This window comes from Plectropomus leopardus, chromosome 17, assembly GCF_008729295.1.
Source record: "Plectropomus leopardus isolate mb chromosome 17, YSFRI_Pleo_2.0, whole genome shotgun sequence".
NCBI lineage: Eukaryota > Metazoa > Chordata > Actinopteri > Perciformes > Serranidae > Plectropomus > Plectropomus leopardus.
Window position 1 is genome coordinate 14,295,468 of NC_056479.1, and position 72,089 is coordinate 14,367,556.

At 41.4% G+C, this 72,089-nt stretch overlaps 2 protein-coding genes across 4 annotated transcripts in view; both read left to right on the forward strand.

Moving 5' to 3' along the window:
• Positions 1-4,046: 4,046 nt before the first annotated feature.
• Positions 4,047-53,891, forward strand: sdk2a (sidekick cell adhesion molecule 2a). Its single transcript, XM_042505662.1, has 44 exons — positions 4,047-4,201; positions 6,783-6,889; positions 7,155-7,302; positions 10,475-10,608; positions 15,184-15,295; positions 15,709-15,899; positions 16,167-16,250; positions 16,385-16,579; positions 17,037-17,153; positions 17,451-17,618; positions 19,161-19,263; positions 20,408-20,584; positions 20,903-21,039; positions 22,566-22,713; positions 23,893-24,033; positions 24,396-24,577; positions 30,310-30,425; positions 30,665-30,860; positions 30,960-31,058; positions 31,163-31,354; positions 31,517-31,638; positions 31,787-31,896; positions 33,440-33,590; positions 35,009-35,246; positions 35,333-35,448; positions 35,649-35,838; positions 36,443-36,541; positions 36,708-36,902; positions 36,988-37,189; positions 37,325-37,428; positions 37,725-37,795; positions 37,874-38,009; positions 39,187-39,243; positions 39,687-39,788; positions 39,894-40,009; positions 40,127-40,313; positions 43,275-43,412; positions 44,075-44,236; positions 44,345-44,470; positions 44,937-45,101; positions 45,199-45,339; positions 46,700-46,868; positions 50,975-51,104; positions 53,285-53,891. Exons 1-44 carry the CDS (start codon positions 4,065-4,067, stop codon positions 53,693-53,695), a joined length of 6,522 nt encoding a protein of 2,173 aa, XP_042361596.1. The 5' UTR covers positions 4,047-4,064; the 3' UTR covers positions 53,696-53,891.
• Positions 53,892-62,878: 8,987 nt separating this feature from the next.
• Positions 62,879-72,089, forward strand: part of cdc42ep4a (CDC42 effector protein (Rho GTPase binding) 4a) — a 17,620-nt gene continuing 8,409 nt past the window's right edge. For all 3 annotated transcript variants that reach the window (XR_006106726.1, XR_006106727.1, XM_042505396.1), the window contains exon 1: positions 62,879-63,114. The gene's annotated coding sequence lies outside the window, so the exon portion shown is untranslated. The remainder of the gene's footprint in view (positions 63,115-72,089) is intronic.

The window sequence follows — 72,089 nt, forward strand, 5'->3', positions numbered from 1 at the left end:
GATTGTATGCCAGCATGGCGCAACGGGGAGCACAATGGGCCTTGGTTTATAAAGCTGCCCTGGTGCCTGTGGTCTTTGTCTCACAGCCATTAAAATTCTGTGGATGTAGCAGGGGACCCGGCTGGAGCCATGCCACCATTCAACCTCGGCTGTCAGGTTAGAATAAGGTGTTTTCATATCTTTGGTGAATGGGCTGTGGTGGTGCAGCTTGACTGTTGGGGGGCAGCTGCTCAGCACAGCAGCCACATTAAAGCCCCCCTGTTCCTCCCATGCCAGTTTTTGGTCTTCCCTAGATCTGCCACCCCGTTTCGGATGGCTTTTATCTGCCCTCATAGTGCTGCAGGAATTCATGGTCCAGAAGGACTGCCCTCTAGCTTTCCATCTGGAAATCGAAGCCTGCAGCAGGCACTGCCATGCACCTGCCAAAGCCGCCACTGTCCCTCCGTTCATCACTGGAATGGAGGAGGCGACAGTTTTTCACGGCCAATGCGCTTCCTTTTCTTCCTCCCTGTCTCTTCCAGGAAAGATGTCAGCTTTACCTTGACACAGTGCAGCCAGTCAGCCGCAGTCAGATGGACTCATGTCCCTCAGTCTTTAACGTGTCTCTCCAGACACATTTGAAAGTAAATATTTGGTTTAACATTGTTTTAACATAAAAGTTCAAGAAAAAAGAAAAAACTCAGAAAAAGAGCATCAGGCAGAGCTACTGTTTTTCCCTCATTGAGACATTTTCTTGTGGTTAGTTTTGCTTTGGTTTTCTGCTCTCTCCCAGTTGCTCACATTAGGTTTACCCGTAGACTGTATATTAAAATAGACAACATGTCTCTTATTACTCCCACTCTAAAAAAAAATGAAGCTAAAATATCCCGGATACTGCTGTTTTGCACTGGTGACGTCATTTCGAACCAGAGTCTGCACAGTAGCAAACACCACAGTATGAAGTTCCCATCCATACACCCGCCCGATTATATTCGAGCACACTCGATCACATTCACAGGGATTGGCACACACAGCTGAAAACGAAACATTTGTTTAGTGACGGATCTAATCTATTTTTCCTAGCCTTCTTCTGAATCCTATATTTTAAGGAAGTGACAGTACCCCCCCTCTACTTTATAGAAGAATAATGTAGAGGTGTGAAAACACCTCTTCAGTGACAAACTTTGCACAGATACAAGTCACTGTAGGCAAGGGCATTTTAGTTGACATAAAGAGAATAAAAACACAGTTTTGAGTGGAGATGGATTTTAAATACCTCTTGTCTATATGTCATGTACGTATGTGTCTGTAAACATGTACTATATGTCTGCTGTACATATAGTCTGTCGCTTCGGTTCCATGAAGTCACAATGCTCTAAAACAAGACGACACCTGAGACAAATTCTGGATGAGCTCAGCGATGATACCACCAGACAAACACATCCACCTGGCACATTAGTGACAGCAGCATCAAAAGTGAGCTGTCTCTACTGTACATAGTGTTTTATCAGAGCTTTGTACTACTGTATGTGCATACATGTGGAGGTTCACATCTGCATGAGCAAAAATAGACAGATGTTCCCGCATGTGCAAACAGACACATTGCATCTATTTGTAGTATTTGTGTTGCTGACAATCACACAAAGAAAATAGGTGAAACAGAAAAACTACACTTCAGACTCATGCAGTGTGCACTACAGGCTCAAACGTGTATCAGCGGTGTTTGACCTCAGTGGGCCACTGCGAAGATCAAAAGCACAGTGATGAAGACGAAGAAGAGAATGAGGGTCAGACAAGAGGTTCTCTGCTGGAAACTCATTAGATCCCAGAGCTCAGTGTGCAGAGGAATTGGTCCTATCTTCCTTCAGCAGTGCGAACTGTTAGCGGTCAGCGGTCATTTAAGTTCTCACAGAGTCTGGAAGAGAAGATCACTTCAGTTTTGTAGCGAGCAATCTTTCCTTGGATGTCGATTTTGCACTTTATGTGATCTTAAACAATGGCTTTTTCCTCTCCCCAGCTGGCTTTGTACCTAAAAATACACACTTTGCTCTGAATGGGAAATTGGTCACAAGTGCCAGTGTTCAGGGATTCATAATCCACTCAATGGGCCATTTTAGGCAGAAAGTAATGTGACCACATGAATGGCGCTAAAACAGGTAGCCACAGTGGTGATTACTGTGCACTCAATTTCGCCGTTCAACAATTTCACATCACTAACTTGGTATTCCGCATATTCCTTGCCTCAGACGATCAATGTGCGAGTCTGGGTTTGGCATGTGCAGGTCTCTAATGGTGGCTTGTTGATGGAGCTGCATTGCTAAGTGGATGCAGCCACCAATCCCCTAAACCAGCTGGAAGCTGTTGGGTGTTGCCTGTGTGAGTTTGTTCAGGCATAATTATAAATGTTTGGGGATTGTGTGTGTGCACGTATGTGTGTGTGTGTGTCAAGTACGACTGCATTTACTAGTGGATGGATCTACAGCAAAGCCACCACTCCAGCGGCAACTGCCTGGGAAAAATAGGGATGGCTCCTCTTTTTGGGTGCAGACAGGGATCAGTTTCAAGGGGCTGTTTGGTTTGATAGTGTTTGTTTTGGAGAAGTTCATGCAAGGGTGGTAGAAAGAACAGATTAGCCAGGTAGTGGGGTATTGTTGTAACCAAACAGGCAAAACGTAGAGACTGGTTTTGGAAATAGAAAGCGTCAAGGTGGCTGTTGTTTGTTTGCCTCCTTTTATGAGTGGTGTCTTTGAGGGTAATAGAAAGGGGAGTAAGCTGCAGCTTTCACAGGGATATTGCGTTTGCTGGTGTGTGCGTGTGTGTCCCGTTATCTGTGTTTGCGTGTACAGTGCGCACATGGCCGCCTGTGTGAAACACGGAGGTGCACAGTCATTCTTTTATTTACAGTTTCAATCACGCTCAATTTTCTGTATCCCCTTCCCTGCTCGCTGAGGCTGCCCTCACATTCACCCAGTATTGCCGCACCATCCTCCGCTTTTACCGCCATTAATCTTGGGCGTGAACCTGTGTGTGGATCTGGAGAGAGGGAGAAGAGGCTCCAGCGATCTGCCATGCGAGTGAGTCAGCGAGTGTGGTAGACCTAGAAACAGGCGCGCTCGAGGCCTTGGCGGCTTACTGCAACTATTAATACAGACTTTAATTAGCCCGCCACAAACACTGGCACAATCGGCTCAGTGTCGCCCGTGGCTGGCGAGGCAGACAGATCAATAGGTCTGATCATGCCTTTTTCATCAGCTCAAATGAAAGCACTTTGTCTCCAAGCTCAGCCCTGGACCTTGCGTATCACCTTAAAGGCTTTCTGTGGCTTCACTGGCTGTGTGCAGTGTTGCGGATGGGGCTTGTATAATCTGGCTGCATTAGGGAACTATAAAGATAAATGAAGGGAGGCACAGAGCATAACTCATCCTGTCAGAGAAGGGGTTTTAAGGCTGGGAAACTTTGTGTTTTCTAAAGCAGCTCCTACCACCCCCACCCCCCATGGCTTCCTAGTTTTGCACTCTCTCTTCCTCCTACTTGTATTCTATGTGTGCGCGCGTGTGTGTGTGTGTGTGTGTGTGTGTGTGTGTGTGTACAATCTCTGCTGTATTTTTCTCCATCTGCTTTCTGTCTATTCCCCCATCCCTCCTCTCTCCATCTCCCTCCCCGTCTCTCCCCATCCTCTTTTTACTGATCTAGAGGTATGGAAGAGTTCATTTACACTTCCTCTGCTGCACAAATTGCTCCTCTACCTCGTTGCCAGCGCATTTCAGTTTGAAATAAAAGAGTAAGCTGCTTTTGCAGTAACAACTTATTTCATGTGCTTTTTGGCAGGCTTTCCCGTTGACCTTCAAGTTCCCAATCAGTGCAGAAGAAAAATGGAAATAGCTTGTTCTGAGCCCTCATTTCCTGTGAATTGCTGAAATTGTGTTGTGTGTCTGCTTGCAGGGGTTACTGAATCACCAAATCACTGGCTTTTTTTTTTTTGCCAACTCTCTGACTCTTATCTGTCTTTTCCTATATGTCTTTATATATCACTCACTTTTCTTTTCTTTTTCCTGCCAGTAGATGATGTCCCACCTTATTTCAAGATGGAGCCTCCTCAGACCCAGGTGCACCTGGAGGGGAACCGCCTGGTTCTAACCTGCATGGCAGAGGGCAGCTGGCCCCTGGAGTTCAAATGGATCTATAACGGCACCGAGCTCACACGTTTCTCCTTGGAATACAGGTGAGAGATGCACCCTTGCCTGAGCTCACTCAATTATCATTTTCTTATTCATTCACTATAATTAGCTTACTACACGAGGACATTTTAGCGGCATTTAATTGTAACTAATAGCTCAATTGCTCATTTTTATTCATATTCCAGACTCATTTCTATGGATTTATTCAGGCCTGATTTGGCTACATGTCTCCCCTGAGACATAGCATCTTGTGTTCAGGGGATTGTCAGATTTATCCCGATTTGTATCTCACACTGTATTCAACATGCAGAGATGGTTTGAGCAGATAACTCTTCTTTTCTCCCTCTTGCTGTTTGTTCAAACTATCATCGCTGCAACAGAATCTAACAATGCATATTCCTTATCAGATTGTGCAGTGTGGGTGGGCTACTTTGCTCTGTCAGCAGTAAGATGCTGTTTCACTGACCGTGGAGTTCTTCTGGGCATTTTCTTTTTTTTTTATAACACTTATACTTCAGCCTCTAAACACAATACTGAAGAATTCTACTAACAGCACAGAGTGTGGCCAGAGAAAGCTCCAGCCTGTGCTAACAAGACCTCTGCATGTGTGTGTGTGTGCGCGTCAGTGTGCCCATTTGTCCATGTACTGTATTGCTTGCATGCCCGCGTGTCTGTCCACGAGTCACTGTTGCAGTCCACAGTTAGAGTCAGTTTCTATCTAATTCTAGCCTTGTTTTCTTCACTCTCTACTCCCAGTCTGTCTAGTCCCCGAGACATGGACAGACTCTCTCAGGTGGCATTTACTGATTGCTATCACTGGCTACACCCCCTCCTCCACACACACACACACACACACACACACACACACACACACACACTTTCCCTTCGCTTTCTCACTCCCTCTCTCACATCCTCTCTCCGCTCATCTTCTTTTTCTTCCCCTGTCTTTCCTCAGTATTTGGCTGTGCTCTCACGTGGCTTAGTCTCTGGGTCTGCTTTGCAGGCCAGCCCTCTGCTTGTTATTCTTCACCAGCCCTGATCAAAGGAGAACTGGAATCCATTTAATCAGACCCCCCCCCCCCTCCTCACCAACCCTACCCTGAATTGCAGTGCAGGGGGAAACATGGCAGGGGCGGACTCCACACTCCTAAGTGGCTGTAGCAAACCAATTAAAGGGGCCTCAGCTCTGGGGTTATCTACCTAGCATTTCGCACACATCATTTAACATGAATGCACATCACAGGAGAGACAGAGTTATGGCTGCCCAGGACGAACAGGTGAGAGGTGCACGTATGATTTGATTTAACTGACTGAAGCAACAGGATAACAGCAGGTTTTGTGAGTCATGCCAGTCAGAAACTCTCTTTGCTGTTCGCTCCCTAATGGCCTTAAAGAAGTAGTTCACTGCTGAAAAGATGGTCTTTTTGTAAAACTTGGGCTGTCTATGCAGGAGGAGGCTTTTGCTTTCGCTTAAGATGTAGAAATCATGCAACTACCAGAATGCACTGCACAGCACCTGACCAACTGCTACCGCTGGTGGGACATATAATGCCAAGCCCTTGGGAAGTGCACCAGACATTGAAGCCAGTTTTTGTAGTGGCCAAACTTAACAGACTTGTTGACTTTCATGTCAAAAGAGACATTTTTTTGAGTGTTAAAACCTCTTCAAAATAACTGGTTCCACTATTAGAATCTGATCTACTTGTTTGGATAACATTTGGAAAGTCTAGAAGAGCCACCAGTTGAATCATTTTATTCCCATTCAAGTTTATGTTTGTCCTCCAACCAAGCTCCCAGCAACAGTGCCAGGCTTTGAAAACTGTTTTTCATGGTGGTCAAAAGTGGAATTACAACTTTGGAGTCTTTGATGCAATGCCATGGGGCCCAAAAAGACTTCTCTCCATGAACTTACATTGTGAAAGAGTCATCTGTCTATAAGAGCTGCACAATTGTATCATTTTACTCACATTCATGTTAGCAATGCACTAAGCCAGAAGTGAGCCACTCAGCAGGTAGAGCTGTGCCGTTTTTCGAATATCAGCCCCAGAACTAGTGTCATCTGTAGGCATCGGCCTGGGAGATCAGGTCGCTGGTATTTAATCAGATTGTTTGACAGAAAGAGACGCGTGCTCTTTCTCTATATGCTTTTGTACTCTTTGTGTCAATGTTGGCCATCCGATGAACATGTGAAAGTAGAATCTGTTGTCAACAGTCCAAGAGCCAGCAAGAAAGACAAGCAGGGAGATCTGGGTGCTGGTAAAATGGAGGAAAGTTTACCACAGTTTATCTATACATACCACCCACATAGTTATGACATAAAGCTGGTTGATCAACAAAGAAGCCTTTTAAGAGTATATTCTGCCTTCTTTAACTTACCATCTCCTGCCCATCTGAACATCAGCACTTAATCACACTTCTAAGCCGCTCTGTTATATCCCTGATTTACAACATCTGTGTCTCATGGTTAAGTGGAATGCCATTTAAGATGTGTTTCAGGTGCCCAATGAAACATCTCGATTAATTTAGCATCATGAGTGTGGGGGATAAAAGCGCCAAGATGACAAATGTCTCTGTCTGTCATCCTGATGATGACTAATGGCACTTTGCGTTGTGTGTGCCCATTAGGTACCTGATCCCCTCGCTGGACCGATCGCACGCTGGCCACTACCGCTGCATTGTAAGAAATCGAGTGGGTGCTATAATGCAGTGCAGCACTGAAGTGCAGGTCGCCTGTAAGTGCTTCTTTCCATACATCTGACAGAGTAAGGGAAGGACACAGTTTTTGTTCAAGGCTTGTCAGGCACAGTATGTGGATGAGTCACTCTGAGCAAAGGAGCTTAGCTTTTGAATAAGGTACATAATGTGGTAATAATGACAATTCTTCTTTTTCATCTTGCTGGCATATATTTCCAACATTTTCTCTTCTAGTATCAATTTTCCTCTTTTGCTCACTTTCTTTGTCTCCACTTCTCACACTTTTCTGGTTTTGCCCACCAGATATGGGCGGTTTTGTGGAAGGTGAAAGGTCTCAAACTGTATCGCAGGGTGACGGCGCTCTCATCCACGCACCGCGGATACACAGCTTCCCCAGGCCGCAGATCACCTGGTTCAGAGATGGGCGTAAGATTCCCTCCAGCAGCCGCATGTAAGCCCACCTTGGTTTATTTGGTTTGAGTAAGAGAGTGTGTGTGACTTGTGGGTTTCTTGCGTGTGTTGAGCACTCGTTTGCAAGTTGTTGGTGAAGCTGCTGAGGCAGAATAAGGCAGAATATCTTTCACTTTAGAGAACTCCACAAAGTTCAATACTGCACAGAGATTTTCTCCCACCCCCCCCCACACACACACACCATGAGCGAAGTTGAGCAGAGTAGTTGATGAAGGAATGTTGGCCCTGTGTTCATCATTGAATCACCTCTCAATGATAAAGCGGGTTATTATATTGCCCCTATTGACTTTGCAGGCGGAATGATTGAAGGGTAGAGATAGAGCAGGCAGCAGGGGAACCAATTAGACAAAATTGGACAAAAGGCCTCAATTGATGATATGTTTGACTGACAGCACTCACCCCTGGGTGGATTTGTGTGTGGGAGCATGTGTGTGTGTTTGCATTTGTGCCTGTGGTAAGAATCTGTGTGAGGCCGAGTGTGCACAGTGGGAGTTCTGTGGGTTACTGTATGTCTGTAAGGGCTATGCTTGGAGCGTGGCGGCTTTTTTTGTGCCTGCTCTGATATGCAATTTTCTTGAAGAGACACTGTGAAGATAATCACCTGAGATTAATTTTGCCATCTATACAAATTGAGGAAGGCAACTCCTCAGAAACCACCTCCTTTATGTATTATTCAGCAGCAAGTTCTACCATGTTGTAGCTGACATGAAGACTCTTACCTCGAGCTTGCTCTCGCTCGAAGGACGGATTGGTGCGTGTGCCTGCGGGGCTCCAAAAATCGCAGCACAAGCAAAGAGGGTAAACTGCAAGAAAAATCTCAACCCCTTCCATGAATGTTTCGACCTATTGCGGAGCCGGTTACTATGCGGCTGTCTCTTATCAGAACTGGAGCAGTGAAGCTTTTGCTCTGTGACAATGAGAGCCACTGACAGGACACTCCGCATTTACCGCTTGTTTGCTCGCTTTGTGTCAGGCCACATTGATATTCACAGGCGTGTGTGTATATATGTTTGTGTGTGTGTGCGAGTGTCTGTTGACTCGGTGAGAGCCACGGCTCCTAATTGTCCAGGAGTGTGTCTGTTTATCCTGCGCCGATCAGGCAGATGCTGGCAGATACGGAGAGCCTAATCTGGCCGCATGCTTAGCGTCAGCTCTCATTTAATGGGCTCCTCTCAAACGTTTGAGCCCATCAGCCTAAACAACATTCAGCCATTCTATGGGCACAAAAAAGATTTTAAAGAAATAGCTTGGTATTTTTCAGGCCGGTTGCTATTATGTATCCATTTTCTTGTATCCTGCAAAGCATACACTAATTACTATAAATGCAATTAATGTGGGACAAATCAAAAATCCATTCTAAGCCCAAAAGACACTCAGCAGATCAGCTGAGCAAACATGATGCTAAAACAACATATTATATTGAGTTTACAGCATTAAAAGAAAGAGATCAGTGTTTATTGCTAAATTAGGGACTTACTCTTTTAGTTTCTGTCTGTTGCAATTATCTCATCTGTATTCGCTGGGGCAGGTTGCACAAATATGGACTTCTTTGACTGTAGCTTACATCTTACAAATATACTTCAAATATGAAGACATCTAAGTAAATCAGTCGTTCAAAGCTGTTGTAGGGCCAATTAATTTGTCTGGGTATATTAAGTATATCATAAGACCAGCCTCAGTTATCTTAACCCTCTGGGTTCACACAGCGATTGAAACTACAGTTACTTTGTACTTTATACCCAACTACTGCAGAAACAGTGAGTATAAAAATAACGAGAGACATTCTGAACTTTTCTTTTAAGGCACTGTGGTACCTTGTAGATGGAAGTGCTCATAAAATTGTTTTTGTGTGCCTCTTTTCAGACATAATTTATGAGTTTGTGTGTGTGTGTGTGTGTGTGTGTGTGTGTGTGTGTGTGTGTGTCAGTTTACCCTCAGGATTTATTGACTCTGAGAAACAACTACTCACTTGTTTAATGATACGAGTGTGTCTGTGCGCTTGTTAATGTGTGTGTATGTGTTAGTGGTGTTTGGGGACAAATTTTGTAATGCACACTCGTCAACAGGGGATGTCGATTAATTGGGAGCCAAATCGGTGACCTCAATTTGATTTGACTACATTCAGTGCTGCCTGAAGCCATTTGTGTGTTTATTGGAGTAAGGTTGACGTTGTGTGAGTGTCATGAATGAGTGTTAGGCAATGCAATGTCCTCAAAGGAATACTTTACCTGCAAAGTGACCATATGTATTGTTAGTCATGCTGTGTTACCTTGAATTTGTGTAGAAATTTTGGTTTTTCCTGCATGCTTCAACAGAAAATGGCAAACACATTGATTCAGGGAAAAAAATCAGGCCTGACCCTACTTGAACCTGACCCACGGGGGCTGGTTTGGGCCCGGTCCCGATTAAAAACTAAAATAAATATGTTTTTTTTTTTTTTTTGAATATTAAAACATTGATTTCCAGCTAAGATGTTTGGTGTTTCCTAGCGCCACTTCTTCTTTTCTTAAATCAATAGTCTGTTGTCTAATGCACAACAGGTTCAGAAGTTCAGCTTACACCACTAGATGTGTTGAGTGTGCATGCCTGGTGATGTTGCATCCTGAGGATTACCGCCCTGCTACCCCGGAAATACTGCCAACCACGTCACCTTTCTCTCTCTCTTTCTCTTGTTTCCTGTCCCTCTTTCTCTCGTATGCACTCTCTCTCACCTGGTTCTCCTCTATATTGCTGCGTTGTTCCATCACTTTCCTGTCACTTTCACTCTTTCCCTCTTGAATCAGTCCACTAAAAAATAAAAGTAAATGGTGAATTGGCAAGAACCCAACCCAATTCAAGTCGAGGTGCAAGAATGAGAAATTAAAGCCTGGTCTGGCCCAAATGTGGTATTCCTGGTTGGGTCCAGTCAGACTCGGGCAGAGAATTTTAATTGGGGTATTGCAAGAGTTTGTAAATGGATGTTTTGATATGCATGGACTTAAGTCATTCAGTAAATCAATGTTTGCCATTTTCCGTGGAGTTTGTCTTCAGTTTTTTTCATGAATTAAAGGTAAAGTAGCATGACTAATTGATGTACAAATGGTATTTTTTTCAGGTGAAGTGTCCCTTTAAAACTATGCGTAACTAATGTGGGCATGAATGTTTACTGCTAGTGCCATCACCCTGGACAACACACTTGTCATCCTGTCCACTGTGGCCCCTGATGCGGGACGTTACTATGCCCAGGCGGTTAACGACAAGAATGGAGAGAACAAAACCAGTCAGCCCATCACGCTCACAGTGGAGAGTAAGTACACATGCAGCTGCACATGCATCCATTCAAGCAACAGGCTTCCTCGCCCACTCAGAGATACACACCTCACTCGCAGAGATGTGTCATCAGCAGATTGCCTTAACAGGTTGTTGCAGATAAAAAAAAAAAGTTTAAAAAAAATTTTCCTCTTATTATTTATCACCTACAACACAGCAGCTACACAACAGGTGGCTCAGCCCGAGACAATAGAAACAGAGATAGCGCCCTCTACTGGCGTGCCCTTTCATCATATCACACCTTTCTGCCATTTCTTCCTCTACTCTCTCTGACAGACATAATCATACCCATTATCCAGAATAGTTGTCCTCTTGTCCTGCAGTCCTCCTCTAACCTCTGGCTCAGGCAGTGAATTACGGTCATGAGTTGTGTGTTAAGGTGGAGCTCCAGCAGCAGCAGCAGCAGCACCTCGCTGACTAGCTGGATGTACAGGCCCCCGTAAAGCGGACCTTCAGTTTAATCGCTCCTCACAAAAAGCAGATTTATGAAAATGACACTGAGCGAACAGGGAATGATTAAACCTACACACACACACACACACACACACACACACACACACACACACACACATAAACACACACATCAGGTTAGAAGGATGGCCTCACTTATAAACACTCACAACTTCAAATAAAGTTCGGCATTGCTCATGCAGGCGTGCTACATGTCAAATCATTAGAGTGTAACTGAACCTCACGCTTCACTATTCTCCCACCTACTTTCACCTTCTTTCATCTGAACAAAGTCGCACAGATTCTCCCACATACTTTCATCTAGACAAAATCAGCCTTCCTCCACTCACTATGACCAACTTTAGGAGCCGCTAAATGTATTTTCTATCTGGCTCTGAAGATAATATTTATGCTGATCTTTTATTCCACCTGTAATACAACCTTTGATAAAAGATATCACAGAATCTGTCTTGAGTTGTATTATTTATCTAATGGAGGGGGTTCAACTGTCATGTGAGGATTTTGACCTGCTCACATGCGGAGCCGCACAATTTTTAATATCAGCTTCTTGCTCACTCCAGCATCTGCTCATCATATCGTTAATACAGTGTTTGTAATTCAGTGCTCAATACGCATGACACAGCAATCTGTGGGGACCAGATATCACGGAATATCACCGAATCTGACCTTGCGGATCACACAACCGTATTTTGCATCTGAAAGTCAATAAGGTTTTTTACAGCTGCATTTGTTCATTTTAGCAATCCTGTGGAGTAAAAGACGGAAAAATATGCAGCGAAGGGAGCGTGCTGTTCCAAAGGGAGCATACAAATGAGACAGAGCCGAGTGTTATAGTAAAAAAGCAAGCTGACATCCGCTAATACCCACAGTGGGCAGACATTTTGCGTTTCGTTTTCTTATTTAAATGCCAAATTCACTCCAGTTGACTTGGGTTAACAATTGTTTTTTGGACACAGACAGATGTAAACAATGTGGTGACATTATAGCAAGAATTTGCTATGCAGGTCACCGAGTTGTTTACTTTTCCCATTTAATTAGAAGATTACACACTTGAGGTATTCTCGACACTGAGAGTTTATGAACTGCAATACATTAATTATTCTCTGCCAAGGAACCAATCATGTCTTCTGGAAAATAAAATGAGTTATTTGACTAATCTAATGGATTCCCAGTTTTCATTGTGTCATTGGCAAACATGATGCAACGTTCTCAGCCAAATATTACGGGATTTAACTTAATTTAACAAACTTGTGTAGTGTGTGTAATTACACAAATCTGTTACACATTTGATAAACTTTAAATAGATATTAAAGTGTAATATTGGCACTCTATTTGAAGGGGACAATTTCACACAAGAGTAGCACCCATCACGTTTTTTTACAGCTTTAACACGACTGCATCAACATTTCACATCAATGAATCATGAATAGTTTATATTGTATATTATGCTCTGTTTATACCACTACTAATTCATGACCTTCCTAACCACTTTGCTTATTCCTCATCTCTTGCTTCTCTTGGTAGAAGTGCTGATACAATTCTTCCTCTTTCCTCCCTTCCATCAATCACTTCCTCTCCTCCTCCTCTCTCTCTGCTTCTTCTCCACTTCAAAACTCTATGTACCACAAGCTCAGAGACTATAAGACCCACACCAATCAAACTTTCTACATAATCTCACCTGTTAATTAAGAGGCAAAAATTACATCAGACAAATGACCGGAATCTTACATTTTAGCCAATAACTTCTGGCCATAGTGGTTTAGATTTCTCCTCATAAATCAGTTGGACTTTGGTGAATCTTTGCAGCCTGTTTAGTTTCTTTCTTTTTCAATTTTGTGACTTCTTCTATGACGTTACAACTAGCTGTTCTACGTAGATTGATCAGTCTTCACTGCGCTAATTCATAACAATGTTAACAATACCCTCAAGATTCTTGTACAACCATGATAAAACTCATTAAACAGGAGTTCTTGAAGAATTTGAAAACATTTCAGTAAGCTGCAAAATTGATCTATTTACCAACCAATCAATGTGTTAATCATCTGCCTTCAAATATTTTATTTTGAATTAAACACATCACATCTCACATTTCTTTGCCTCTCCCTCCCTGTCTAGACTTTTCACTTCCAAACCCAATTTGAGTTTTTTGTCTGACAAACATGCAATGCATTTAAAGGTCACGGTCCCCCACTTACCTGCTTTATACACTCTGTGCTATCGTAAGGAATTATCCTTACAATCTGTGCTCAGGTATGCTGTGAGGTTAATTCATGAGTCTTATTTTTGAAATGTTAAATGCATTCTTTGAATGTGCCAGCAAAATGTCAGCAGCAGCTACATCTAACTTTGTTCTTCTTTTCCTTCCCTGCTTCTTGAAGCTGTACAATTAGAGTTAATAGTATCTGAATCAGCTAAAAGCACTACTTTTAAGGGTCCGGTACATAGGGTTTAGGGGGATGTATTGACTGAAATGGAATATTATATAATAAGTATGTTTTGTTTAGTGTATAATCACCTGAAAATAAGAATTGTCCTGTTTTTGTTACCATAGAATGAGCCGTTTATATCTGCATAGGGAACGTCGGCCATCATAACCTCTGTGACTAATCGAACGGCATTGGAAAAACACAGATTTTTAACACTGAACTGTTTTGATCAGTGTTTTACCAGTTTAAATCATAAAGTTTATATAAAAGAGGAAGAGACCTCTGTGAACAATTCGGCTCCCATTAAAAACCTCCTGAACTTCTGGATCTTAAGTTATCAGAGAAGAAAGGAGCGCACATATTAGCAGTTGCTGGTCTACTGGCCTGCCTGTGACAAACCAAATTTTGTTGGAGAAACACTGGTTTGTAACTTAAAAATACTTTATTAAGTATTTTTAGTGGGTTTAATCACCCACTTCATTTGGTTCATTTGTATGGGCGAGGAGTAGATCTCTGGGGATAATTTGGCTCCCAGTAAAATATATAATGAAGTATGATATAATGAAGAGTGAAGGAATCCTAACCAGGAGTTCACGCTCTGCACATGGGACAAGTTTCAGCTGGTTGCAATTTCCAGTTGTCACCACTAGATGCCACTGAATCCTGCGTGCTGCTCCTTTATATGTCAGCTTTACAGTATGTAGCATTTTGCATATTAATGTGGGAGCCCAGCAAAAAACTAAATCTAATTTTGAAAAATGAATTGTATTTTCAAAACAACTTGCTCACTACACTGTATTAAATTGGTTTGTTTTTTTTAAAATATGATGCAACTGAAATCACAATTTCAAACTGCAGAGCTTAGGAGATGGAGACTTGAACGAAGCAATCAAACTGGGGAGCAGAGCCAAACAGTAATAACCCATCAGGAGGGCTGCGCCTACATTCAGGCAGTGTTTGTAGAGGAAGCTTTGTCATTACTCTGCTGAGGTCCCTCAGAAACAGGCCTTGAAAGGCTGTGATTTACAATGAGGTGGCGCAAAATAACAATAATGATAATAAAAACTTGATTAGAGGCCGCATTAACCTGGGGTAGCCCTGAAAAAAAAAAAAAAAAAAATTCACACGTAGACAAAACCACACGCACGCAGTACACACATCGTAAATACGCCGTAAACGCGCAATCACTCAAACACATACGAGTGCACAGGCCCATACCCGTACTCTGGGGAGGTAGGGGAAAATGAGATCAGATTCAGAGAGAGATCACTGATTGAGGGCAGTGAATCGATGGTTGGCTGGAGGCTCCGTGAAACCCGTGAGTGATGGTGCTGCATTTAATCGCCTTTTGTGTTTGTCTCAATTATGCTACATAATGGCTTCTAACACCTGGGCTAACACCGTGCTCAGGAAATGCTGTGTGCACTGGAAAAAGGATCTAAAGTAAAGACAGAGGTGTTAATAGTTGGCTGATAGCATGCTGGCTACCTGCTGGCGGCAGTGACAGACTGTGTGTCAGTCTTTGTGTAGGGATCTAGTCATGCTCAGTTGGCTACATCAGGCACATTCGCAGGCTTAATCTGAAGTCTGCATATAGTTTATAGATTTTTTCATTTTCTTCTATCTGCGTCTGTGTTTCTCTGTGTGTGTGATAGATGTGGGAGGACCTGCAGACCCCATCGCCCCCTCCATCATCATCCCCCCCAAGAACACCAGTGTAACCATGGGGAGAAACGAGGCTGTCATGGAGTGTGTCGCTAATGCCAGGTAAATTTTATCACACACGGAGGGACAGATAAATAAAAAGCACACGCCGACAGACACACACATTATCAAAACACATCCCCCTTCTCTCACCTCCACATCTGATATTTTGTGATTCAAATGAATCTTGAAACCTTTTGTTTGAACATGATAGAAAAGTGTTTTGTACGTCTCTTCTCCATTCTTCCCTTTGATTCAAGGCTTCACTGTGTTCTCCGTATCTTGCGCAATCTCAGTCCTCAATTCTGACTATTATCTCCAATTCAAAGACTTAATCAGAATGACAGATGTATCCCATTGCTCCCTCAATGCTCTGTAACCTTGAAACAGAATATAAATCTGTATTAAAAACCCAAACTACACTCCCTAGCTCATGCTCGCCTTTTTCGCCTTTTCATCTTTTTTTTCTCCCCCAGACCCCTCGTCAAAATGAGTATCACTTGGAGGAAAGACGGGGTAGTGGTCAATACAGGGATCCGAGATTTTGGCCGGCGGTTGGTCATCAGCTTGCCTGCGGTCAGTGACAGCGGCTACTACGAGTGTGAGGCGTCACTCCGCAGCAGCAGCGTCCCCTCAGTCACTGCCGGGGCCTTCCTGCATGTTCTAGGTAAATCACCCCCAGCTTTCATTTTAACATTTCATGAAGCAGACAGCGTCGAAATTATCCAAATATTGCATCAGCACGCTAACCCCCATGTTGAGAGAACATTTTTTCGCCATTTTATACTTCAGTAATTGAGTTGATGTTGTTAACGAAAGTGTTGCAAATGCTGGTTTACCAGAGAAGGGTCAAGATAAAAAGCACAGATGATTGCGAGTCATTCTTAAAGGCTTTAATGCCGCAATGTTTTATGCTTTTTCTTCTTTGAAACAGAATATCCTCTGTTTGTAAAAGAGCCGCCGACTCACATCAGTGCAGAGATGGAGAAGGTGGTGGATATCCCCTGTCAGGCACGAGGTCAGTGGTGTTTGTTTTTCTGTGTGTTGTTGCATGTGTGAAAGAGCAAGAAAGTATAAGAAAAAAAACAGAATAAAAGAACAAAAGGGTCACAGTGACAAGGAAAAAAAGTTAATCCTCTCCTTCCTCTGCAGGAACGCCGCAGCCAGACATAGTGTGGTATAAAGATGCAGTGCCCATCAGCCCGGTAAAGATCCCCAGGTACAGGGTGTTGGTGGGAGGCAGCCTGCAGATCAACGGTCTCCTGCCAGATGACACAGGAATGTTTCAGTGCTTTGCCCGCAATCTCGCAGGAGAAATCCAGACAAACACCTACCTAGCTGTTACTAGTATGTCCCTTGAAAATATTTCAAAGCTGTCTGCTTAATTCTGCTCATCTTCCCCTTTCTGTTCCCTCCCTTTTTTTATTCTTAAATCCGCTCCTCTGTTCTCCTCTCTAATCCTCTTTTCTCCCTCTCTCTGTCTTGCCTCCTACACCCCATCTATCTATATATCTCTTCACATTGACAGATTTGTCACCTTGGATGCTTGGGCAATTATTGGCTATTTTTGAATCAGAGAACGTGCAGGAGAAGCAGTGAGATGGCGGCGCCTTGTCAGATTCTCAGAGCTGTCCCTCAGAATGAGACCTGACAGCCGCCCTTTTTGTCAAGTCTATTAAGCTTGCTGCTGCCGTCTGCTTTATTAGGGAGAAAGCTGTTTATGTCTCTCATTATCACCTCTGTCTCACCTGATTTTTGTTTTTGCGCGTGTCTCTGTGTGTGTGGCCGACCCCTCCCCTCGCAGGTATCGCTCCCAACATCACCGCTGGCCCCGCTGACAGCGCCGTGATTGACAGCATGTCAGTCATTCTGCATTGTGAGACCTCAGGAGCCCCACGGCCAGCCATCACCTGGCAGAAAGGTGCGTGGGCTAACAGCATGTGGCTCCGAGGTGGGGGTGGGGGTGGTGAGGGAGAGGGGGGGGGTTCATTATGGCACATTTGGACTTGACAGAGTAGACGACAACTGTGGAGAGAATTCAAAATATGCATTTTCTCTGAACAAGCTCCACTTCTTTACTTTTGCTGCACTGCTTTCCCTCTTGTTTGTTTTCTCTGACATTTCTCCAATACCCTAATCTCTGTTTCTCCCCGTTCCCCCCCTGTTCTTCCCATGTCCTCCATCCCATATCATCAATCACTTCCACCCTTCCCTGCAGGTGAACGTGTCTTGGCCAGTGGCTCGGTCCAGCTGCCCAGGTTCACTCTGCTGGAGTCGGGCAGCCTGCTAATCAGTCCCTCTCACCTTTCTGACGCTGGTACCTACACCTGCATGGCCAGCAACTCCAGGGGAATTGATGAAGCTTCAGCTGATCTAGTGGTCTGGGGTAAGCATATCTGAAACTGGACTCTCTGGCAAGGCAAGGCAGCTTTAATTGTGTCGCAAATTTCAGAGAACAGGGCAATTCACAGTGCTTTAAGGAGCAAAAAAATATAAAACATAATGATGGATACAGATTTACAACAAACGAGTAAAGAGAAAATATATAAAACGTAAAGTTTAGCCCTTTGAAACCTATGCAAATTGTCTTGATTTCTTTCAAAACATGGGAAGAGGACAATCAGCAGCTTCACAAGAAATGGCCCAAAAATGAGCAGGAAATTTGTGGAAAAAAATATTAAAAAAAACAAAAGAAATTTGTAAAAACTTACAAGAAACCTACCTGAAAACAAGTGCATAAAAGCTTAAAAAAAGAAACCAAAAAAATGGCTAAAAAATATGTTTTTTTCTGTAAAATAAATTTGAATAAATAATTAAGAGAATTATAAATATAGTTATATTTTTATTTATATTTTTCTTTTTTTAATCATATTTAATAATCCCATCCAGCTCATTTTCCGATCATTCCATTTTCATCCTTTACTTTTTTTTGTCCTTTTGCAGTGTGCAGGACATATCTTGCCAAGGTGCTTAATATGTTTTTGTCTATGTTTTTGAAAGAAATCAAACCAATTTTCTTAGGTTTCGGGGATTTAAATGCTCATTAAAAGCATCTAAATGCAGCAAAGAAAAACTGATGTCGATCCAGGTGTTAAGGTGTTTGCAGTCATTACAGGATAGAGTAGGAAGTGTAAGAAAAAGAACAATTTTAGCTTTCACTTAAAAGTGGCTACAGTCTGGGCTTGTCTTGCATCATCTGGGAGGTTATTCTAGGTTTGTGCTGCTTGATAACAAAATGCTGGTTTACCATGTTTTGTTCTAACTGGTCAACCCCAGATGTCCTTAGGGTCCTAGAAGGTTCATACGTTACAAGCATGTCAGAGATAAATTTGGGCTGTGAGCCACACAGTGATTTGTAGATAAGCAGCAAGATTTTCAAACCAATTCTCTGAGTGACAGATAGCCAGTGTAAAGATTTTAGAACTGGAGTCATGTAGTCATATTTCCATGTTTTTGCCAGGAATCTAGCAGCGGCATTCTGAATAAGTTGCCTAACAGCTTGTTTTGAAAGGCCTATGAACAAAACAGTATTTCCTGCATTGTCTGCAGACCCCTGTATCCTCATTTTGTCCAATGCATGTGGAAAACAAACTCAGAGCCCTAGCTGGAAAATTTAATGATATATTTTATTTTTATACCACAGATTTTTTTACTTGGCAGTGCAGTGAGTACCTGGTTGCTGGAGGTCATTGTCAAGATATTCTAAATATATAGTCTAATGACTCACGCATATAGTCATTTTCTGTGCATAAATCCACATTATCAGTCCTCGGAAGCCTTGCGAAATACTCCGCCCCATCAGAAATATGCTGATGATTCACCCTGTTTCCAAAAGACATTGAGTGAAAGATGAGACCAAGTCCAGTAAGCTCTGCTCAATCCGCTGTTCAAACAGTCTCTGAATAACAACCTCTGTGTGTGTTGGCAGCACGTACCCGCATCACTAAACCGCCACAAGACCAGAGTGTCATCAAAGGGACCAAGGCTGTTATGACCTGCGGTGTGACCCACGACCCCAGTGTCACAGTGAGGTAATGACATCATCCCCTTGCGATATCTTGGAAATTTTTCACATTTCAGAGTCAGAAATTAGAATCAGAAAAACTTGATAGGAAAAACTTTATTGATCCTCGGGGGGGGGAAATTGTGGTTTGTCACAGCTGTTCTTATCCAAGCATAGAATTATACAAAGTACAAATAAGTGCTAGCACAAAGTATGTAAAAATAAAAAATAAAAATACAGTAATGAAAAGAGACAGTTAGCACCAGTATGTAAATATTGATAATTACAGATATGTATAATGTGCAGAGTGTGTGAAGTGTGTAAAATATAAAACTCTGGGCCTTATGCTACAATGCAATGTTTAAGCTAGTATGTTAAGTTACTTCTTACCCTTTTTTAATCACGTTATTGTAATAAATGTCAGAATTCTCATAGTTTTTGTCACAATTTTTTGATGCAACTCAACTCTAGAAAACAAGCTTTGGTATCAGTGTTGTGCCTAATTAGTTTATGAAATCTGCGAGAGATCTTGTAGTGTTTATCCACCCTTATACGACCTCCTATGGGAAGATTTTGAAGCTCTTAGAGTCTGATTGAGGAATTAGTCCATCACTTCTCCTCACTCTTCAGACAGTTTTGATCATGATAGAGTGTGTGCACATGCATCTGTCTCAGAGGGAGTGAAATGATGTCTGTGGAGCCCAGTGATTAGAGTGCCTGTCACCTGTGGGCCCGCGGCATTGATCAGATCGCGGGGTAAACAGATGAATATGTAAACAGAGTAATAACTTCAGACAGCGCCTTTAATTAAACGCAACACAGAGGAGATTAGCTGGAAAGCCCGAACAGTCGCAATTAATCACAGGAGCTCCTGGTGTGTGCATGTGCATGTGAGTGTGTGAGGGGGACGCCCATATGTGCGCTTGGGTATATGACAAGGAGAGAAATGCATGGAGGAGATATTCTTTACTGTATGTGTGACAGAGAGAGATGGTTTTAAGATTGGAATCACTTTCCCATCAGCCTCTGAAGACTTTTCATTGGTGTCAGCGCCTTCTCTGTTTTGCTGTATGAACTGGTGCAAAAGAAGCAGATTTACTATCACAGCACTTGGAGATGCAGCATGTTAGAGTATGATTGTGTGTGTACTACTCTTATGTACATACCTCCAGGTACGTGTGGGAGAAGAGTGGCTCTTTGATTGACGTGAGCACGTCCCCGCGCCTGAGGCTCGATCCCGACGGGACCCTGCACATCTCCCAAACGTGGTCGGGTGACATCGGAACATACACCTGCAGGGTGACCTCAGTAGGTGGCAACGACTCCCGCAGTGCCCACCTCAGAGTCAGGTCTGAATATTTGCCTCATGTCTCCCCTGTCTTATCTCGCTGTCTGTATTTTTTTTTTTCCCTGCTCTTATTTACGTCTGACCGGGACATGATGGATGGATGTTTTCCTCACTGTTGTGCTTTATCGCTGCGCTCCTCTCCAATCCATCAAACCCTCTAATATTTACAATGCAAGGCTCTCGGTCTGGCTGTTTAATGCTATTATTTGCTGCCTCTCTTGTCTGATTCTATTTCTCTTTATCACTTTGTCCCTCTCTCACACACACACACACACACACACACACACACACACACACACACACACACACACACACACAGGCAACTGCCCCATGCTCCAGAAAACCCAATAGCAGTTCTGAGTTCCACAGAGAAGAGGGCCATCAACCTTACATGGGCCCAGGCCTTCGACGGCAACAGCCCCCTGATACGCTACATTCTGGAGGTTTCTGAAAACAGTGAGTGGTTCAGTTTCATCTTTAAAATTTTCTGATCTTTGTGTGAAACTGAGCTGTCTATGCAGTAGAAAGACACTAATACTTTTGAAATTGGTGCTACATGACCAGAGAAAACAGAGGAAAAAGGCTGTGGCATTCGCTTTTGCTAAAAACATAGAAAACCTATAACTACAAGTATGCACTGTGTAGCACCAGTCTAATAAATGCTCCTGTTGACGTGACATAATGCAAGATTGTTCTTTTGACACAGGAAACAATATGGCAGCCGGCTAATAACAATCTCAAATTACGGTTAAACTGTGCACCAAAATATATTTGTGAAGATACTGGAAGCAAGAAATAGGCAACACAGTAATTTTGGTTTATATTGATTATATTTGAAGTTTTATTGTTTGTTTTTTCACCTTTTGTTTATACAATACAGGAAACAGTACGGCGCCCACTTCTTGATCACTGGTTCTTGTGGTACGGCCAAACAGTACACTTAAATATGTTTATAAAGATGTTCTAAGAAATTAATAGTTAATACACTGTTAGAATCTTGATTTATATTTGACCAGCACTGCTTATACTGTTTGATCTCAGTCTTTCAGCCACCATTTTTACAATACAGGTAACAGTATGGCATCCACTTCCTGCTCACATATTCTTGTATTACAGCTAAGCACTTCACTAAAATGTGTGTGGAAACAGGGGAGAAAGATACAATAAAGTAAAATAATCTTGGTTTATATTTAACCGGCACTGTATAGTTTTAGACTGAGAGGTGAGCAAGAAGATCTGGGCACTGGTAAGATTAAGGGAAGATTGCCACAATTCATTCACACATACTAACCACATTGTTATGATATAAAGTTGGTTGAAATCGACAAAGTATCTCTTTAACGGTTCCTGTTGAAGAACTAATGCATTTATAACTTGTAAGTCATTTTGAAGGCAATATTGTTGCTTTACCCTCCTGGAAGCACTCATTTGCTATCCCTCTTGTATTTCATTTCCATTGTGTCCCGAAAATTGGCAGTTGCATCCTCTCTTACCCTCCGCAATCAGTATAACTCAATTGTCTCACCTGTTCGCTTCCTTGCGAATGATCAGGGGGAACCAAATTGTGTTGAAGCCCGATGCTCTTGTCTTCCACTCACGTGATAGAATCAAAGAAGTGGGAATGCTCTCACCCGGAGAGAGTAAATCGTTCAGCCATTTCTCATCGAAGCTCAGGCTTACTGAGAAGATGACAACTCATTAAGAGGAGAATGAATCTGAGGATGCAGATGGGATCTGGTTTTTGGATAATTGAATTTCAATCTGATATTTAGAGGGAGTGTACACAAAATAAATGACTTGTTTTTTATCAGTAGCTGCAATATTATTACTGAAAATGAAACAATGGTGTGCAATAATAGTCAGGAATAACAATGAATTTAAATTTGCGGGTGCTAAAGAGATTTTTTCTCGAGGATGTTCACACAAGGTCATTTACTGTTCATTCGCTATCACTCACAGCTCTGTCTATGTGTGCGTCTCAGATGCCCCTTGGACGGTGCTGCTGGCCAACATTGAACCAGAGTCTACAGGGGTCACTGTTGGTGGCCTCATCCCAGCACGCTCCTACCAGTTCCGCCTGTGTGCCGTCAACGACGTGGGCAGAGGCCAGTTTAGCAAAGAGACTGACCGGTGGGTACTGCTCTGAGCTGTTGTACATCTACCAGGATATTAAAGATGTTGCTGTGTAACTTAATGTGTATGCTGGTGAGAACAGAGTTGCACTTTCCAGGGCTTTCACAGCTCTGGAACAGCACGTTCTCCTCCCTCGCCTTGCCAGTTCAATAGAAATGATTATTTCCTGTAAGTCCACTTTTTGGTCTTCACTCCTGTGGGAGTGAGTGAGAGACGAGCCAGCTTCGAGACGGGCCTTTTCAAGATAAAACTGTGAATGAGCTGAAATTGCGCTTTGTGAAGACTTGATGGGTGTGCTGACCCAGCTTCATCTCTCTCCCTCCTATTAACTGTCTTTGCCGTACTGCATAGTAAAATACAGGGAGGCTTGAAAGAGGCAAAGCTTCACACAGACTCAAATCTCAAGTGAATTCTCTTGATTAGCAAGACGAAACGGTCATCGTCATACAGGCACACCCCACGCTTGTGCACACGCATTCTCAGCTCATCATGATTCACCTTATACATGCCACTGCCCGACCTTGTCTGCATCAACACAACCCATTTACCGCTTTTATACCTGCGGCAAGGAACTCCCTCGAAAGCCATCACTACCCATCACACACCTTTTTCACCGCACACTCATTCACAGAGTTCCTGTGTGAATGTGCCCAGACAAGAGCGCACCACAGGAGGGTGACTGAGCGTCAGTGAGAGTGCAGGGCTTTTCTGAGGCATCTCTCGGGCACACCTCTTTGATCCTAAACACTCTGCTTCATCTCCTCCAGAGCACTGCACTGGGAAGAAATCAAGATGTCATCTTAAATTGGCTTAAGGGAAAAGTCTGCCTGGATCTCTCTTTCTTGTTCTTTTATATCTTTCTCTCACTCGCACGGTCTCTCTATTGTGTTGCTCCATTTTCACCAAGGCCTCTTTGATCCTTGTCATGCCATAGCAAGATGTCCCTCTGCGGACAGTATTGTAGAGAATATGCTTTGGACAAAGACACAGTCACACGTATCCCAACTTTCCTTTATGGTGTTCTTAAAAATACAAAAAGCCGGCTTTATTATGATTTGATGTCTATGATGAAATGGGATAGAAATATGCAGAAACTCATGATAATTAATGCATGGATTTGCTCTTTGTCTCTTATTTCACCTCTCTCTTTTCGTTTCTCTTCCCTCACCACTGCAGACTAACTCTTCCTGAGGAGCCTCCCAGTGCCCCCCCTCAGACGGTCATTGCAAGTGGCCGCACCAATCAGTCCATCATGATCCAATGGCAGCCACCCCCGGAGAGCCATCAGAATGGGCCACTCCAGGGCTACATCATCAGGTAAGAAGACCATGACAGCATGCATTATTTCTTCCTGGGGATAGGTGTCTGGGCCAATGCCATTCAGATGTGATAATAACTGTTATGTCAGCTCTTTTTCTTCCTCTCCATTTCGCTTCATTCGCGCTCACCGCTGCAATAGAATAATTGGTGCCAATTAAATACCTTCCCCTCCATTCATCTGTTGTCTTCTCTCTTTTTGTTACCATTTTAAAACTGTTCAGCGTGGCTTCTTTTCCATTACTTTCCTCGCTCCTTCTCTTTCTTTCTGGTGAATCTGCGTTCTAATATGTCTATATTTATATCTGTCTGTCTGTCCCTTCCTCCTCCCTCTGTCTATCGATTATTCCCCCTGCTGCCAGGTACTGTCTGTCAGGGCTGCCAGTAGATTGTCAGATGAAAAACATAACCAACCCAGACCAGACCAGTCTGCTCCTGGAGGACTTAATTATCTGGACCAACTATGAGATTGAGGTGGCAGCCTATAATGGAGCAGGGCGGGGCACTTACAGCCACAAAGTCACCGAATGGACGCTGCAAGGGGGTGAGGGCAACACACGGACTTAACATCATACACTGCATATGCACAAGTGGCAACCTCCAGTGCTGAAAAATTAAGCTATAACATGGAATTGTCAAAAACTGCAGTTCCTCTAATGGCCTCATGAGGCTGGCTCCAGAAGCGAGTCAGTCACCATAGAAACCCATGTTAAAATGCCCAATTTTAAAGCATAAATAAACATGTTTACAGCCTGGTACAAAAAAAGGTTTTGGTCCCTATAGCTAATTTTTCTATTTATGACGACTGTATGGGAGGTGAACTCACTCGTTGATGTTTTATTAAGGCTTAAAGGTACGCATAATGAAGGTTGCGGCCAATTGAGTGACAGACTGTCTTCGAGGCGTCATGACAGTCTTACCCCTTCCCACAATAATTAGCACATGAACAGATTTTTTTAAACACACTAATAATAGGGTATGCACGAGGGTTGCAGCAATATACCGGTTTTAAGGTATACTGTGATATGAAAGTTGACGATTATCATACCATGTACATTTGCTAATCTTTGATATTGGGGGAAGAAAAAGCAAAAGGGAGACTTTTTACACGTACTTCTATAAAAAAAAAAATGTTTCAAGTCTTAATTATATTGACTGGGTTATTTATTTTATTGTTATTGTTGTTGTTATTACTATAATGATAAAACATTTAACAAAACTAACCCTTCTGCTTTCAATCCTGTAAGGGTCATTCTGATTCCGTGAAACTGCAGGGTTTTTTTGAGACAGTTATCATAGCGTGAAAATCTCATACCGATGTAACACTACCATAGACTCCCCTCACTTTGCAGACTAGAGCCGTGTGCAGCAGATGAGTAAGCGTTTCAGTTTCTTTTACTGGTATCTCATGTTTGACAGCATGGACAGGCCAGAAAACAGATTAAGGTACAGTAGAAAGCAGCATGGAGACCAGTGAAAATCTTATGATGGTTACTTCTTTTTTCCTTTTTCCCCCTACTCAGTCTCTTTTTCTAACTCAGTGCAGACTAATTTGCAACAATGTTTAAGCACTGCTTGCGCAGAGACAGACAGTGTTATGTAGTGGTGCGTCATTGCAGCTCTTTAGTTAAGGGGTGTTGTATTTCCATTACTGCTGATTGGAAGAGATAAATACCCATGACCGCTGCAGACTCATTTGACTTTTGATGTGAATGCTAATTTTAACCTTTCCCATTACATACAAAATCCCGATGTTAGTGGGTTTTTTGTACAGTGGGAAAGGGGCTTATGATTCTTACGTCTTCAAAGCTCCTCCCACATGTCCAAATATGGCCACTTCTGGCTCCAAAAATCAAAATTGTAACGGCCAAAATGCCAAACTTGAGGCTTCAAAATGGCAGTCCACAAACCAGTGGCTGATGTAGCTCTAACCATATCCTTTATGTTATACAGTCTATGTATAGCCCAAGTAAGCCTATCAGCAATCCAAGCAGCTGATTCTGCAGGCATTGGTTTATGAATTTCATTTTTTTCCCTGCAGCTTTAAGTACCAGAGGCTTTATTTAGTTCTACAAATTCCATTCATCTGCAGCCTCATCATGTTTGTCCCTAGGCTAATGTTAAGCCTGCAGCATAAAACTTGTGACTGATGGTTAATCCAATCATCTGTTTTTAACGACCAAATGAAGAGTAGCAGAGCCATGTTTTCTCCACAGCACGCTTTTTTAAAATCCTTTGCTATAACCTTGAAGGAGGTGATTCACACACTTTGTTAAGAAGACCGAGGCAACTGTCCTCACTCCTGTCTCAATCAGCTGTCAGCACTTAATACAGAGTGCAGCAGCAAGGCTTTTAAAATGTAAAAGACAAGACCATTTAAGTGTTAATTTGCCTCTTAGCACTGCTTATTTTTTTGTCTGTGTTTTATTTAGCTAATTTCTCAATAATGCTGCAGTACTGTAACTAACATGAGCCTATAGCTCATTTTAATTTAAAGCAAAGTCTTAATTTGGGTTTTTAGATCACTTTCATCTTTTATCACTTATTTTTGTGTGGTTTCAAAAAAGAAAATGTTCATATTGTCCACCTGGAGACCTTGGCCGGCCTCTTTGAGAGCGCACGTTTAATTGATTCTGTACATAATTTACCAGGTGATGATGTGCGTCAGACTCATGACATACCTTTTGATATTGCCAGAGGAAGCTGCTGCGGATGACTTCTTTTCTCATTCTACATGCTGAGTAGTATAATTAGAACACACATTGTGAACTTTCCCCGGTGTCATACAGCTACATATTTCCGTCACACCCCAGTGACTCCAGAACCTTATGTTCCATGCCTTCCCCTGTCTATTCAAAGTCTTCAGAGGATGAAAGTTACATTTTTCACTGTAAACTTGCATCAAGCCAAATCTATACTATACCTTTGGCACCGAATGTAAGACTCTTTTTTTCTAGAAGTATAGCCAAAGTAGGCTATAGCTAATGCATCAGTGTGTTGAAAGGTTAATCCATGTTTTCATTACAAGAAGACTGAATAATGCTCTCTTTACTGGCTTTCCTAAAAAGTCAATTCATAGATTACACAGAGTTCAAATTGCTGCCGCTCGACTTGAACAAACACAAGAAAGAGGATATCGCTTTCTTGGTTTAGATATGCTGCGCTGGCTTCCAGTTTGATTTTTAAATTCCTTTAACTTGTATATAAAGCTTCAAAAGGCTTAACACACTCACATATCTCCCAATCCCTGTCATGTTAAATCCACTCCATGGACAGAGATCCTCTACACCAGACTCACTAAATATTCTCAAGAGCACTCATAAGAAAATTGGGATTGTTTCCATGTCCCATTCTGTTCCACTGCCTGCTCAGATGCATTCATTAGAGAGGGTGAATCAGCAGATATTTTGGCTTTGTCTGTTCTTACAGGTGTCTGTGATGCTGCATATCAGTTTGTTATCTTGGTTTCAAGTTTAACATCATTTATTTGTATCACTTTTTGTCATGAGCATGTCTGAAATAACTTGCAGAGAGAGCAACATCTAGACAGGAAAGCAGCAGCATTTCACACACTTGCCTGAATGCATGGAGTCTGAAACCCCACACCACTCATAAAACACACACATATACTTATTCTCTGTATGACTCACTATATTTTTATATATAACAGGGCTGTAAATAACAGGTTTTATAAGGATACAACATTATACTGTGGAAACTTCTAAAGGACGCAGCTCTAGATGATGTTAACCTTTTTTTTTGACAGTTAACACGGGAAGTGTTCTTTTAAAAAAATAGTAGTGATGAAATACAACCGCCAACTCCTGATGGTGTAAACTATAAACTCACAAATACTACAGTATCAAAAAGTGCTATTTGTGTTTTAGAACACAAAACAGTGAACTGAACAGCAATCTGTGGAGCTGTGGGCGACGCTACCATATTGATCATTTGTACGACAATACAATATTTGCTGACATTACAGTCAATTCAGGAGCCTACAGTTGGTATTGTTTGAATATTTAGGAAGGAGGAGTGCTCAGTCAGAAATGGTGCCATGGGAATTTCAAAATAAAGGTGTATCTTAAAGGGAAACTTCACCCATTTTCAAAGTTAATACATTTCATTTCTATGGTTGGAGACAGTCTAAAAATATTAGTAAAAATGAACAACTTTCACACAAATCCAAAAATTAGAGTGCTGATACTCAACTTTGTGATGTCATGGAGAATGAAGTCTGTAACAGATCCACAGACAGTGAATCAGGAAAGATGTAATAGATAACTCTAATATACATTTTCCACCAAATTGTTGGAACCTTGGTACTATCTCAAGAACCAGACCTTGTTTCCACCAGTTTTGAGCAGAACCTTTTTAATCAAGGGTGTATCATCAACACAGGGCATTGCACAATGGAAACAGTAAAGGCAAAATCACAGACTGCATTGTTTAAATGTGAACTTTTGTTCTTCTGTTACTTTTTTGTTAGATCCCAAAAAACAAGCACAAACTATTAATGAGACCCTGCACGCTCTTTTTTGTCTGGCGATTTCTCACTTGACTTCTTTGTTGCCTTCTTCATCCTCTGTTTCTGATCTGTATTATATAACACACCTACTGATGTTGTCACGGTTTGCACTTCAAGATAAGGAAAACCTGCAGTTTTTTGGTTCCAGCTGGGAGCCAGCTTCATTTTTGGTTGAAATGCTCTGAAAAGTTCAAAATTAGGTTCAGGAACCGAAAAAGAACCCACTCCATATTGGTAGAGAAGGGGTATGAGAGCACCAAGGGAAATGTTCTGAGTAAAAAGGTACATTTTCAGAGCTTTCAGAGGTTTCAGAGCAGAGAACACAACAATGAAATGAAACTCCTGTGGTATATATATATATATATATATATATATATATATATATATATATATATATATATAAAAACACTCTGTGGGACCAAAAAATCAGGCTCCCATTCATTGTCTGTAAATCAGCTCCAGATTTAATACTCGATAACATCACAAGTTTGAGACTTATTCCTCCAGTTTCTGGCTTTGAGAAAGAGCAGCAGTCCATGTTCACAAATATTGACTGAACTTTCCTAGGCCATTGAAAACCCATATTTGAATCATTACTTTAGGTGGTGTTCCCTTTTAAAGATGACAGTAAGTATTAATAGTTTTCACTTTGCATCACTGATATTGGATCATTGATCATTGCACTGGTATATAAGTCCAGATCAATGTAGCATTACCCCCCTAATATATAAATATTATAAATTATTGTAATTGTGCCTCACTTATTTTTTGTCTCTTTTAAAAGTTGTTACTTCTGATTTGCTTTTGATGATCTTCTCTGCTTCATTTTTACATATACAAATTCTTATGCATAAAGGTATTTATTCGTCTCAGTTCATTTGTATTATGAATGCTGGGCAGGTGTGTGTGTTCCTGTAAAAATAGGGCTTCTATTCATGTCATTTTCCTTTGGCAGGATGATTAAAAACTATTTCAAATGCCTCGGAAATGATGACTTCCTCATGGCACACATCATAGTTAAAACCTTGAAAACTTGTGCTTACTTTGAGTGATGCCTGATCAATCCATCGATTAATGAGCCCAAATCAGAGTCTGATGTGTCTGCAAATAAACAATTGTACTGTGCTAAAAGTGTTTAATTACCAAAACTTTGAAACAGGAAGGTTTTTTTGTTTTATTTCCTCGTCTGTTCCCCTGCGAAAAAATAAATAATAATTTCATCATCCAAGTCACTGTCAGTGAATAACGACAGTGAACAAGGCGCTTGTGTTGTTTAGCTCAGCTCTCATTAATTGGATGTTTCCGTCACTCACTCCATTAAAGGCTCAAGAGCAGATCATGATGTGCATTTAAATACGTTCAAAGGGAATCGAGGATAGCATGGGGATATGAGGACCAATACTGGCCAATCAGCTTCATTAACGTTTGATTCCCCGACTGTTTTACAGTGTTACATCAGAATCGCATGCTCACATCAAACAAACTGCTGCAGGGTTCACCTGGAAGCCGCCTGAGGCAACCGCTCTCACACCCGGTTTGATTGGCATGTTCTTACCTCCCCAAATGAGTCAAAAAAATTTTTAAAAATGCTTCAGCCTGGTTTTCACACTCTAAAAGAGGCTGGTCTGAAAGTGCCTCTTTACAGTACATTTCCCCCCCTTCCCTATCTCATCACTATTCTCTCTTTTTCTCCCTTCCTCTTCCTCTATCTCTCTGTCTCGCTGGTTTTTCTCGCTCCTCTGGATCAGTGCCCACTGTGCCACCAGGAAATGTACAAGCCGAGGCTGTCAACTCCACCACGGTGCGTTTTACCTGGAGTGCCCCGAGCCCGCAGTTTATCAATGGAATCAACCAGGGATATAAGGTGAGCGGCTCCTTTCTGTCAACTAGTGCACTCTAGTGGTCAGAGGTAGAAGAGCAATCTGTTGGTAAAATCTCATTGCAGTGTCTGAAAGCTTAATTTCCTCAGTGAATCACAAACTTGAAATGTGTGAACAATATATAACTTTTTATATCATTAAATTGTGTTTTAATCTTGATTCTACCAGTTGTGTGCCTAAAATGCGCATATTAAAACCCCGTCCCTTATCGCTTCATTTCCAGCTGTTGGCGTGGGAAGGCAGTCGTCCAAACGAGGTCACTGTGGTGACGGTGCGACCCAACTTCCAAGACAGTGTTCATGTTGGTTACATCTCTGGTCTGAAAAAGTTCACAGAATACTACTCATCAGTACTGTGCTTCACTACCCCTGGAGACGGCCCACGCAGCCCGCCTCAGCGCTTACGCACCCATGAGGATAGTAAGTTTGCCCATTCAGGATATTATATAGCATTTGCAGATAATTACATGTCAGGCAGTTGTTCTGTTCATTTATTGCCTGTGTTATTATTTTTTACAGCCCCTGGTGCTGTGGGACACCTTAGCTTCACTGACATCTTGGACACCTCACTAAAAGTCAGCTGGAAGGAGCCACAAGAGAAAAACGGTGTTCTCACAGGTAACTATTAAAGATAACTATGTAACGTTAACATGTCCTCTCTGCTTTGCTCAATTTATGAGCCACTGAGCTGTGTTTACTGTGAACACTTCCACTTCTTCCAGGCTATCGGATCTCCTGGGAGGAGTTCAACAGGACCAATACTCGAGTGACCCATTATTTGCCCAACCTAACTCAGGAGTACAAGGTGACAGGGCTCACTGCCCTCACCACTTACACCATCCAGGTAGCAGCCATGACCGCAAAGGGCCAGGGCCAGCTCTCTGCCTCCACCATCTCCTCCGGTGTACCACCAGGTCAGTCAATAACTATATGATGCTAAGTTGACTGTTTATAAGTAGTTTCAAGTATCCGCTGAAGAGCTACAACCACTTACTATGACTCTACTCAGCTATTAATAAAAGCAGCAACATTTTAGCATGTATTTTAATCTGCCTTTCCTCCATCCTCTTCCACAGAATTACCTGGGCCTCCAACCAATTTAGCCATCTCCAACATCGGCCCTCGCTCTGTCGCCCTGCAGTTCAAACCTGGTTATGATGGCAAGACATCCATTTCCCGCTGGCAAGTTGAAGCCCAGGTAAGATATCTACTTCAGCATAATGAGAAGTGTTTTTTTTTTTTTTTTTTTGAAAGTATGTCTGATGTCTTAACATCAGCGCAGAGGCTTTACAATACCCACTAATTTGTTTAATTTGATATCGCCACATCTTTTTTGTGCGTTTTAGATTGGCATAATAGGAGAGAATGAAGAGTGGCTGATGGTTCATCAGCTGGCTAATGAACCTGATGCAAGATCACTGGAGGTCCTCGACCTGAACCCTTATACTTTCTACAGGTGAGCACACACACATACACACACATATTGATACAGATGACGTATATAAATAGAGCTGGGTGATATAAAGAAAATCAAATATCACACTATTTTTCACCAAATACCTCGATGACCATATTATAAGTTTCACAATTGGTGCTTTCAAACAATATTTACACAACATGGTTTTTGATAAATAATCATCACTAATGTGTCCTTAATGACTAAGTGGGTAAAAGCAAATAATAGAGCAGCAAGTAAGTACAGAGAATTGTATCCAATTACTGTAGAGCAGCCTTTAGAACAGGAAAAGACAAAACTTCCAATATTAGGATCACCTCACGGTCATGGAAAACATGGAAAGGTCAGTGGAAAAGTTTTGTAATCAGCAAAAATCCTTAAAAAATCTTGGCAAAGTCAGGAAATTTTGTTGTATTAAAATTGTTACGGTAATCTTGTAGAGATAACCTTTTACATCCAATTCCAAGGCTTAAAGTGTACAGATCCAGAAATGAGTTTTTCATCTAATGCATTCAGAGTACCCTGACAATAATAATTTCTGTTTTCCCTCATGTCAGACTTAAATATTGTAAGTGTTTGTATGACTGTGCCCGTAGTTTGAAGTTTTAGAAGTAACTATGAACATAACCAGCTTTTACAGATTGGAAACATTGCTGAATAATTTTCATACAATAATTAATATTTGGAGTAAAGTATAGCAAACAATTCCATGTGAGTCATGGAAAGTTAATTTTGTCCATGAAAATGTGTGGAATCCCTGTATGTTGATATATTTCCCAGGCCTAATGATGTGAAAAAAAACTTCTGCTCTTAGTCGATCTTCATTTTGATAATTAATTAAATAAACTTGATGAGCCACAGTTATTTTTCTTGAAAATTAAGTTAACTGACAAGACAAATCGAATCCAGAAAGCTCTTGGTACAGTACATACATGGACAAGACATATTGTGAATTTCACACAGCATACAGCTGTGTCTGACTTTGTAGTTAGAACATCCACAAGGTCTTGATGTTATAGTATTGTAACCTTCAGACACTCTGGAGCCTCCTCACATGCCTGCACGCAGACAGTGAAGGACTGTGAAGGCCTCTGAAAGTACATAAACCATGACATGGCTAAATCTTACATTCATACAGTTATTACAACTATACATGATGATAAATACTTTTATATTGAATAATTTTTCCATGACACCTAATCTAATATGAAATAAAGATCTTGCATACCTGTCGTATGAAAGTGTTGCAAAGTTAAAAGTCTGCTGAGATAGAAATTTGTCACTGGTTATCCTTTATCCTGATTAATCAGTTTACTGCTATCTAGAATATGTTACTTTTTAAATTTTTTTCTCATTTTTCTACTTATAAATAGCTCCTCTTTTCTGCTACTACGATGACCTAGTTTCCCTTTGGGCGTTGTTAAAATTTAATCAAAATCTAATCAAAAATGATCTAATCCTTTAACGTATCACCATCACATCTTGATCAAACAACCACCTTTTGATGATTTATCCACCATCAGCTGGTTTTCTTTGACCCCAGGTTCCGAATGCGTCAGGTGAACATTGTGGGCACCAGTCCTCCCAGTCAGCCCTCCAGGAAAATTGAGACCCTGCAGGCCCCTCCAGACATCGCCCCCGCCAATGTCACCCTGCGCACAGCCAGTGAGACCAGTCTGTGGCTTCGTTGGGTGGTAAGTTGTGAGTGCACATCAGGTCTGACTCAGGGTGTATGAAGTTAGCAGAGTTTTATTAGATTATTATTAGCTTTAGATATGCATGTCTGGGTTGTTCCTATTCAGACTGGGCTGGATAAGGTATGCCTTTGAATGCACATTAGATATTTGAAATTGCTGTCTTTTTGTCCTCTCGTTGGTGGAAAATCATGTTGGGACTGAATTGGCAAAATGCCCTTGGGATATTAATTGGATGCAACATTGATAAGATAAGCCTTGTTAAATCAGATTTAGGCAATTTCATTTTGCCCATTCAAATAAAAAAAATCTAATTTTTTCATATATCAAAAAAAGTTTGACATTAAATGGTGACTTTCTCTATGACAGACGGCTTCAGCAGCTGAATCACAAGCATCCCTTTTGTCGGAAAAACTCAATTCAGAATTTGGCACCACTTTATTATGCCTTAATTGTGTACTTTTTTTGTCATGAAATGTTGCCTGCATTCTTCTATAAATGTGTACTCTTGGGGCTTCATATGATGAATACAGCTGATGGCAACGATAATGTTTTTGGAAAGCTGTGCGCGCTCTGTCCTTGATTATTGCTGCCTCCTGCGTCAGCATTTGGCCAATGTATTCTTTGCTACATCTGTCCATTATCATCACCGTGCCAGTGCCTGAGCAGTGCCAGGCAGGGAGAGACAGAGGCGAGGTGCGCCTGCAGCTCCTGCAGGATTATAAAGAGTGCACGTCACCTGGGTTTAACAGCAGATGGGTGTCAGCTGTGTGATATGACTCTTCAAATTAATGGCAGAGCTTAGTGATTGCGAGCCTTTTCCAAAGCTGTGTGTTAAACTGCAGTAAAAGTTTGTGGTCCACACCGTGCATCTAGAAGTCTTTCACTTCCATGGAAATAAGCCCAGTGCATATTTAGGTAAGTGTTCTCACTTACCATGCTCACTAAGTGTCAGTGCAAGATGTACTGCAAACCAAATAGATTCCTACTGGCTGAGTGAGTTTTAGAGTGATTGCAAACACCCTGAAAACACTTAAGCACCGCAGCTAATTTCAATATTAATGAATCTCTCAAACCTCTACCTGTGCCCTTCTCAAACTTTATTGCCTGCTACATATTAAAATTATATTATTGATTTAAGAGATTTATTGAATGTGCTATTATTTTAAGACAATGGAGTATTACCACATTTTATTAAAACCACTAAGTGCAGTACTGAGCGCTGAGAGGGTTTAAGCTTCTCTTTCCATATTGCTTCTCATCATTTCTGACAACGCCTCTTAGCTGTTGTAAAATCACTGTAAAATACAGCCTCTCATGGCTTATTGCTTCATTATGCACTCAGTTATGATGTCATTTATATTGATCTCGATTGAACTTGGGGAACAAAAACAAAACAAAAAAAAAAATCCTCTTAGCCTCTTCCAGAGTGGGAGTACAACGGGAATCCAGATCTCGTCGGCTACCGGGTCCAATACTCTAAAGCCGGATCTAAAGGGGGCGTTCTCTCCCATGTCATCATGGACCGGCTGGAGAGGGAGTTCACTATCGAGGACCTGGAGGAGTGGACAGAGTATGAGGTCAGAGTTCAGGCCATCAATGGTATCGGCTCTGGGCCCTGGAGCCAGCCAGTCCACGGCAGGACCAGGGAGTCTGGTGAGGAAGGCAACATAAATATGCCAAACACATGCTTCCATCATGTTTGAAACATGCTAAACTAAATCTTTCACCTCTTGCTACAGTGCCCTCCAGCGGCCCCACCAATGTGTCAGCGTTCGCTACCACATCCAGCAGCATCCTGGTGCGATGGGGGGAAGTCCCAGAGGCTGACCGCAATGGACTCATCCTGGGATACAAGGTCAGAGAGCAACAGTCATCCCCCAGCATACACCATTCATCTAAGCATGACCTCTTATGTTAGAAAAATATGTGCTAACAACATCAATATTTAGCAGACTGTGTGCTGCTCAATCACTTTGAAAGCCATAAAAGCATAAAGAATGTTACTGTTACCTATTTCCTCATCAGTTGAAATGTCATCTGAACAACATGTCTCAGGTTGTATATAAGGAGAAGGACTCAGACACAGCTCCCAATTTCTGGGCAGTGGAGGGCAACACCACCCACACTGTCCAGCTGAGTGGTCTGGGCAAGTATGTCCTGTACGAGATCCAAGTCCTCGCTTTCACACGTATTGGAGACGGAAGGAGCAGCTTGCCGTCCATTTTAGAGAGGACCCTGGATGACGGTAAATATATCCATCATACCATCATCATTTTGCATACTGCAGTTCATTTTTAGTTGACCACTGCATAATGTTTATAGACAAATTAAATTAACTTTGGTATGTTTTTTTCATACTTGCACTCAGTTATGTAATGTTTGCTTTCATGGTTCTTTCCTGCAACTTGATTGGAAGATGTTGCATTGCTTTAAACAAAGTGGATCTAGGGAATTTACTATTGACTTGCTGGGACTGAAAAGCCTTAACAAGATTTGATTCAGAAAATGAAGGGAAATTAATTGAGTTTTAGCACTCTTTAAACAACATACTTCTTAAGCTTTGGGCTTTGGGAAGATTTCAAGTTCAAGTCCAACTGAAGTCATGAGTGTTTGGTGTTAAAATCCAAGTTGAGTTGCAAGTCTTGATTTTTTTTTTCTTCAAGTTAAGTAGAAAGTCATCAAATTTGTGACTGTAATCTAACTCAAGTCAAAGTCATGTGACTTGAGTCCACAACTCTGGTGGCCATGTGTTCTAAGACGGTTTCTTTGATTCAGTTTTTATCAATGGATTTATGCCACATCCAACACTTTATTCTGATTTGTCATTTTGGTCATTTTTCGTGTGACAGTACCAGGCCCCCCAGTTGGCATCCTCTTCCCAGAGGTCAGAACCACCTCAGTCAGGCTCATCTGGCAGCCTCCTGCGCAGCCTAACGGCATCATCCTGGGTGAGTTTACTATATACAGACTTTCATCTATGACCTGATATATCATCATGAGACTGAATTTTCCCTCAAATACAGTCTTGTTTGATTTTGTCGTGCAGCTGAATTGTTCTCTTTGCACAACCTTTTTTTCTCATGATTTTATATTGATGTGAGATTGTACTCTTAGCCTACCAGATCGCATACAGAAGAAACTCTTCAAACAGCAACGCAGCCACAGTAGACGTGCTGAGCCCCAGCGCCCGACAGTACACAGCGACTGGACTGAAACCAGAAACAGTTTACGTATACCGCCTCACCGCTCAGACACGAAAAGGTTGGGGTGAGGCAGCTGAGGCTTTGGTGGTGACCACAGAAAAGAGAGGTAAGTGTGAAAAACTGCAGCTATTTAAATTATTCACCTTGAAATATTATGTTTGAGAGTGACTGTGTGTGTGTTTGCCCTTCAGCCCGACCCCAACCCACGAGCCGTCCCGTAGTGCCTCAAGAGGAAGTCCAGGCTCGCAGAGTTCTGTTGTCATGGGAACCAGGCAGCGACGGCCTGTCCCCAGTGCGTTATTACACGGTCCAGTACAGAGAGCTGCCGGACAGCAACTGGACTGTCCATTCTGCATCAGTCAGCCACGAAACACACTCCTACATTGTGGACAGGTAGATGTGAAAGTCCCCTTTTTCCCCCCCCCCCCCCGTCCACAGTCGTCGTTATTCAGTTAGAAAATAGAAAGTGAGCAGGGCAGAACATGCTGTATGTGACACGTGTATTGCAATCCTCTTCTCTCTTTAAAGGTTAAAGCCTTTCACTTCATATCAGTTCCGTGTGAAAGCCACCAATGACATTGGAGACAGTGAATACAGCCAGGAGAGTGAGGCAATCACTACACTTCAGGATGGTAAGATCTTGCAACTGAAGTAATTACACATTAACCAGAACATGTCACCATGTAGCCCACAGCCATTATCCGCTGATTTTCTGTTCAGTTGTACAAGAACACTTTTGAAATTGTACGAACATGCCTTTACATCAATGTTTTGACTTTGGATTTTCACAGCGAGTGCTTTACGTCAACAGCATGTCTGTTTACTCTCAAGCTGTTTCCTAGCAGACTGTTTGAATTATATATCACTCTGCTCAGCTGTGTTGGTTTGCTAACACCAAAATTCTCTATTTTTCCCTTATCTTCTCCAGCTCCAGACAAAGCCCCGACAATTCTGTCCGTTACACCTCACACCACCACGTCTGTACTGGTCCGATGGCAGGTATGCTGTATAATTACTGTGTTTTGAATATGTCCAAATTTGGTGAATATTGGGTACTAAGCAGAATTCTCTTTGCAGCCACCTTCTGAGGATCACATAAATGGAGTCCTGTTGGGGTTCAGGGTCAGGTACCGCGAGTTACACTATGACCGGCTACGCAGTTTTACTGTCCGTACAGTGAACAGTCCCTCTACCAACTGGGCTGATCTCACTGGTGAGTTCACTGGCTCACTCCTTACCCATCAACTGCTTCTGGATCTGTACAGAATATGATGCCACCTTGAGCCTTGAATGTTCTTACTTTAAATCCAGGTGTTAAAGGTCCAGTGTGTAGGACTTAGGGGCATCCATTTGCAGAAATGGTATGTGATAATCATAATTATATTTTCATTAGTTTAAAATCTCTTGAAAATAAGATTTTTTTTTCATTATGTTAGAATGTGCTATTTATATCTACAGTTCTACAGTAGCCCAAAATGGACAAACCAAACACTGGCTCTAGATAGGGTGATTTGCATTTTTATGTCGGCCACCATGGCTCTCCCACACGCTTGGCTCACGGTAAAAGTTGCAGTTCTGCATCCTCACAGCTAGATGACACTAAATCCTACACAGTGGACCTTTAAAGCTACCAGTAAGAACAAAACAAAGTTATTTTATTTAACATGGGCAAAACAAACAATGTGTCAGTCACTGACGATCACTTTAGGACTGAAACTCATTTATTTTTGTCACTAACAACGGCTTTTTAGCTGAAATATGTTTGCTTTTTCATTGCTGATTGTAGCTTTGTAGGTAAAAGTCATTCATTTTTATCACTGACGTGGGCTTTTTGGCATTGTTTTTGTCAGTGATGATGGCTTTGTTACTGAAATTTGTTCATTTTTTTAACTGATGAGGACATTTTAGCTTTTTTATGTCACCGGCGATGGCTTTGTAGTCGAAATGCATTAGTTTTTGTCACTGACAATGGTTTTGTAGTTTGAACACATTCATTTTTGTAACCGATGTTTTCTTTGTAGCTGCAATGCATTAGTTTTTTCGTCACTGACGAAGGCATTTTAGCTGAAATGCCTTCGGTTTTGACACTTATGATGGCTTTGTGGCTGAAACACGTTTGTCTTTGTTCATTTTGCGCACATTAAGTACGAAAAGTTATTTGTAAGTGCTATTGTTTTGTTAATTTTAATCCTTGCCACAACCAGACATCATTGTTCAAGATTTGGTGTTGTACATACTACCATTTTTCAACGTATAGGCTACAAGTAAAGCCTGCTGTGTTTTTTTTTTTGCTAAATAGACAAAAAAGTCAACTAACACTGCTAATCTTTCCCAACCCTGCAATTTACCCTTGTTTTCTTATCTCTGCCCATTCCCTTTCCAACTTCCAGCTCCTTACAGCATCAGGAACTTGAGTGAATCCTCGCTCACCCAGTATGAACTGGATAGTAAGTCTTCTATCTCTTCATGCCTCTTTTCCGTCACTCTCCATCTGTTTGCATGTCATCTGTTGCATGAAAATATGCCATTTGTATAATAATTTACAGCAACTGTGCTTTGCGCCATCCTCCCACTCAGTCGTATCCGCTGAGGGGCCGCCGCTGAATCTTAAGATGCGTATATGACTTTAATCTCTCCAAGCTGCCCTGTCATTATTTCAGCAAGCTTTCTTTCTTTTTAATCGCTGACAAATCTTACCCGTGTCCCCGCGACAACCCCATCTTTTCATCACTTTGCCTCATAATTCCACACCACCGTCTTTTTGTTCAATTTGTGATGTTGTCTTGCCACGGGCATCACTATGGCTGTGTGTCTCTCTGGAGTAAATTCTTTTTCGCTCTTTTATCTTAACTGTTCTGTTATAATGCTGCCATGGGTTCTCTCCTCGCAGATTTGAGTAAACACAAACGCTATGAGATCCGTCTCAGTGTGTATAACGCTGTGGGGGAGGGTCCCAGCAGTGCACCACAGGAAGTGTTTGTTGGAGAGGCGGGTATGTTTCTTCTGTCACTGTGCAGCATGTGTGCTACTTACCTTTAATCTGTATTTCTTAGGTGTCAAGCAAGTTGTGATTATTGTTTACACTGCCACATTCTAGTACCAACATCCCCTCCTCAAAATGTGGTGGTCCAGTCCTCAACAGCCACACAGCTGGATGTCACATGGGACCCTCCTCCTCTGGATGCTCAGAACGGGGACATACAGGGTTACAAGGTATCAATAATGTGCATTTTTTTGGTGTTACCGCAAATCAGCCAAATTTACATCATGCCTTTCCTCTTTTTTTAGATTTTCATTGAAAAATCCTGAACTCTGTAATTCTGTTTATAGATCTATTTCTGGGAGTTTCAGCTCCAGAATGAGACGGAGCGCTTGCGAACTCTGTTCCTGCCGGAGCTCGGGGTGAAGCTTAAGAACCTGACAGGCTACACCACCTACATGATCAGCGTGGCAGCTTTTAATGCTGCAGGGGATGGGCCCCGCTCCCTGCCCACCAGAGGGCGCACTCAGCAAGCAGGTGAGTTGTGGTAAATACAGATGTGGTTGAGGAGATTATAGTGATAGTTAAAAAAAAAAAAAGAGAGGCCAGTGGTGTTTTATCTTACAGCTTTGATCTTCTGCCAACACCATGTAGCATTTCACAGCTCTGTGTTTTTTTATACCTCTGTCTCTCCCTCAATCTGTCTCCCTCTGCCGTCTGCACAATGATACTCCCGATCATGTTTAACCTTATTGTTGATTCATGGTGCTCAAGTGCTTGTGTGGAGTGGTATCCCAAGGTCAGTCTTCTGTTCAGTCAAGAAAAGGTGCCTACAAAAGACTCGATGAGTACTTTCATTTTGTGTTGCACAGAACTGCAAACTGCCCAAACAATGTAAGACCCATTCTTTCTATTCACTAAGAAATAGAACATTTTAACTTTAGAGTTTAGTTTTCTCCTGAGAGACATAGCAGAAGAGATCAGAGTTGTCTTGGCCCCTTCATCCAGGACAAGCCACGAGGGTGGAAGCCTAATGACGACGGAGAAGCAGTGAATACAGAGTGCGGGGGACACATGTAGATTAGTTTCTTGGCCGCAACTGCACAAAGACGTCTGTGTTTACCAGCGAGCAAGAGTCCCTCCTCTGCGGTTTCAGCACAAAAATGGTTTACAGTATAAATTTCTCTTGTCTTTTCCGCCCCCTTGAAGGCTGTGACATTGGCAAGGGGTACAAAGTGCTGAGAACTTAAAAACACAGGCAGGAATTTTGGCTCTCTGCACCACAGGGTACTGGGAAGTGAGCCAACACAAGCTTTTGTGAGTTTTATGCAGAATTGTGGCGAAATCCTGACACTTAGCTGGATCTGGGTTGGGTCAGCAGGCAGAATTGTAAAAGCTCTTCGTTCAAGGTCACAGAGTGATTTTGTGTTGTTTGCTTTTTAGTGACGGTTTTGCAACAGTCATAGGATTTTTTTTCCAGTTTTGCATTGAATTGAGCTGTACACCACTGTATCTGGTTTTACACGCACAAAACATTTCATTATTCATGCTCGGATAAAGAACAATGAAACCACTTTCATCACTTTTATAGTGTTTCAGTTTCATTTTATCTAGCATAACAGGATTTTTTCAGAATATATCTGATTGTCTTCTGCAGACCATGAGTGATGCCTTTAGATTTTCCTCTGTCATACTGGCCAAAATCTCCTTTTGATGACAGTGGAATTGACCCAAGTTTTTTGAGAGTTTGGAGGAAATGGAGAAAGTAAAAACTAACTAACTAACTTAATACTAAAAACAAAGTATTATTTTTTTTAAAAATCGTAATTAATCACAGAATTTCAATAGTTCATCGTGATTAATCACATTTTTAATTGCTTGTTTTCAATTCCATTATTTTGCATTTCAAAACAGGTTTGAAGTCCATTTTGACAAGGTGAAGCAATTCTTACCAGATACATGTCCGTAAAGGGGAGACTCAAGGGTACCTACACGACCCTTTTTCATTTAGATATCTGGAAGAAAAGGGTTAAGGGACCTTTGTGAAATGGCCATTCCATTTTTCCATTGCCAAAATTGAGCCTAACTTTGGAGCATTATTTAGCCCTCTTCCTGAGGAGCATTTTTTTTTTTTAAATAATGTGTTAAATTAGTATTGCAATTTCTGGAAACTGACTCCTGTATATGAAAGTCAGGAATAGCTGACATAAAAATTGTTGAACAAGTTGAATACAGTATTATAAATATTGAGGTCCTGTCCCAGTATGTGCCATAATAACAGAATTCTGACAAATACACTGAGAATTTACAAATGTCGTCATGACTATGCACTATAAAGCCTCTTTTATGCTGCCTGGTCATTCTGTATATAGGATTTGATTGTGGAATTGGGGGACAAAGTTGTGTCACCTTCAAGCTGTCACAGGAGGTAATAAAAACGCCAAAACAGGACAGCCAGCAGACGAGATCATGGGTGGGATGGATGTAATGTTTTGATAATGTGTTATGTGTGTGACCCACCACAGGAGATTTAAAAAGCAGCAGTTAGGGATTAACTCAAAAAAGAAGAACAGCAGCCATAAATTTCCAAAAATTATTAAAACAATGAGATTTGGGAGTTCCTTACCCTCCAAGCAGTGGATGAAATAAGCCGTCAAATAACAGAGAAGGTATTGTAAATGCCATTGTTATTGTTAATAAAGTGCTGCTGAGGCATATGTGATGTGTCACAAGAAAGGCTGACTAAGGCTGTTTTGGTGTTTGGGTCACCAGATTTTGCTGTGAAGTAAACACACTGACTTACACTATACTCTTTGAAACACAGAGATGCATACATGCTGCAGCTGCACAGTATGACTCTATAATAACATTATCTTTTTTTTTATCTGCTTAGAAGTGGTAAATTTACTGTTCACAGTAACTTAAAACCATACAGTCTCTGACTTTTGTTTGATATTTAGTTTCTGCAAAAAAAAAGTTTGTGATCTGCCATTAGGGCTGTTAGTTTGCGTACTATATTACATTAATGTCACTGTCACACTGAACGTCCTGATGAGCCCCGTTCTAGCTTTAAAGCTTTATATGAAAAAAAAAAAAAACTTGAGTCATCAAATCTTCATATTGAACTGCCAAATATGATTCAGCTGGCATAATTCTGAGCCGGATACAGCCCTAAGGCTAAAACCGTTGTGTTAGATGTCAAGCCTGCAATTCCTCTCTTGGTTCTGCCATGCCAGCATGCTATCTAAAATCACAAACTGGAGTGGGATAATGCTGCCGTTATTTGGTTCTGTGTAAAAATGCAAAGGAGGCATCAATAAGAGACATTAATAGTGGCTCTATAACAAGATATCTGTGTAAAAAAAAGTTTAAGGTGGTATATTCAGCTAACTGAATTGCACTTTTACAGTTGAGTAGGCAGAGCAGGTCGTGTTTTGTCTCTGTATTGTGAAGTGATCCAACTGTATTAATCACTTATCTTCCTTTCTTCCCCAAAAGCACCAAGTGCTCCCAGCTTCATCCACTTCAGCGAGTTGACCACAACTTCAGTCAACGTGTCCTGGGGAGAGCCTAAGCAGGCCAACGGCATCATTGAGGGTTACCGTCTGGTCTATGAGCCCTGCACCCCAGTCGATGGTGAGAAACTTCGCCGGAAGCCTAATAACTCTGCCATGCTTTGACTTTTCACAGCTGGCTCTCTCAGACTGCAATTTACAATCTCTTACCCAGTTACTATACTCTTTTTAACTCGTGCTGCTTAAGCTCACGCTCTAATCTGCTACAGATGAGTGTAGGCCCTGCAGTTACATATATGGCATGGCTGATAAATATGTGTTAGAATGCACTGGTGAGACTTTGCACAGTTTCCTCTCTCACTGAAAGAAACATGGCTAATAGCTGGCTAAGTGTGGTTGCCTGGACCAGATTGTCAAGTAATTGGGAGCAGAGGTGGAATGCTGAGCTGAGGCTGCTGTGGTCCCTCGGCTATCCGCTAATGGACCCAGAGCAAAGCCTGAACAGAGCAGTTAAGACAGGGAATATCAATTGGTCTATTATAAAAAGGTCCTGGTGTCTCTTCCTATCTGGATATCTAGAAGGCTGCTGGATAATAGACCTTTTCTGTTACATATGCAAAGATATGCATGTCTCTGATGGTCCTTGAGTCGGTCTGTGTTAGTCCTCTAACTCTTTGTGAATTTGTCTTTGTCTGTTCAAAAAGCTTTGCTATTTGTCGCTTGTAGAAAGCAGCATCTAGATTCTTAGTGTTTCTTGTACAGACTCCTCTCCTCGCACTCCAGGTGTCAGTAAGATAGTGACAGTAGATGTGAAGGGCAGCGCTCCCCTGTGGATGAAGATTAAAGACTTGGCTGATGGCGTCACCTATAACTATCGCATCCGGGCCAAAACTCTTACTTATGGCCCTGAAGTGGAGGCCAACATCACCACTGGGCCTGGAGAAGGTGGGACACAAAATCTGTGATCAATCACTTCTTTTTTCTGACATTAATGCCACGAATATCATCTTTTAGAGTGCCTTGTTAACTTGTATTTTTTTTTATCTTCCCAAGGAGCCCCAGGCCCTCCTGGAGAACCCTTTATTTCTCGGTACGGCACTGCCCTCACACTGCATTGGACCAGCGGTGATCAAGGCCGTGCACCCATCACGCGATATGTCATCGAGGCCAGACCCTCTGGTGAGCCCCTGGAAGAATTAGCAAACAGGCCTACCGGGTACAGGACTAATGGCCCAAATTGAAAGAGGAGGGCCCTGGCTTTCACCTGCAAAATGTCACTCCAATTAACACATACTGGCCAAAAAAAAGATTCAAAATGACCACAAAGAGATGCAAAGGAACTGCAAAGAGACACACAACAACCACAAAATTACTAAAAAGAATTAAAATTACCTAAAAGAGACACAAAAAACGATTACAAAGAGGCACAAAACCAGAAAAAGATGCATTACAACTACAAAGGGATGCAAAATGACAAAAAATACTAAACATCTATGAAGTGTGTGTGTCTTGCTTCTGTGTCGAAGAGGTTGGGGGGTGGTGAGCCGCATACAAAAAGAGTCTTCCAGTACCTGAACTAGTGATTCCTACATGATGACAGCTTTCATTGTGAATATAATCACCTATTTTCTCTTCTTGCCTTCAGATGAAGGACTGTGGGACATCCTTATCAAAGACATTCCTAAAGAAGTGACGTCCTACACGCTTAACCTGGACATGTTGCGAGAAGGGGTCACCTATGACTTCCGAGTAATCGCAGTCAATGACTATGGCTATGGGTCACCTAGTGCTCCTTCCCCTTCTATATCAGGTACCTTAAACTGAAAAAAATAAATCAACAGTGAGTTAACAAAACAATACATGCTTTTTGGGGTGTTATAAATATCTATTATTTGTTATGTTTTCAGCCCAGAAAGTGTCTCCCTTCTACGAGGAGTGGTGGTTCCTAGTTGTAATCGCCCTTGTGGGCCTCATCTTCATCCTCCTCCTTGTTTTCATCCTCATCATCCGAGGCCAGAGTAAAAAATACACGAAAAAAGCAGATTCAGGTACGATACACCACTGTCTGCTAAATTTGCTGCTAACATCTCAGTTCCTCAGTCTGCTTCTGCAGTGCAAGCTATCGACTTGAATTTGTCATCCTCTTGGACAGCTCTGCTGAGAATTGCATTTTAACGATTGCACATCCGAAGTCTATTTTAGAAAATGGGATTGTGAAGGCTCACACAATTAGACAAATTACCTGGGTTCTCTTAACATTGTTTGGCTGACAGGGGAAGGATGAGCGTAAAGGTTACCGGTGAAACAGCTTACATAGGCAGGTGAATAAACATTATTGTTCATGTTTAACTGCAGCGACGATCAATACCGGGATAAATGGCTTGGCAGTGGTTTAATGCTCAGGTCATTAGTCAGACTGAGAGTAATTATATAACTAGAGCAGTAGCAGCTCTTACACCACTGTATCAAGAAGCCAATTTTCATGATTGTGAATTATCCCAGGTGACAGTGCTGCTCCTAGAAACTCTTTATCAGAGTTCAAACCCAAAAACACAAGGTAGGGGATGTTAATCAGTGTTATTTGACTTATAGTTAATACTTCACATTATGGTAATCACTGTGAGGGCATCTGGGACTAATATTTTAGATGCAGTGTTGTAACCCAGCATTATTGAGGTAGTAGTGGAGTTGGACAGAAGGGTGAGATGGGGAGAAGGAACATTTTAGGGGGGGAAGAGGAGGGTTCGGTCAAGCCTTCTGCCTCGTACCATTGACTTTTTAGCACAGTCAGCATTCAGCAGGGTGCCAGGGTTACCAGGGTCAGTAAACAGGGCTTGGCGAGACCAGTCCAGACAAGGATTGTGTTTGTGTGAGGATACAAAGAGGGCTTCTTAGCCCCTTTAAACCCCTCCCCAATTTTCTCAGCCATGAAGCTGATGTGTGTGTTTGTTTTACTAGAGGTCATGACTGGACATTGGGCCTGACTGACTGTCTAAATCAGCATCTTTACTTGTTTTGTACGTATGAATTGAAGATGACATGATCAATAAAATGCCTGGATACTTGTTTTTGATTAAAATAACTGAAGTTAACCATGGATGGATTATTGAATGGGCACAAAGTTTCAGAGACCCCCCCCCCATTTTTGCAAATCAACAACAAAAAGATGTTAAAGTACAATAAAGTCTATGTGTCTCGCTTCCATGTAGGAGAGATAATGGGGTCTTCTGCATGTCTGTGCCCAGGGGCCCATTGTGTCATGATCCGCCCATGAAGTTAACCGTTCAAAAGTTGAAGCCTTATTTTTGAGTTTTATTATGTTGAGTTCAACTAATCCTTAAGACTGACACTGATTCTAGATTTGACAAGGGATCACAAATCGCTTATGTCATCCCACAACCCACACAGTGTCGTCCTCCTACCCCTGTCCAGGCACCCACTCCAACTGCACAGCCCTGCCTCTGACCCACGGCGAGATGGTGCGCCTGGACGAGGGACGCTTCCCGGCCCTTGAGCTCAACAACAGGCGCCTCTCCGTGAAGAACTCCTTCTGCCGCAAGAACGGCATCTACACACGGTCAGTCACTAACAATCACAGGCGCTCAGCTGAACATTGCATCCATTTCTTGAAGATTCCACTTCTCAAACATATTGTTAACTCAGTTTTTTCTCCTACAATCCGGTGTTACATAAGTGTAACTTATACAGGCAGGAATTAATAATGTAGTGTTGTGTTTTCCCCCTCTTTTCCCTGACAATAGTCAGTCTTGAGAGAACAAACCCAGCCTCGAGGAGCCCAGCTGCTGATTTGAGCCTGCTTCCGCTCCCCTTGTTGATATTCAGTGATTGTGTGAAGCAACAATTTATATAAGGGGAACAGCACAATACCAGCTAATTAGCATTCATGAGCTTCTGCATGGCTCTTTGTCTGTCCATCACCGCTGTGGACAAAGGGTGCTTATGGGTCAGAGCCGGCCATTTTCTTTTGGCCTCCAGCCCAGAGTTCCTCTCGAGTGCAGTTCTGCGAGAGCTGTCTTGACATAAAGTGCAACACCCTTGGTATGAGAACACGTCCCTCTACCCGTCAGCAGGACTTTGGCAGGCAGGCAATGTTTAGTTAAATGTTAGATAAGACGGATTTCACAAACTCTGCAGTACAGGAAGCAAGGGGAATGACCTGTGTAGAGATATGGGTAGTGGGGGAAAAAGTATCCAGTTCATTTACTTAATTAGAAGTACTAATACCACTCTGAAATAATCTGTTACAAGTTAAAGTCCTGCAGTAAGTACAATCAGGAAAAGAATACTTTAAGTATTAAAAGTAAAAGTATCCAAAAAACGCCCCAAAAGTGTATTTTTTAAATTAGAAATAACGCCTCAAACCTCAAAATTATTAAAAAGAAGCAAAAAACCCACTCCAAAACTCCTAATTGTAAATAATAGGATACAAACACTGAAAAAACTCAAAATGATTTAAAAATATAGAAAAATACCCCCCAAAACCTCAAAATTGTAAATAAAAATAGAAAATGATCATGTTTATCAAAATAGTGTATTGATGGGTTAGGGTTATAACAAAACATCATATTTTAAAAACTCTTGTTAGGTTTTTATAGGAAAATTTTAATTAATAAAGTAACTAAAGCTGTCAGATAAAGGTAGTAAAGTAAAAAGTACAATATTTCCCTCTGAAATGTAGTGGAGTAAAAGTATAAAGAAAAGAAAATACTCAAGTAGAGTACAATTACCTCAAATTTGTGCTTAAGCACAGTACTTGAGTAAATGTTGGTTACATTCCATCACTGGATGTGGGTCACATATTTGGTGACTGGATGGATGGTGGTGGTTGTGCTGGGGGATGTGAGTCCCGAGTCTGCTTCTTGTCACAGAAAAAAAAAAGAAAAAGATGTTGGTTTTTGCACATTATGTTGGAATGTGCTAGAAGGGTTGCAGAAGAATCTGTGCTGTTTTTCTCCTTGACCAAGGAGGCCAAGACGGGGATCAAAGGGTCTTGAGTTGTGCCGTCTCTTTTGAAGAGCTCCAATCTGCTGCCGTACTCTCTGCTAATGATCTGTGGACTAAGGAGGAAGAGTGGGAGGGATCCCTGCGGGATATTTGAAAGGGTGAGGGAAAGAGGGATGAATTAGACAGATAAGGCAATGGGAAAAATACAGTGCTCCTAAATAATTCAAAGCTCACTGGCAGCATTTTGGAGTCTGATCGGTTGCAGGATTCATCGTCCTTCCCCTACACACACGTGTCTCCATCCTTTTTATGTCTGACTCAACCTTGTCTGAATTCTTCATAGATGTTTTTTTTTTCCACAGTCCGCCCCCTCACGTCATCCCCTTTAACCCAGAGGAGATGTCTCTTTGTTGTGTCAACCCTTTCATGGCCGTTGTCATGTTGTGTCTTCTAAGCTTCCTGTTCTTGGCATTCCCGGTGATTTAGCTCCCGCATATATCTCAGTACATATTAATTTTTATTTGAGAGGCCGTCAAGGTTGTCTGCTTTATGCCTTAATATTACCCTTGACATCCCAGCACTTTATGCCTGTCTAATCTGCCCCCACATACAACGTTTTCCTTTTCAAATCATTTAAACATTTACTTTCATGCCATTCCTAGTTTATTTAATTCTTTATAGTCTTTTTTTTTTTTTTTATTCTCAAAACCAACGATGCAAACTCTCCTCTTTATGCTGTGTTAGCCTGAGTTACATCCTGAGCCCACTGATGTAGCTCAGTGATGTGAGGGTAGCGATCCAGATTTGGCCCTCTGACCGTCCAATTCAATCTCAGCAGACCTTGAACACAGCAGCAGTCATTACTTCAGAGGAAGAAAAATAATTGTCTTCGCAGATGTTTCTCTCTGCTTTACTTTATGGACTTAATGACTGGAGATAAAAGACGAAGCTAGGAGTCTTTTTGCTTGACCTATGCTCATAAAAGAACTTTATAATAGTTTGCTATGCTCAGGGACATGTGCAGCTTTTCTGCAGGAGGTTTGTATCTGTGACTGTCGTAATCTGTACTGCAATTCAGCTCTAATCTCACAAAGAATCCTTTCATGAAGATGCTCATAAGTCGTATTGCCTCCATGCAGGTAATAGCCATGGCCATTATGTTTTCGGGTTGGCCATCCATCCATCTGCATGTATGTCCGTCCTCTATTCGTCATATTTTTAAGAACGCCTTAAAGGGATACTTCAACGATTTTCAAACAGCTTTGTATCAAAACAATGTGGGTAGTATGTGTGAGTAAACTTTCCTCCATCTAACCAGTGCCTTGATATCCCTCCACCCCTCGACAAAACATCGTCAAACTATGTCAGTTACGTCATTTGGCAGTGTTTCGCCAGCTCTTGGGGCTGCTGCGTGAACTACAGGCTATACTTCCGTGTTTTCGTATTGCCTGGCCTGTACTCAAAGAGTATACAGCTGATCAAGAGACACATCCAATCCTCTCTCTGTCTCTCAAACTTGAACTAAATATTTGCATCTTTCTACTGCATAGTCAGCCTAGTTTGATGTGAGGGACTTCTTTATATTGGTGAAGTATTTCTTTAAGAGAATTTCTTCAAATTTGGCACAAACGTCCACTTGGACTCTACAATGAACAAATTTGAATTTGTTGGTCTCAGGTCAAGATCACTGTGACCTTGTGTCTATCTCATTCTCATAAAGCAATATCGTTGGTAGACCTTAAGGAAGTTTCCTTAAATTTGGCTCCAACGTCCACTTGGACTTAAGAATGAACTGATTAGAAATTGGTGGTCAGCAGTCAATTGTCAAAGTCCCTGTGACCTCACAGAGCATGTTTTTGGCCATAACTCAAGAATTTATATTTAACTTCGACAAAATTTTATAAAATGATGAAGTGAGGACATTTAACATCCAAAGCGTTAAAGGTAAACTTCACTCTGACATCATAATGTTCTGCAAAAACACTTTTCTGGCAATTACTCAATGTCATAACTCAGGAACCAAGGGGGAGACATATGGTCAGGTACTGAGTAGGTGAAACTAATCTTAGGTGTCCACCTTGAAACTGTGCTGACTGCATAGATCTTCTGTCCTGCCAGGGGGAAGTATTCATGTTTTCTAGGATGTAAACAACTGCAAGGCAGTAATTCTAGTTTATACAGGATCCTGTTTGTGCATTGCATGACGGTCGATGTGAGCTGAACTCATGCAGCATCCTCTTGCCACTGCTGCTGACTGACACTGGAATGAAATGGCAAAAGAATAAGACCAATTATAATCCCATATTCCTGCTTTGTGTAGAATAGTGGCTTCCAGGAATACACAAATAACCCATTTTGTGCTCATCTAAATGAAGCTATCATTTTAATTTTCATAATCAATGAGTCTGTGCTGAATCTGTGCATGTTGATCCCACTGAAGCCCCTGTGGGATGTGAAGCTTCTTCATTTTTGGAACTATTTTTCCGTCCTTGATTAGTCATCCGAGTGGTGTCAGTCACAGAAACAACAAGTCCTTTTATGTATACTCATATTTGTTCACAAAGAGGAGAGAGCTCTTGAGTATCTGTTTGAGTGTCCCAAAGGGAAAAATGATGCTGATCAAATGCAACATTTTTCTTATATAACAATGATCTCTCTCTCTTTCTGTTTTACTTTCTGTCTCACTCTTTCTCTGTCTGCTTTTCTCCATCTGTCCAGGTCTCCACCGAGACCTAGTCCTGGAAGCCTGCACTACTCAGATGAGGATGTCAGCACTAAGTACAATGACCTGATCCCGGCAGAGAGCAGCAGTCTGACCGAGAAACCCTCTGAGATATCTGACTCTCAGGTAAGCACCAACCCTGGCTTTCAGCCCATGTCCGCTCCACGTCCGGAATATTCAATGAACATAAATTAGAAAGTAAAATTCAGCTGTTTGAATTTCTCAAAGTGACAAAGTCCTCCAGGGCAGAGTCGTAACCTTTCCAAACTCCAAAAAGTACTTCTCTCATTCCACTTTTTTCACATTCGCTGTCTGTCTTCCAGATAACCTCCCATCTGTTTTGTCATAATCACTGCTTTTCTAGATGCAAAAACTAGATGGCTGTCTAATTATGAACCAGAATCTCTGAAAATGACAGTCAGCAAGACATTTGCCTCAAGTGGATAACCTCGAAATTAAATATCCTCTGTTAGTCATGGCTGACATCTCTGGATCTGACTTTTAATACTGATTTCTCCCATGGGAAGGAAGTACGGGGCCAATTCTCATGTCTCGTGTGTCTTGAAATGTCTTTGCAACTAATTAATTTTCCTCCAACAGGAAATGTTGTATTAATCTGGGCTGCTGGGTCTCAGATGATCATGTGATGATGTGAACAGCTCAGCGTGTGTGTGTGTGTGTCTGTTTGTTGGAATAGGGCGGTCCTGTGCAGGGACAGGGAGGTTAGATGTGATGAGGGACGATGGGTACAAAATGCGGAGATTGTAGCAGATCGTGAACATCTGTCTTCCCACACTCGCCCCAGGTCTCCCTGGCCAATTTATCTGGTACCTGCACAGTCAAAACATTGTTCAACCCAGTTTGAGCAAACACCACTCTCGTGGGAGACACAAACTGGTGTTATTCTTTTCCTCCGCATGGCCTCCCACTGTTTACCTGCCACTTGTGCAAATAAATGGTGCTTGAACATCTGTTAAGCCGTAGTGTCTCAAAAGAGCATTGGATGGGAAGCCACTTGTCAGGCACACAAATGTGCCAAATGTGTAGTGTTTTCTGCGAGAGTAATTTGCTCGCTTTTCTCTTAACTGTTTGTGTTTCTCAGACAGTTTAACATGCTGGAGCGGCGACAGGATTCACCCACACAAACAGTTGTAACTTGCAAAACTGATGGCTTAATATGACAACAAAAGGAAATGAGTCCAGTAAACGTTGTCTCTGTCCAATTCTAGGACACTCTTGTGTATGCGTATCACTTCAGTGCTCCACAGAGCTATGGGTGAGCTCCTTTGTGTAAAAGAAGGTCAATAGAAGTGATTATCTGCCCTGTAGAGTTGCATCTGGATTAAAGGAACAGTGTGTAAGATTTAGAGGGATATATTGGCAGAAATGCCATTTAATACAATAATTATGTTGTTGTTTTCTTTTTAAGGGTAGTATCACCTAATCATAATAATCGTCTAATTTTTGTTATCTTGGAATGAACCATTTGTAACTACATAGGGAATGGGTCTTCATCCACAAAGTCTGCCATGTTAGATCACCATGTTACTACAGAGGCCCAAAACGGACAAACCAATCACTTACTCTAGATAAGGCCATTCTCATTTTCCCATCAGCCACAGTAGGGAGCAGCCCCTCTGTGGTAAGCCAAACAGCCTCAGAAAAGAACATTTTTTAAGTGAAATTGCCTTAATCAGTGGTTTTAGGAGTTTGGACAGGGTCCACTTGTTTTGGAGAGAAAAAGACCTCTGTAAATAATTTGTCTTCCAGTAAAAGTCTCCCGAAGGTATGACTAATATGTTTTCAAGGAAGGAAGGTGAGCACACATTAGCGGCACACCTGCAACAAGCCAAATAGTGACAGAGAGAAACTAATTTGTAACGTGACAATGCTTTATTCAGTGTTTTTACTGGTTTTAATCACCTGGTCCATTTATTTTAGAGTGGAAGAGTCCTCTGTAAATAATTTGGCTTCTGGCAAAAACCTCCTGAGCAATTATACCAAGGAATCCTAACCACAAGTTAATATTTGGCACACGGGAGATGTTTCAATTGATTGTAATCTGCAATCCTCACTGTTAGATGCCACTAAATCCTAGACACTGCTCCTTTAATTGATTTCCAGATGTCTCTCGGTAGAAATATCCTGCTGTGTTATGCCCAGTATTGTGCAGTTTGACAGTAAGGGTGCTGTATTAGAGTTAGCCTTGATTTGAGAACATGGAAATTTAGCTTGTAAACACCCCAAATATACATTTATTCAATAATCTTGCTGTCTTCTAATGCTTTTTCCTGATTGACTCGCAGGGCAGCGACAGCGAATATGAGATGGATCAGAGTCGGCAGAAGACCCACTCCTTTGTCAACCACTACATCAGCGACCCCACCTATTACAACTCCTGGCGGCGGCAGCAGAAGGGCGTCTCTCGTCCGCCGGCGTACGGCTACGCCCAGCCCGAGCCCCTGGTGGAGCAGGAGTCACGGCAGCACCCGCCACCTGTGCCCCCTCTGCCCCCACTCCTCCCCCAGAGCGCCCCATCTCCGCAGCCCCAGTGCCAGGGCCAGGGCACTCTGTTCAGGTCTAAGGGAAGCCGGACTCCCACCCCCTCCCTGCTGTCCTCCGAACCTCCCAGCCAGCACAGCACCCTCTACAGGCCCCCCAGCAGCCTGGGCTGTGCCGCTCAGGCACCTACCGCGGGCTTCTCCTCTTTTGTTTGACACACAGCTCTCCTTCCAATAACAACAGGACCCTGAGGACGAGTCTTTGATTTTGTTGTTGTTGGTTTATTTGTATTTTGCTCTTTTTTCTCTTTTTTTCTGTCTATTTGACAGAGTTGTTGCTCAATATTAAGCATTGCAGGCATCTTGAATAGCGTTTTCTCCTCTGTGAAGAGTGTGTGTGTATGATTGTGTGTAGCGCGTATGAGTGGTTAATCCATGTGATATGTATTTTATGAAAAGACAATCATTTGAAAGTTTTTATGCGTTGCTTAAGTAACTTTATTTGAAGGTACAACCATGTGAACAAGGGAGAACAGAACCCGAGGTTCTGAAAAAAAAGAAAACCTTGTTTTAAAAACACTGTATTATTGTTTAATATGAGAGCTTTATGGAAAAACAACCACCTTAGAACCATATAGAGTACGGACCACTTGGCTTGCTGAGACTGGACAATGTGAAAAACCAACTCTGATGGAATAATGTGATGTTTGGACAAAGAACAAACTGATAGTGAGAAATGAACTCTGACTTTGGAGACAGGCACTCGTGGTCACCGTGGCCCCCGGCTGCCTTTGACTTTCTCAATCTGCCTAATCATTGTTGGAACTGCATTACGTGTTTACTCTATGTACTTGTCTCATATTGTTTACCAGATATTTATATCAATCAGCTTCAAGCTAAACATTCTCAGAACATCACTAGTGACAATGTTATGAATCACATTAAAGCATTGTGGCACCTTTATAGTAGTCTGGGGAATGTGTTGATTGTGTGCTGGTACTCATGTCAGTAGATATTACAAGCTAAAACAATTTTCTTACTGTGCATCTGTTTGCTTTTATGTTAGTCACAGAAAATGACTGAGAACCAAAAGCACAAAGTAGTTTTATCCCATCACAACCACATCAAACATGATGCTATTAATAGCTGTCAAAGAAGAACAAAAATAACCGGTTGCTGAGACATACAGAACAGTGACCAAAGTGAAAAGATTTTTTTTACAGAACATGTTTCCTTGACAACACTCCAGAAAAGACAACATGAAACTTACAGACTATAAAAATCAAAATAAGAAAGCTGACATACTTTCCAATCTTGGTTTGTTGACGAGGCTGGTTAGCTTCATGGTGAATCTCTGTTTATTTAAGAAACGTTATTTAATAATTGATAGCAAAAGGACACAAGTATTGTACATGAAATGCATCACCGAGGATCGACGTGTGACTTCATGTGTATTCAACGTGTTACAGTGTAACATGACATTGATATGATGACTGAAAATGTGTTTTATGCTCGCCGTGCAGACGTATACATATGTTAATGATGAGATGTTTTCTACGACTCTTTTGAATATTGCTGGTTCTTTACAAAAGTTGAATGGGACATTGCTGTGCTGGAGGTGGACATATAGTGTATAAAACTTAAGACAGTCGCTCCGAAATATCATCTGTCAGATTTTCCAATGTGAACATCACTGTATATCATGAAGGAAACATTATGGACCTATTCATGGTAGCTCTCTAAAATAAATTATTCTATTTTGTAATGGCCTTTTCTTCATGCCTCATCTCAATATTTTAGAATATAATGTAATATTATACAGAATAATATATATAGGCAAATGTGACTGATGAAGCTCAGCATAAATTCAATCAGGAAGACTGTCTTTATGTTTCATTTATTCATAAATCTTTCTCTCTATCTGCGGGCTGATTTTTTTTTCATAACTCCATTTACATTTTATTAGGGTCCAAAGTTGCACATATTTATGGCAGGCAACTTGAGTGACAGGCTGTCTGCATGGTGTCGCTGCATTTTGTAAGTGAGATACACCCCTTGCTCATCCACAGCTCCACCCCCTTGTCTCCTTGTCCCCTTGTTTTTTCTGGCTGAAAAAAACAAACATTATGGTGACGGCCAAAATGGCGAACTCGAGGCTTTAAAACAGCAGTCCACAAACCAATGGGTGACGTAACTGTAGCTACTTTCATTACTGAAATAGAGGGGAGTCATAGAGGGGAGTCACTATTCTACTATGGTTTCAATACTGCCCTTTAAAATATATGACGCCAAAGACTATTCCCATTTTTCAGACTTTTGTGCTATGTAGGCTACGAAAATATTCTTTCACTCACATTGAGTTCTTCCTGATTAAGCTTTACATGACAGAGTGGTAAAACTTTGCAACAGCGGTATTAACTAAGGGTTTTAAAGGACTCATAAACCATATCAGACCCTGCAGACAACTGTTTTACACAGACAGGCCTAAGTGGACCTATTTGCATGGTCTGAAAGACAAAGTGATTATAGGTGACATTTGATCCTACAGTGCATAAATGACCTGATTCTCTCAGCCACAAGAGACATAATTGGGATGCATAAGAGCATGAGTTACAGGGAAGAATTTGAAGAAGAACCTGATCCGGTGCAAGCATGCTGAAAAGCTGGGGGAGGGTGGGAAAGTGTGCCTGGGTAATCTCCTTATTTCAGGCCGGAAAACATTGATCTTAGGCAAGGCAAAGGAGGGGGGGGATCAGGCTGGAAGGTTTTAAGGGAAAAGTCAAGTCAAGGGTACATTTTGTTGGTGTTGGAACATTTTTATTTACTCTCATTAAAAAAGACCCCCCCAAAAAATTGGCAGTATAAATTACACTTACAGATTGTTATCTTACGGATAATAGATTATTATGCAAATTGTTTTACTTCTGGGTTATCAAATAAAATTATGATGATGTGAAAATTCAATCTTAAAGGTTTTCCAAAAGAATTCCCCGAGCATGAAGTTTTCAGATGACAAATCACATCATATCACATCTCATGTATACTTTATAGCTCAACTTGTTTCTCCAACAAAACTAAAGCTCCGTTTTTAAAAACTAAATATGACATACTGCTTTGTAACATTTTCAATAATTCTATTTTGTAACTCAAAATTATGGTAATTCTTCACACTCAACGCTACTGTGACTATTGTTCACCTTCGCTCAATTCACTGCGAGGAGGCGCACAGAGTAATCTTCTGTTCACACGCTCAGACACAGCTTCACATCAACAAATCTGTTACATTTTTACATTTCAGCTCAGTATCTCCTCATGGGACCGACTTATACAGAATGCGTCCTAATTCTGACTGCGCTTGTTGGAGTGCATCAAAGCAATTTTGCAACACAGCTAACTCAGCCTGACTGGTGACTCCAAAATGAGGGCAAATCATGGTGTATAATACTGAAGGAAATTGGACGTTACAGCTTTTAAAAAGTTTTAAAAGTCCTCTGGTTTAATGTTATTTCACCTACAAGTCACATATCTATCACCATGCTGTCAGCTCAGAGTTCTTTGTAAAAGTTAGGACAGTCAAGGGAATGAAGATTATGCATCTTTTTCTATTTTATGAGCATATTCAAAACCCTCAATTGGGTTTGATAATAGACTGCCCTCTGCAGGGTGGTGTGCTGAAATTGGCACACAGGGGAGATTAGGGATTGTTGTAACATGGAAGAGTTGTAACACTTTCAATTTCTCCAATCAGGAACACATATAAGCACCACCTGATTCACTCTGCACATGCTCAGTTTAGTCCTTGGTCCTCGTGCTGAGGTAGCTCCTGTGCCAGACACAGCTAAGTGTATGGGTAAGAAGGTGTTTTGTTTGTTTGTTTGTTAGTTAAACTTCATTTTTTGTAATAGTATTGCCTGATTTGTAGAAACACACATAAGTTTTTAATGCTAACTATTGCAAGGTATGCTAGGTCATGGCTTTAAGATTTTGGGAGTTGTCATTGCTGATGTTTCAGCTGTTAGCTGTAAGGTAAGCTAGTTCCTGGCTGCAGAGTCTTGGATTTGTTAGTGCTCATATTTTAGCTGTTTTAGCTGTTAGCTGTAAGGTAAGCTAGTTCCTAGCTGCAGAGTCTTGGACTTGTTAGTGCTAATGTTTTAGCTGTTAGCTGTAAGGTAAGCTAGTTCCTGGCTGCAGAGTCTTGGACTTGTTAGTGCTCATATTTTAGCTGTTAGCTGTAAGGTAAGCTAGTTCCTAGCTGCAGAGTCTTGGACTTGTTAGTGCTAATGTTTTAGCTGTTAGCTGTAAGGTAAGCTAGTTCCTGGCTGCAGAGTCTTGGACTTGCTAGTGCTGTTTCAGCTGTTAGCTGTAAGGTAAGCTAGTTTGTGGCTACATAGTCAGGGTTAGTTGTAATAATATGTAAAAATTGTTTTAACTTAGAAGCAAAAATTTACCACAGTGATTGACACATACAACAATTATGTTAAAAAGTAATTCAAAAAAAAGCTTTATTAAACTTACTGTGTGTGTGTGTGTGTGTGTGTGGGTGTGTGTGTGTGTGTCATATTCCTTATTTTGTAGTGTTTCACCACAGGCTATGTTACAAACTAACCCTGCGATTCAGACTAAACATGCATGTTGGCATTGTTTTACAGAGATAACAGCCACACCATTTATTAGCAGACACATGGAACTAGTTTGTGTCATATTTTGAACGCCCTGGTTTATAAGAGCTCCTATATACAGACAGAAATGTCAAACATTTTACAACCATCACCAGGTTCCCCTACTGCTCAACCATTTCAGGTTGTCTCGACCTTTGCCATGGTATTTGTCATTGAACATTGTCAATGGCCACCGCCACCCAAATTGTCATGCACATCATGGTTACGGGGTTAAAGGGTACAGTCTTTGCTCTTGTACATGTTTTATAGGCTTAACAGTAAAGCCTGACCTTATTTTGCACCCTGTGAATCATAAGATTGACAAAGGATCCCTCTGCACTGAGGACAGAAATCGTTACATCACTCCTCATCTGATCTGCCGGCGTCACAACAGCCATGCCGAAGAGATACACAACACAGACTGCTAATGCTGTGAGCCATTGCCAAAAACTCCAAACCGAAAGTGCTGCAGGCGAAAGGGGTCCCATGTACAATCTGGGAGAAACCTCAACATCTGACCCTCTGAGCATTACTGTAAGCAGAAGGGGAAACTGGGGGAAAAAAGCCAGACAACTTAAGATTTCCTGAAAGTCCAAAAGACCTCAAGTGAGGATTGACTTTTTGAAATATTCAAAAACATGAAGCACATAGTTGGCAAAGGGTGAGGCAAAGGCTGAGACATCAAAGCACAAACAGCCTGTTCTGATGTGCAACTGAACAAAGCTGTCAGAGCTGCCAATGCAACACGCAGAGCTGCAACAATAGGAGACTGTTGCAGTATTGCTCCAGCAGAAACACCTAGAACTAAGCAGCCTGGATTTTTCTTGTTTATCAGCAGTCTAATGGCCAGAAAAAATGCTGGCATTGTACATGTTTGCAATCATGTTACATTTTTATTTCATGCAGAGCATATCAAAATTTCCAAAGTGGCAAAGTTTCAGTTTTAACAGCTGAGTTTTTCAGCAGGACGAAGAGAGGATGGAGCAACATCTGCCAGTCAGCAGACGCAGCAGACTGTTCAAGGCCAACAAACAAAAGCAGGTATTTTTAATGAAATGTCAGTATGGCAAGTCGTTTTAAAATTTAATAGCTAGAGTGGATATATTATCTGTGATTAAATTATTTTCTAGTCAAAATAAAAATTTAAGATATCCAAAATGACATTCCTTCCCAGGATAAATGAGGTCATTTTTGCCATTCATGTGCATTGAGCTTTCAGCTTCAGATATCCTCAGTTTCATTTTCTAATATCCAATGCAATAGAATTATTAGAAAGAGTACCATTTCAGATGTCTACAATCCAATTGTTACTGAGTATAATTTTAATTTTAGGTATCCAGAATAAGAAAAACCTTTAAAATATCTATTCCAAAAACTTACTGGTTAAATATAGCTATTTTAGATATCCACAAAATAGTGGATATCTCGAAATTGTGTAATGGATAAATGGGGTGTTTTTTTGTTTTCATTTTTGCACAAATGCATGATTCTGGATATAAAAACGAAACCAACCAAACTGGGTGTTTTAAGCCAAAACATGACCTTTTCCTAATCCTGCACTGCCATAACATAAAATTAGAAAACTGAAATGTAAAGTTTCAACATACACATGCTATGTACATATGCGACATATGAAAGATACAAATTAAGCATATCCCTGGTTTGCAGGCACTTATAATGACAACATTTTTATAGCGACTGTTACAAGTCACTGAGAAGTTCATTTTCCCACCATTGAGTATGTAAAAACCTAAATAAGCACTAAATGCATTAAACAGATGAGTCCACATGAGAAAAATCTGATAACTGACCAGTTTCATGTAAATGCTGGTTTTACAATAATCAGGTTATGCACTGTTTGGAAGTGCGTTTTCCAATTTCCTGTCTTAACCAGATTTCAATTACCAGGATTAGAGAGAGAGAGCGAGAGAGAGCTAGAGAGCGAGAGAGAGAGCGAACACATTCAAATAGAATTTTAAGTGTATGTCAGGCAGGAAGAAGAGTGGTAAAATTGATACTTTTGGACCGTGGGTATGTCAGAAAAGCAACTTTTAAAATCTGAGTGCTGCTTCATCCTGGACAAAAGGCCACTGCAGTCAAACTCTCATCATAGAGAGCACTGTTCTTCCATCAGCTGGTGGGACAGAGCAAACTGGGAACATAGCCAAAGGCAGGAAATAACTGGACTATGTGTGATGGACACTGTCCATGCAGCTCATCACATTACACAGATTTTCAGGAACAACATGGACAGATAGGCTTACCAGACTAAACGTCTGTAAAAGACAAAAGTGAATAGTCATTCTATCCAGGTAGTAGAGGCAAAGTGACTTCTGCCCTTTGATAATTATCAACCATTCACACATTCCTTTCTCTTGAGCTCAGGGTGAGCATGCACAGCCTTGGGGTGTACCTCGGCTGTTCCCCTCTCATTTCCATTGAAAAGGGTACTAATAAGTGAGGGCAGCTGATTAACATGGAATACACAAGGTCAGATAAATGGGTCATTCACAAAAAAAAGGACTTGAAAAACCTTAGAAATCAATGAAAGCTTTCGGACATCTTTCTTCAAGGTGTAAATACATTGTCTAAAAAGGAGAGAACTTAAAGCTATTTTTAACTTCATACCTTGACTTTAATCCCAGTGAAAAGAGGCTTATCCTGTATTTGACATCCCAGTTCGTAATTGTCCCAAATACTGCATAATTGTCTGCACATGCTGGATCCTACTTATGAGTCTTGTTAGCTTGTGTATTCAGTTCTCCATGTAAAATTGAAAAGTGAGGTGCCTCACCTTTTCAAAAAGAAGAGCGCTGCAAGAAGGATATTTTTTTTTTCTCCTACTTCCTCTGACACATCCGTTGCTCTTAAACAGGATGACAGTGCATTTTTCCCCTCACAATGATGCAGTGGCTTTTTTCGACATCAGCCGAGCCCTTTCTAATATCTTAAAGAGAGAGTAAAGTAGTGTAAATCCAATAAAACAATGTACAAGGATAATGCTGCCATTTTTAATATAAGTACAGCCTTAAATGTTTCGAGAAGTATGGTTGTACTGTTGAGTCTTTTAATTAAGTTCCCCAATATTTCCTCATTGAAATATCACAGAGAAGTGGTATAAAAGGTTTTTTTTTTTTTTTTTTTATGATTATTATTTTTTATTCTTTTCTATGTCATCAAGAATAAAGTTTGCAACTGCTCTATAGAGAATGGACTGGGAAATATGTTGAGATGACAGTGAGAGCACTCAGGGGAATGAGTGTGAGGGTACATTTTCTCTTTCAGACTATAACAGAATAAAGCTCATTAGGGTATAAAAAAGAAAACAAACATTCAGAGCCAGCTCTACCTTTTAAGCAATATAATAACTTGCTTAGGCCCCACTGGTCTCTGGGGTTCCCCCTAAAAAAAGATTTTTTAAATAAACAATAGGCAATATTTAAATAGAAATGGAGCTACCTGACAAAAGTTGACATGTTTTGTCATTTCATGCCTTGTTTGTCAAAAACAATGACAAAACCACAAGTTCAGAGACAGGTGAAATGGACATTTTTGGGGGTCTAGTGTACTTTAAAGACACCTATATATAACAAGCACGCTTGGGATGTTTTTAATAACATTTTGAAATTGTATTACATATGACAAGTTAAACAAAATTAACAGCAAACAAGACAACAAAAGAAAATCAACACAATCTGGGATGAGTATCCTCACAAGGTATTCGACAGTCTGCCAGCATTGCAGATTTAGTTAAATAAATAACATTTGGAAGTAAGTTTAAGAGGATAATTTATAGGGTTAATAGGTTATAAACAAATACTGTATTTACTGTAATCTATCTGAAGATTGTGTTCCTGTTAAATGGCCCCACTTTAGTCATTAAATGCTATTTGTACCCAATGACGACCTCTACCACTACACTTAAGTGGCCGATTTCACAGTAGAAATAAACATGTTTACAGCCTGGTACAAAAAACAGTTTTGGTTTCTACAGCTAATTTCAACATTCATGAAAACTGCGTGGAGGATTTTTTAAAAATTGTGCTATAACTCATCTTTTTATATTTCACAAAGGCCCCAAGCACGGGCTACATAAGGGCAGGGCCATTTGAGCGACAGGCTGTCTGCCAGTCAGATCCACCCCTTGCTCCTTCACAGGTTCAAAATATGGTCACTTCTGGCATTAAAAAAAACCAAGATGGTGATGGGCAAAATGCCAAACGGAAGTACACAAACCAATTGGGTAGGACACAGTAGATATGTCCATTATTTCTAGCTCCAGTCTGTGATTTGTACATTATGTGTACTTAAACTTATATTTACAAACTACAACTTTGTTCATTGCCATGTGAAGTGGCAAAACATTAAAACGAGCCCCAAAAGTCAAGAACAACAACAAAAAATAACCCAAAACGGATCTTTCTTAAGGCCCCCAAAAGTCAAGGAAACATTCTGTGGGGCCACAAATCAGGCTTCCATTCTGGTGCAGCTCCTGTATACTTGATGGCATCCCAAGTTTTAGACTTACTTTTCTGGCTTTGAGAGAGAAAAGCTCACACATATTGACTGAACTCTGCCATGAAAACAACATGTTGGAATAATTAATTTAGGTGGTGTTTCCCTGAAAGTGTGAAGGAAATGAGGCTGAGCCTGTCTGAGTGGCCCCATGCTGGCAGCCTGTGTCTTTAAGGAGCCATGTAAAGAGGGCGTGTTCAAACGCACTACCGAGGCAGGAGGCATTGTAGTGAGTTATTGCGCTTCAGAGCAGCAGCACCGCTTCTGAGGATGCGGTGACAGCATCAGTCACATTTCTAGTAGAAAACGAAAGATCAGTCTGTCTGAGAGTCATTTGGATTTCGCGAGAGTTTGATCCGAGCGCTTTTACGTCTCCTTCCGCTTGATGAATACACCCCCTTTGTCAACCTGCTGGGGGCCTAAAAGTGAAGCAGCAGCCGGCTTTATGAATGGGGATGCTCGGTAAGTGCTTCAGTGTTTGTACTTGCACTCAAACTTCAATAAACAAACTGCACCTTTTGTTTTTGTTCAAATGTGTATTTAACAGAATGCTTTATTTCGCGGTTCAGTAGAGCGCACGGTGCGCGAGGCGGATGACGCTTTTGTGGTCAGCTACTTATTGTTCTCGTGCCAGTGACCCACCCAGAATCACAGCTTTATTGTATTGTGGGTGAATGAGAAGACTAATAGATGCACGAGTTCTGTCAAATGGACACTCAGGAAGACGTATTTTTCACTCTCTGAAGCATTCCTTTGTGGAGAGAAGAGGTGTCGCGAGAACTGAGCTTATTTGCAGCCACTTAGCGATAAGATACATTTTTTTCATAATATTAACTCACTTAGGAATGCTTTGAATATAATGCATTGGTTTCATATTATAATGAGAAGCTTTCACCAAAACAAAACTCTTACAGGCCTCATAAAACAAATGTGGAGCTTCAAAATATTCAAAATTAGGTCAAATATGTGTTTGATGACATTTTGCTTTGCAGTTCCTATTGCACATGCATGTGTATAGGCTTTTCTCAATATTGATTTATTTTGAAATATTTGTGTAACTTATTTAAAAGTGAGTGATTTTTTTAGGTAGAGGAAGTTGAGTTACCACACATCAGATGACGCGATCGGATGGCTAAACACACAAAAAAAAAATCACACATTACACACTCGCTGCCCCATCATGCAGTGCACGCCTGTCCTGTTTGTCCAGTTCATTACCCACGTATCCCAGAGCCTGTTTACTTGGCAGCACTGTTTGGTTTACTTGGCAGGGGTGTCACGATGGCATCTGATGAGCTCATTGACTGGGATAATAAGGTGATGGGCCTCAGGTCTGTAGGCCATCACTTCATCACCGCCACGCTGATAAGAACTCCTCAGCAGTTGGTTGACGAGACAATGTTATCACAGGTTTCTGCTTTGCAAATTGGGTTGCTTTCTTTGTTTTTGTAGGTTTAAATGTGACATTTGACCCGTTTCATCCAAAACACGCACAGGGCTTTGTGAGATGTCAAAATGTTCATGCCTGGCCGCTGTGATGGATTTAGGTTGACGACACAGCAAACAGGCAAGCCTCATCGCCAAGATTTATGTGTCACGGGCTTAGCCTGTTTACTTTTTTCCTCAGAAGTGGCTCAGAAATGCCTTTCAGGAGAGGCAACATATTTCTCAACCAGCCTGCACAGGTTCTGCTCCCTCTACTTTCCTCTGTTTCTTAAATTACAAAGCGTCTAATTGCCTGCAGGAGATGTGTTTAGTGCCTGAAGGTGAAAGTTATCCTTCCTCCGAGTGGTGTTGGACACAGTGCCAACCGCTCTGTTATTGGATGCAGCGCAGTGTAGAACGCAGTTTCTGGCTCATAGCCCAGGAAACACAACCTGCTCAGAATTTAGTTTACAAAAGTGAACAAGTTAGTGTGCAGGATAATCAGCAACTCAAAATCTCTCCGCGGTTGTGCCAAAGTGCAACTTTAGTGTGTTATTTGTGGCCAGTGAGTGTACGGTCCTGCACCCATGTTTGAACATGTCTGCAGTTAGTGTGCTCATTTGTGGCAGTGTGTGTGTCCTGTCCAGCCCCTTTCACATTCCAGGAAATACCAATATAAACTGTTATTTTTTTTCCTGGAATGCCTCTGAGGATGGCGATAGTAAACTGCCGGGTTATTATAGAGGACGTGACAGGTCTTTTGAAGGATGTGTAGTATAAGTAACATGTTGGCTTGTTGTCATTGCTCTTAGTTACTACCACAGGCCTGGAAATGTTACATATAAATGCCAGCATGGTGTTAAATTTACTATTTGCTGAAAACGTACATTCTCTCTGCACACAATTTACAGTTTGCTAGTTTAATTTAACCCCTTGAAACCTAAGAATTATTTGCTTGATTTCTTAAAAAAAAACATGGGGTGAAAGCAATGAGCAGCAAAAGAAGAAATGATCCAAAGATTAGCAAGAAATTGGTAAAAACTAAATAAAACAAACAAACAAAAAAGAAAAAAAACCCAGAAAAACAAGAAAACAACATGGAAAAAGTGCTTTAAATAAATAAATTTAAATAATAATTCTGTAACGCAATTTTAAGTATGTAATTATGATTATGATTATGATTATGACAAATTTTCCCTAGATTATTATTATTTTTTCATTTTTTTTTTTTTTTACTAATTTCTTGCAATTTGTGGATTTTATACCAAGTTGCTCATTGCATTTTACCACGATGTTGAAAGAAATTGCCTCAATTAAAAAATTTTAATACTTGTGAAAGGTGTCTGAAAGCAGCACAGAAAAAGTGATGTAGCTCCAGGTTACAAAGGGTTAAAGCAACAATTCAACAGTTATTTGTTTTGTTGTCCCAACATCAAATTCTAAGGGCCTCTCATGTTTCAGTGTGTGAATGCTGTGTTTGTTCCTGTGTCTTTTGTTTGGTGGCATTGTTTTGTGGTCTGTACCAGCATGCTTTGCATAGTGACCCGGTAGGCTTGGGTTGGCACTACAAGTCAGAGGAAATGTTTATTCTCTGTTACCATCCTGTTTCCTCGTCGCAAATATTGTCAGTGTAGCAGTAGACGCTGCACAAATGTTATGATTGCTGACCAGCATGCTCGTATTTGTTTGACCATATTTTTTTTCTCTCTCCGAAACCACAAATAGAATAATTTCTGTGGTTTGAAGTCGTCTTGGCTGAATTCTATTACTCTAATAATTGGATATTAAATTCTGAAAGAGAACCCTTGCACAGTGTACTTAATATCCACTCAAAAATGAGACGGCTGCCATGCTCAAGTTGAGTGGTTTCTCAAAAATAACACCTTTGACAAAAAGAGCCCTCCACTCTTTGATAGCAGCTTCTTTGGCTTCTTTCCAGCTTTTGCATTTTGTTGCTTTCCTGCTGTTCTGACGCTCATAATTATGGCACTTTCGCACTTTAAAGTAAGATTCTCTGGATCCCATAATTTCACTGCATTCTTTCCACCGAGGAGCGCAGGTTTCCACTCGAGTGGTGCAAAATGTAACCTCTCTCCTCTTCTGCAGCTCTTTAGAGAAACACCTGGATGGTGTGTGTCGGTGTGTCCTGGGTGACGATGCGGACACCTGGGCCCGCGGCCAGAGCTGTCATCAGCTGGGACACAGTTATATCTGCTATGAGGAATATCCTGTTGTTCTAAAATTAATTAATGTTGCTGAACTTGCCTCCAGCGCTTCATGTACTGATACATTTAGTTGTTGAACACACAGTCCCAAGCAGCCCTGTGGGTTATTACAACTGTGTGTTGATGGAGATATGAGCTGTGTTTGTTTGGTTAGCCCATCAGTAGCGCAGTATGAAGGAGAACAGCCATGTTTACATTATGTGTTGTCAGGAAGGGCAGGCTGGGTAGATTTCCGCAGAGATGGGAGGGTCAACTGCCTCATTTTCTCCCTGCCCTTCCTGTGGAAGTAACATGTTAACACGCTTCTCTGTGAAACACTTCCATCATGCTTCTGGAGTAATTGCTGTGTCGAGGTTACTGGTGTCGCTCACTTATCTTGGTGGTAATTAGTCAGATTCTTGCAATTCTGTGTGCAAATGCGATTTAAGAGTGCTCGGACGTCTTTTGTGGAGACAGGGATGGTTATTAATGATCTGAAGCTGGTCGTTGACCTTGGAGGTCCAGCTGGATGCGAATGAAAAAGCTGGGAAGCCATGTCACATTGCTGCAAACATTAAAAAGTATCGTTAAGTGGTTATTTCTGGCTTGCTCTTTTGTCGCTATTGCCAATGCCAACCTCCTCTCTGCATTTTCTCTCTGATTATGTTTAGATACTCTAAATGTTTGAGTGGTGCCAATGTCTGTCTCCCTCCACCCTCCATTTGTGTTTAGATGCCAATGCCCAGTACAGAGACAACATTGATGTTGAGTCATGCTGGCTGCCATTTCAGTCACATCATGTAGCAAGTTCTATTCCGATAAGAGACAATAACAGAGCAGGAATGGAAAATGTTGTTTGTGTGAAAAAAAGGCATTGTAGATCCGTGAAAACGATGCGTATCAGTGTTGTTTAACCCACACAACACTTCATTCTTGGATGAAGTGGAGTATTGCTTTCTTGTTCGCCAGCCGCTGTTTGTGTCTGTAATAAAAGCCGTCAGTTTCACCAAAGCGGAGGACGGAGAGAGAGAGATGGAGTGTCGTGTCTGGAGGCTGCGTCGGCTGTAATGTAAAAGAGACGAGTCATCTCCTCTCGGGTATCAGAGGTCAGCTAGTACACGCCGAGCTCACTTGCTGCAGGACTATTGTCTGCCAGGAAGCCTTTCATTGGCCGTCGGGGCTCTTTTGAAAGAATCTCTGCTCTGTCCTGGTCATCATCTGCCCATCACTTCTGCTTCCCTTTAGCTCCTCTGACCTGCTCGTGTAACTAATACAGACTTTCAAAGTTGGCCTGATGGTAATGCAGCTGCACTTCCACTCTGATTATATGGAATTAACAATCTGCTGCTTAGTTGTATAATTATGTACCAATAACTCAGTGTTATTTTTAAACACTGCTGAGTTGTTGTAAGTTTCTTTTAGCACAAAGCTGCTTACCTCAAATATTCCAATCCTTGATCTAAGGATAGCCTCAGATTTAGTACGCGCTGATGTGAATGCCAATTCAAAAACCCTGCATGTACTTTTATTAGCGGGGAAGCTCTAAATATCTGTTTGCTTTGATCCCTACTTGAGCAGAGTGTCCTGCTGGGTTAGGTGTGACATTAGCATAACAGACTGTCTCACACCAGCTTGCCAGGTATGGGTGGGGATGGCAAAAGCACTGATATGTCACTTTTTTTGCTGTCTGTGTTTGGGAAATGCACACAAGCTGGCTTTTTATCTTCTCTGCTTGTCCTCAGAGGCATAATTCTTGTTTTTGGAAGAACTGTGTTTGTATCGAGGTGCTTTATTCAGCTCCTTTTTGATTGAGGTTTTTGGCCTTCCTGATTTGTTTGTATATTCAGGGCTGCATCTAATGCTTATCATTTCTGATTTATCTGTCAAACACTTTCTCATTTATTTGTGTGAGGTGTTTTGTCTAGTATATTTCAGAAAATAATGACAAATGCCAGTTTTGCTCAGTTTTTTCAGAGCCCAAAGTAGTATCTTCAAGTGTCTTGTTCTGTTAAATCAACATTCCAAAAACCCAGCAATGTTTAATTTCAGAAGTGCAAATCCTCACAACACATTTTTTCTTAAAGGATTAATTAATCATCCAAATAGTTCCAATGTATTTCTCTCAATTGACTAACCAACAAATCAACCACTTGTTTTCACTTTGTTTTAAATTAGTTGATTACATAAAAAGAAGCAAACCTGATAAGAACAGACTTAATTAATCCCACACTGGTGAAATTTACTCATTACAGAAAATTAAGTGTCAGAAACAGAGAAAAAAAGGATTTGAGTTTAAAAAAATAAAATTGTATAAAATAAAAATAATATAAAAACTGTTTACACTATGTGCAAAATATGATAATTTTATAATATAAAATCTATATACACTTTATGCACACTGCACAAGTCAAGCTTGGTGTGAAAATGGACTGTTGGCCTGCCTGGCATTTCCCATCATTTTCAGCATTTCACCGTCACAGAGTTTGGATTTGCCTTGCTCTTTAGACCGCAGAGGATTTCCACTTTGATCAAAATGAGCTCTTGGCTTTCTTACTGTATTTGGAGCACATGGTGAGGCAGAGGCGTGGAAAATGGGTGGTGGGGGCAGGAGGGCACTCCAGATACCCTGTAGGTCAACATACTTGATCTGAATCAAAACACCACAAGCAAATGGCATGCCTCTTAGAATGCCATAAAATGGACCATTTAAGTAACGGCTGAATCTGGCTTTTATGTAAGTAGAATGGCTTAATTTGTACATTTTCATTAGAGCCGTGTGTTTTCTCTCATTACTGTATTTATCTCAGAGGGCAGCATCAGCCTGATGTCTGTTGTTCCCTGTCTGTATGATGGAGAGATAATGTGATTTCCACTGTTTGTCCTTGGGCTGCTCCTTCCTAAATGAGACATTCAGGCCTGCTAACTGAGTTGTATGACAGATACCTATCTGTGAGAGCCCATTTGTCTGCTTAATTACAGGAACATGTGTGTGTGTGAGTGTGTGTGTGAGTGTGTGCTAGCCTATTGCTGAACACTATCTCTTGCTTGTATTGCATTTAGACAAATGGAAAAAATGACCGTTTTCCCTAACAAATGGGATGTTTGTAAATGGTGTAAAAGACAGAAGGAATTTTAAGCTAGCGAGTCTGTGCCCAGACTATGCTCTGCAGTCCTAGAGTCTAATGAAGTCAATAACTGAATGGTATAAACTCTCTTATAGTGATCTGAATGACTGGTCCAATTTGAAAAATATAAAATCAATGTGTGGCGGCAGATGTTTTAATTGTGGCGCACTGCCAAAAATATATGAATGAGTGGGAAACCCTGTCGTTTCTTTGCTTTGCTCACTTCTTTTTCTCTTGTCAGGCCGTCATTGTGATTTAGTTCACAGATGTGCTCTGCCCTCAACACCGATGCTGAATCTGCAAAAAAAAAAGCTGAAAAGGGTCAATGTGCCAGCTGTGTGTGACACTACCAAAACAAGGGAGACACACGCTGATAGACAGCTCGACATTGACCAACAGATCAGCGTTGGTTTGGTGTGTCAGGGCCCTTACAGGCAGAGCAGTTTGAACTGAACAAGACTGTATTCCCACTTTTTCACACAGATTTGGGAGCATGTGGCCTCCCACCCCCAATGTCATTTCACCCTCAGGTCATGCGGTTGTCCATCCAGGTCAGTGACTTCAAATGAGGCTGACAGAGAGCCCCCACTAAACCGTCTCCCCGACAGTCAAACACACACCGCTCGAATTAAGCACAAAGAAGATGCATCAATACTCAATTAGGGAAATGGACCATCAGTCATGTTTGAGTGTGTGTCTGGGAGTGATCTCTGGCATAGTGGGAGAGAACTGACAAAAAGTGAAAACTTTTATTTGTCTTAAACACAATTATCCAGGTTTAACAAGAGTCTTATATCATGCATATGAATTCAGTCTTCTGATGGTTTTTTTGCGTGTAAGCTGATCTGTATGACGTTAATGGATGCATTTTTGATGATGTGAGTGTTTCTGAGTCATAGCTCAAGCTTGTTTTTTCACTTCCTGTGATGTTGCATCTCTCTGTGGTGTCTAGAAATGAAACACAGTATTTCCTTTGGAGATACAAAACTCTCCCTGGTGAATATATGTACCATCTGATTAAGTGCTCCCTTTTTTTTGCCCCTTTCAGTAAAAGAACCCGTTTCTGTTTACCTCCTTCCTACGTTATTTCTGTGCCTTTCCCTCAGAAGAGTCTATTTTTTCTTCCCACAAAGTAGTGGCTATAACTGTGTGATATTTAAGCGGCTTCAGAACCCTCCTTAGACCCAGGCTAGGTATTTATATTGATAATTGAGTTATGTGATCTATAAACAGAGCTAACATTACATTTCCCATGACATAAATACATTTGGGGGAAATGGGTTGGAATATCGTTTACCCAAACAGATGTGAAAAGATGAGAGAAATGAAGCAGCATCGGCGACGGTTTGGAAATGTTCCAAGTGTGCTCAAGTTTATCACAGTGTGTGCGCCCTACTGCTTTTTACTCAACAGTTGAGAAATACCACATCCACATAAAACTGGTCAGTCATCCTCAAAATCATGCCATGCAAAAGGCTCAAGGTCTTTAGGTCAGTGTGCAGTGTGTGTAAACGGTTTCTCATTTCGCTGTCAAAATGAAAAGACGCAGTTGTGCCTCATTTGCTTGTCCGGTCCGTTTCTGTCCCACATTGTGTGTCTCCAGTGGGTCCTATGCTGCAGCCAGACCCCGAGTGTTGTGAAAGTCTGTTTATAAAGTCAATCCCCCTGCTGTGACCCCGTAGTTCCCACGCTAACTGCTCCCTTCTCAGGCCCTTTCCCACTTCATTCATTCACGTGTACCGTCGCACGTGCATGCACGCACACAAAAACACACAAAGCTATAAATATATCAGGGCTGCGAATCAGTTTTGATGTAACTGCTTAAGGCCTGTGCTAGACTGGGTTTAGATTCAGCTGATGAGAAATCTGCCTGGTGGTCTGTAACAAATTTCTGTGCCCATGTCCCCAAAATGGGCACCGTTGAGCTTTTCAGCCTGATCCTGGCCCGGGGGCGTGAGATGGAGGAGTGGGAGGCGGGCTTTCTCCATCTCCCCTTGTTTTATCCGCTGGTTGTTTTTGCTCGCCTGTTTGTGCCACCCAGAAGCAACTAGTCTGAAAAAAACTTTGTTTTTTTGGCTGAGTGTGAATTATTTCCTTCTCATTATTTCCCCCAAAAAACAAATCAGAAACTAGAACTTCAATAATAAACATTTTTCAGTGAAAAAAAAATGTGGCTTGTTTGTGTGTTTTGGCACAAAACTATTTGGAGTACATGGAAAGTTTTTACTTTGTGTCAGTTAAAAATGCTGCAAATGCACACACACGTCTTGATATGGAAACCTCTATTTTCTTGTCTACAGAAGCAGAACATTTGTATATTTTATTAATTCCCATTTGCACCAATAAAAACACACAGCATGGATGAAGTGCATGAGTGAAAACACAGCAGACACCACATTAAAAGGTGCTATTGTATGAGCTCCGGGTTGACGCAGACGGAGGCCATGTGTTGCATACTTGTATGAAGCCTGAAGCCTTCCGCAGCCCCTGACAGGAAACACTGTTGCTTGCTTGCAGGAGGGTGTTTCCATGGAAACCAAAGCAGGTGAAGGCATTAACAGGAAGAAGAGTATAGGCTTGGGGGGTGGAGACAGAGGAACGAGGTCACCGCACTAAAAAGTCTGCCACATAAAACAGCCGAAATCTCCCCGTGGCATTTCAACCAAAAAACAACTCCTGACTT

Coding starts and splice junctions, on each gene's coding strand:
- sdk2a (XM_042505662.1), top strand. CDS start 4,065: ATGGAGCCTCCTCAGACCCAGGTGCACCTGGAGGGGAACCGCCTGGTT. Junction 22,714..23,892: donor TTTAGCAAAGAGACTGACCG/GTGGGTACTGCT, acceptor TCACCACTGCAG/ACTAACTCTTCCTGAGGAGC. Junction 31,897..33,439: donor AACCCTTATACTTTCTACAG/GTGAGCACACAC, acceptor CTTTGACCCCAG/GTTCCGAATGCGTCAGGTGA.